General features: G+C 46.9%; 2 protein-coding genes across 2 annotated transcripts in view; one reads left to right on the top strand and one right to left on the bottom strand.

Annotated features, from left to right (window-relative positions):
- Positions 1-11,268: 11,268 nt before the first annotated feature.
- LOC135875705 (suppressor of cytokine signaling 1-like) lies at positions 11,269-11,781 on the bottom strand. Its single transcript, XM_065400677.1, has one exon. The coding sequence runs from the start codon at positions 11,779-11,781 to the stop codon at positions 11,269-11,271; it is 513 nt and encodes a 170-aa protein (XP_065256749.1).
- A 43,807-nt stretch (positions 11,782-55,588) lies between these two features.
- SERHL2 (serine hydrolase like 2) overlaps positions 55,589-60,948 on the top strand; it is an 18,562-nt gene continuing 13,202 nt past the window's right edge. Inside the window, exons 1-5 of the mRNA XM_065416283.1 lie at positions 55,589-55,674; positions 57,884-57,945; positions 58,645-58,794; positions 58,888-59,001; positions 60,452-60,493. Of these exons, the coding sequence (XP_065272355.1) occupies positions 57,906-57,945; positions 58,645-58,794; positions 58,888-59,001; positions 60,452-60,493 (346 nt within the window). The 5' untranslated portion in view covers positions 55,589-55,674; positions 57,884-57,905. The remainder of the gene's footprint in view (positions 55,675-57,883; positions 57,946-58,644; positions 58,795-58,887; positions 59,002-60,451; positions 60,494-60,948) is intronic.

Genomic DNA, 60,948 nt, shown 5'->3' with positions numbered 1-60,948 from the left:
AAAGTTCTATTTGAATTGAACAGCTCTTCCACTTACCAGCACCAGAGCTATAACCCCAGAGAAAAAGAGCACAACTAGAATACACTTAAGGCAAAAAATAATGCTAATGAACTGTAATCAACAATTTAAAGAACAAAAATTTGTACTTCTCAAGCTGTAGATGTTACTGCAATGGTTCACACATTAGACAAAACATGGGAAATAGAAGAGGAAAAACACTTTTTTCACTCATTCTAGGTCAGGTCTATGCTAGAATTTTTTGCCAGTATAGCAGTATAGGTTAGGGATATGATTTTTATGACATTTTTATACTGACAAAGCTTTTTAGTGTAGACGAGGCCCTAGTCACAAATTCCCCTGGTTGCTATCAAGGCATGGCAGGCAAAGGAAAATAGAAGATCTGCTTTACTGATATGTTTACTTGAAGAAGGAATTGATGGTAAATGCTGATTAAACATTCCTTATTACTCCCAAAGCCCAACCCCATATTCTGGAATTAAGAAAGGATACCAGAGTTACCCAATAGCACTGTGCAAACAACCTATTTCCTTAACTGATAAACTGAGGCCTAGTCTTCACTGGATAGTTACCTGGATTGTATTTAACTCAATTTAGTGATTTAGTATTCTCACATTACTGGCTGAGAGGCCAGTGGGGTGATACTGGGCAGGAAGAGAGGACACACCATAGTGAGCTGGATTTTTAAAGGTAATGGGGTGCCTAGATATACAGATAAACGCCTAGTGGGATTTTCAAAAGCACCTGGACACCAAATTCCCATTGAAGCCCACGGGGCACCTATCTACATCTTTAGGTTACTATTACCTTTGAGAATCTGGCTCTGAGTGAATGGCTGTATGGTCTCCTGGTGGAAGAAGTGTATGTGGCTGAGCAGTGCTGGGTGGGGGGAGGGTGGAGAGGTTGATCCTGCAGAGGGCAGACAGAGTTGTATGTATAAACAGAAGTTGTCAAAAGGATGCAAGGGAGACAGAGATCCCAATTCTACATTAATGACAGTCCAGCTCTGTGGACACTCTGTATCTCATCTACACAAGAAAGTTGAACTGATTTAACAAATCACGTTTTCAACCAATTTAGTTAAACTGCTGCAAAGCCCTGTGTAAACACACTTATTTTGGTTTAGCTTAAACAGATTCCTAATTGCTTTAAACTAAATGGAACTAAGATTCCACCCTCTCTAGACTTTTGCTTAACTAAATCAATATAAAACAACACCTTAATTTAAAATGGTGCAAATTTCTCATCTAGAAGATCCCTAAATCACTTATCTCTGGGTAATCTCATCCGCAAAACATGAATTCAACTACCTGCTGACAACTCACTGATGTAGCTTTGTACTCCACACCTGTCTCCTTCTGTCCAAACTAAAATCTAAGCCTGTCTCTCTGCCATCTCCTCATGGATGTGTAGCCATCAGCTCAACCTCAACATGGCTAAAAAAAAGCCCCATAAGCACCTCCCGCCCCAGCCACTACCTCCTTTCTCAATCACTGTGGACAATACCATCATCCTGCCTGTCACTAGGGTTGCCAACCCTCCAGGATTGTCCAGGAGTCTCCAGGAATTAAAGATTAATCTTTAATTGAAGGTTATGTCACCTGATGAAAGCTCCAGGAATACCTCCAACCAAAATTGGCAACCCTACCTTTCACTCAGGCCCATAACTTGGGCATCATTGACTCAGAGCTCTCTCTGGGCCCTCACAGCTGGGCTATGTGTCTAAATCGGTATTTCTCAAATGTGGCCACATGCAGTCACCAGGGGCTTTTCTTGCGGCCATGACAGCCTCCTGGGCTGTGATTAGAAGGGGTGGTGAGGGCAAAGTAGTGCCTCCTCCTCCTCCCTGGTGCTCCTGGATGCGCTGCCTTGGTGTTGGTTGCTGGGGCCACCCTCTGGAGTCACCTGGGCACAACGCTGTAGGAGCAGGCAGCCGGTGAGTTCCCCATCTTCCCAGGGGTGGTAGGGCTCAGGCTTTGGGCTTTAGCTCAGGGGTGTCAGGGCAGCAGGCTCTGGCTGAAGGGCTTCGGCCTCCAGCCCTGGGCACTGGCTGCCTGGCGGCAGGCCCCAGGGTCCAGCCCATTGGCTTCGGGCTTCATCCTCTGGCCCCGTCCTCCAGCTGCGGGACTTTGGGCTCTGAGTGCCCATCTCAGGAAGCAAGAGACAAGGGCTGGGAATGGAAGCCAGGTTTTCCAGAAGGCAGTGCCAAGCACTAATCACTAGGCAAGCAGATCAGGCTAGCAAAGGGGATTTTGGCTTTTAGTATCTTCTGGTGTCTAGGAGTAAAAAAGTATCAGAATACAGTGAACAAATATGTCTGAGCTTATCCAATCAAATGAGTCTCTTGAATTTTAAATGGCTGCTATTGTTAGATATAAAATCCAATAGTATTTGAAATAGCAAATAAGTGTTGTAGTGAGTGAGACAGAGCACTTTTTCACACAGAGAAATAGCCTCACCAAGAACGGGTGCATGGAAGGATTGTTGTTCCTTACCAGGATTCAAACCCCTGCCACAATATTTTTATGCATACCAGACTCAATAAAACTTTGGTAAGACTTCACTTTCATTAACCCTTCTCCCCCAGCCTCACAGCCCCCTATTCAGATCCTCCTCCCATCTCATCTCATCCTTCTACAGCCCCACGAGAACCCTCCTGTCAGCTCATAGCTCTCTGGGGACATCCCTCCTCACCTCCGTCAGTACGTCCTTCATTATCTCTGCCCAGCTGTGGTTTATAAATTGTTTAAATCTTTTCTAGGTACAGATAACGATCACAATTACCCAGAATACAAAAACACAGTCAGCTCAAAGTGTGGTTAGGCTCTGCCCTACTTTCATTGACTTAAGATGAAAATGCTCTGTTTGAGGGGTGGGGGAGGGGGGAGAGACAGAGAAGAAACCCACTTCGAGAAATACAGCTGCATTTGTTCAAACCACATAGCCCTTTCCTGCTGTCCTGCTTTGGACCTTATGTGAATAGAACAGAATGCTTTTCAGATGTGAAACCTGAGACAGAGGCTCAGATTCAGCATAGCACTTAAGCACATACTTAAGTGCTTTTCTGAACAAGGATAGACTTACCTACTTTTCTGCATCAGGGTCAGAGAGAGTCCCAGATCCTAGAAGATATTTAAGCACCTAACTTCCAAGGCCAGAATGATTATAGAACATAGCAGGTACTGCAGATAAGGACTGAGATGCATTGGCAGAGTACCTCCCACAGTGCTTAATATATTAACCCATGTACCCAGTGATGTCTTTCATCATATTAAGTTAGTCAGTGGTCATGTCCAGAGAAATGGGGTAGGAAAGAGCCCTGGACTTTCCTTGCTGTGACAAAACCCCTCTATGGGAAGCCCACCTTTAGTTATAGAGGTAGCACGTAGCTGTGTTTGTCCTAAAAACATCGAAGTAATTGTACATCTACACTGCAATGTCTGCATCCTTATAGCATGACACAGCAACAATTTGCAGTGATCAAAAAATCATTATAACTGAAATAAATGTGGGAGACCCTTTAACTTCCCTGCATGGAATAGGCTCACACGGAGTAGAATGGATCTGCATGTTTCAGCAGCAAGGATGCTACCCAGATATATATGACCCTAGACTTGAATGTGCAGTTGCTAAACTCCTCAATATTGTATTTTTTTCAGGACTTTCACCTCTGGAAACTGTAAGGGACAGCTGAGGTTTCACATCTCTGGGTCTATGACCTTGCCTAAGATAGGAAATATTTGCTGAATTCTCTCACCTTTTCAACCCCACCAGTGGTAGCAATGTGGGGGGAATACTAGCATACACAAGATAACAGCCACTTGCACTTAAAGCACAGTGTTGTGTGGCTCTCCTGTGAGCAGGGTTAGACAACACAGTAGTAAAACAGCAGCAGCACTGTATTTACACTAGTGCTCCCACTGGTAGAGTTGAACTAGTGGTAGCAACAATAGTAAATTTCAGGGGAAAAGGTCTATTGTAGTGAAGACCAAGGAGAGACTAAGAGACTAGAGTGTGAAATATGATGCACTCATGGATTATATTTATTAACACCATTGACCTAGCTCACACAGCCTAGGAAGTGTGAATGACAGAATACCCAGAAAACACATTAGAAAATTCTGGTAAGAAGTTTTTCATGCTACTGGAAAAATGTTACAGAGGAAGAGAAGAAACAGTAATAATAATGCACTGCAGTTATACTTAGTGCATCTATAGCACCTCGCCTCAGGATTTTAAAGCACATTACTGCTATTATTAGCTTTGGCCCTAATGGATAACATATGAATGATTTGTCTGTGTGGCTTATTTTTAAATAAGGTAACTATATCAACATATAAGTCAGAGACTGCATTAATTTTTGGCATATTCCTGCAAGGTTCAGTGGTGGTGGGAAAACATCTGGGCTTCCTTACTTCCCCGTCTCCAGTTCATCCCTTCCTCATGCATGATCCCGAGCCTGCAGAGAGCTCCTCACAAGGTGTGGGGACAAAAGGGATGGTGCCCCCCCACGTCCCCCAGCGCACAGATCTATTATTTATTTTTGCTTGGGAGTCCAAGAATCCAGACACTTACAATATGACTGGATTTAGGTACAGATCTAAGCAGAGATGGGACATACCCCTAGTACTAAGCTATAGTATGGTTCACAGTCTGCTGTCAAAACAGCTACCACCTTTCTAGGTGGATACATTCTTTGATCTAAATGTAGAAGTAAAAAGTAAACCATCTTGTCCATTTAGAAATAATTTTGTGCATCATCAAATTTGTTGGGAAGCCTTCTGCCTTGAGGATCTGCAGCTGAAGGAACTTTAAAGAGATTGACTTGTACAGACAGGTTCATATGCTGCACTTACTGTAAAGAAGTAACCAGCATAGCTGCATAGAAAGTAAAAGCAGAAAATGAAGTTAATTCAAGAACACCTTAGCCCTATCCCCAACTGCTAGATAAGCTCTAGCAGACGAATTCAGCACTAATCATTTCAGAGGTATAAAACAGGACTCAAAGAAAGAGATGAGGGATCTGGTGTGGGTGGATTTACACAACATGTAAGGAGAGAGAAAGAATGCATAAAGCTCTTTGGGATCCTTCTGGATGAAACAGGAACCATTTTAGATGTATTTCTCATCTGAGAGTGTTAGGTTGGCTTGTTCCTGCTATGGGTCCCAATTCAGCAAAATACTTAAATACATGGGGAGTTTTATTAAAGTCAATGGCGTCACTGATTTGAGTGGAACTCCTTGTATGCTCATGTACCTTACTGAATCAGGGCCATAATGAGATGGATTCAATTCTAACTTATTCTCGTGAATTTTAAGAGACAAATGCAAACACTGTGTTTTTTTTTATGAAAGAGGATTTTTATTAATTTTAAAAATATACAAAATATAGTTTATACAAACTGAACTGTTTTCAGCCCAGAGTTCATAACATCACATTCATTAGCTTACATCATAGGAAAGTGTCCTTTCAGATTTAATCCATACAAGAGATAGAGAGAGTGGTCTTATCTTTTAAGTGAATTGGTGCAGGAGTCTTCTCTATGCCCAACCAGGTATAGCTCAACCAGTAGCTGTTCTAACCCCTCCCCCATCCCGCACACTGTACCCCCGCACCACCATGCCTCAGCATTGATGTTAAGGGCCACCTCTAGGGAAGCTAAGTTTCAGTGGCACATTCAATCCTTGGCCTCTCTACTGGACTATCAGGAGTGGGGTCGTTAACTGCTATCTGTGATTATGAGTTGCCTGATGTGTACATAGGCTGGGGAAAAAATTCTGTTCACTTGGCCACAGGCAGATAAGATTTCAAAAGCTGGTTGCCTGACTAGAAAATGGGGTTGTCCAGTTTCCAAGTTGTGGACTTGTTCCCTTGAGTAAGTTATGCTGAAATACTGGTCCTGCTGTGATTGGCTAAAGGCTTTTCTCTGTATTGCACTTGTTCTGTTTTGGAATATTATGCCCAGGTTTCCCACTTCTATTCTCTAGTTTTTAGAGCCTACATTTTCCTTGGGAAAGACACATCCCAATGGACTTCGAAGCCTAAGTCATTTGGGCATTTCTGAAAATGTTACCATGTCCATGTTTTGCTCCTGGTCCTCTCCCACCCTTAAAGCCAGAAGAGAATAGCCTGAGGGGATTGGAAAGCATCTACATGAGACCTATTCATGTATAAATCCATCAATTCCACAAGTGCAATTTGTTATTCATAACAGTGCGAGTGTGGTCTTGTTTTGATTAAATGTATGATGGAAAACCCACTTTCTACCACCACTGTCTTATTGTGAAGTGGGCCTGATCCAAAGATCATTGAAATCAGTGATAGTCCTTCCATTGATTTCAATGAGATCTGGATCAAGCCAAAATCTAAAGTATTGCCACCAAGAACAATATCCTGAAAGGCAGGCAGTTAAAAGCTTTGTTAAAACATGCATGTGCTGTCATTTATTCTGGATCTGATGCATTAGTGCATTTTGAGAGCAAACCACTAACAAGGCATTCTCCTTCTCCGCCACACTTTTGTAAAGCCGTCTAGCTTTACTGTGGCTGACATTAATTAGGACCATTCTTCTCCCCTCTGACTGGCACAGATCAAAGCTGCTGCTCCTGAAGTTACTCAGCCTGCCACCAGCCTCCCTTGTTGTCCTGGTCTAACAGATAGGAAGCTTGACTCTGTCTGTCCCAGGCAATATGATTTTTCCCCAGCCTATGTCCATGCTTGTCTACTAGGAACTAGACCGAAACCCCCACATCTCAGTTCAGAAAAGCAGATGGTGACAACTTTTGGTCACTACGGACCTGGAGCTGGAATCAAATCAGTGACAGAGGTAAAGGGCTAGGAGTCACATCTGCAATTCTTTTGTGCCATCCAGTTCCTTCCCATCTGAACAAATTCAAGGGAAGTCACATTTGGAACTAAACTATTTAGCTTGAATCAAAATTAGATTTTTCTGACAATAGTGCTACTAGGTGTAGTGGCCCAAAAGCTCAGACAACTCTCCAGAAAGGAATCGTGAGTCAGAATGGCTCTCTCAGCTCCCTTTTTTGTCTTTCTTTAGGACACCTATTCTCTCCTTTCCACATCCTCCCTAATCTGTCCCCTCTTCCTGAAAGGCAATTACATGATACAACCAGAAGATTCCATCAGTCTACATATACAAATATACAACACTAATGGGGTTATACATCCAAGGAATTGGTATATCTGGTGTAAACTAAACTAAACTGAAGAAGTCAGTACAGTCTAGTACCTGAGTTTATCCTGGTAAATTATCAATTCTAGCAAATTACAAGGCAATACTGATGCAAACATACAGTTTTGGTAACATCATCAGAGGTCAAATCTGAGACATTATTGCATATATAGGGAAAATTATATTTGGAATTCTGATAAAGTAGGGGGGCCATTCAGGAATCCAAACATTCATCATGCCCTAATGCTATGCAATATATAAGATGTGGGGGTTTGTGCACACTCCATGTTTCTAGGTGGAGTTTGATCTAGTGAGGCAGGTTCATAATGAACACAGACCCTTTTCTCAGAGGTAGTGATAACATAAAAGCCATTGGCTGGGGGCCCCCTGCCGCACATGTGCACACTGAGAAGCAACTAACAAATTTCAGCCAAGGACTCTGGGAAAAATACAACATGACTGGTTAAGACACAAGAGCATTATGAAGAGAGCTGGTGAGAGTCAGGTTAGTAATCCCATCTGTTAGGAACTTCCAGTTTCTTATGCTGCACTTGTTGCTTGTTGGGATTAAAACTCGAGCACTTTAAGGCTTGATATACAGAACCTCTTATGAGTCCAATCAACTTTTAACTTTTACCATTAGCAAGAATACATTAAAAATCCATATGTGCGCTTGTATAATTTCCTCAGCAAACCAAGGTGTGCCAGTCAGAGACCTGAACCAACCTTGTTTTCCTATTCCCTGAACAGGGTTTTGAGGGCAGTAGATAACGAGAATACTATAAAGAAATTACAGACCTGCAGACATCCAAAGAGGCACTAGGGTACATGTCAGGAGATGTTTTCTCCTTCTTGGGGTGGGGATGGACAAATCTACATTCAAGGTGTCTTACAGAAATATCTCCCACTGAGTGTCAGCAGCAAAATCCTTCTTAACAGAACATATTTTACAGAGAGAGAGAGACACATTTAAACACTCCCACAAGCAAACAATTATGGTTTTACTTACTTAGTCCATATTTGTCCAGAAGTTTTAAAAAGTTTTTCCATAGTCCTGGGTAGGTGGGGGGAGGGAAAGCACCATCTCCAAAACCCTTTATATCCAAATTGCCACAATACTTTTCCACACCATAGTTCTCCCAAAATTGGTTTCTTCGTCCCACCCTGTGTTCTGAGAGACCTTTGTCTTTGTATTAATTGGGACAAATGTGCATATCATCCTTGTTTTAGAAATTAATAAAACAATACTTAGCACTTATATATTAGTTGTCAATCATAGAGCTCAAACCAATTTCCTATGGGGTGCGCACTAATTAAGCTATTTATAATAGAGGGTGTTAAGCATGTGCTGTGTGGTTTACTTATAAAGCACGAACATTAAAACTAACTAAAAGATCCCCCTATTAGGAGCTAGAGTATTTTATTTATCCTTAATGTAATTTTCAAATAGAGCAATCGTGACCATTAACAATGGAATGATTCAAGAGCTGTTAGCTACACAACCCAAGGTGCTTATTTTTAGGCCAAATAATCAGATAAGAACAGTTCACAGCTGGGTCAAAGCAATGGAATGAGATGGCTCTTCTCTCTGTGTTACACAACCATTGTAAAACGAGCCATTCCTGAGCACAGCTGTGAACTCTGAAGAAATAAGTCAGTTCCTTTTGCTAGTGCATGGAGTAAATAGAGGAAGGTAGCGAGCATACTTCAGGTGTTGCATTTGCAGTGGGGCAAAGGAGGGGGAGTGAAATGCCACGTAGGTAGAGAGGACTATGTCCCACCTGTCTTCCAGAGATGGGATGAGTAAGGGAATGCACAGCACAGGGCAGAGCAGGCAGGTGGCATTCATGGTTGAGGAAGGAGCTCAGAGGCAGTGGTTCTGCAGCAATGCGCAGAAATAAAGAGTGTCTGAGGCTTCGCCTACAGGCTGGGGACACTGGTGAAGTTCAAAATAGCACAAGTATCAGAGGGGTAGCCGTGTTAGTCTGGATCTGTAAAAAGCAGCAGAGGGTCCTGTGGCACCTTGCTGTCACTGACTGCCTCCTGTTGACCCACCTGCCTCTCCATCTACTTTGCCGTCAGTCCCACCTAGGCGGTATGACGGAGAACTCTGGTTGTGCTGTTGAGGAGCTTGTCATGCCAATTTCATTGAATAAGTTTCTTTTAAAAAAATCCTTGTAGGGCCTGGGGCAAGGCCTATTTCTTCTTTTCACTTCGAAGTGGGCAGCAGCCCAGGACTCTCGCCATTTAGAGCTAGTGCCAGAAAAAAAAATGGCAAGCTATTAATCAGAGGAACACCTTGCCTCTCCGCTGCCTGAGACATTAAAAAGAAAAGAGATGTGCCTCAAAAGGTACCAAGAACATACAGTCTGCTTGTCTGCACAGACTTGGTTATTTAACTTTGTACCCGTGCTGATGAGGCAATTTAAGTTGGTTTCTCTTTTAAAAGGAAACTGTTCCGATACAAGTTATGGACCAAATTTTCAAACATTTGCTCTGAAGTTACACAGTCACAATGCCATCTGTGCACAGAAGCATCTGTTTTCATAGGTACATTTTTAGGGACACTGCTTAAATGCTGATGTCACTCAGATGAACCCAATCTTTATAGGACCTTGTTTTCATAATTCTGTCTAATCCCCATGTCCATTCCCACCCTCACCAGCTGTGACATCTATAATGTGTATTCTTTGCATCAGGGCCTTGTATAACTAGCTGTTCTTTGAGGCACCTAGCATACTATTCAATGCCATACAAATACAATATTTAAAATCTAGACCTTATATATTGAGACAGTGTCCTCCTTGTGGTACCTATATTTTTAGATTAATACACTAAAAAAAAAAAGAAGTGAAATTTACTGTTCCTAACTAATCCTTTTTTCGTTTTTCACTTCACTCAGCATGGCCAGTGAACCTTTGATTTTCATGTACTGGCCCAAAGCTAGTTTGTTTGGTTTTCCAGCACTGCAGGAGAATTATTACTTTTTTTGAAAGCTCCTTTCAAAGACATTTTGAAAACATTTTTATTAGTAGTAACTTTTATAATGCACTTCTCCATCCCTTTTAGACAAAAACCTAACTTTTTAGAGTGTTCCTTTAGTGATGATCTGCAGGGGGCAGCAGCATACTGCCAGATGACCGTACATGATGGTGCTTTAGACACATCCGCTGATACAATCAATAGCAGAATGGACTCTCCAAACCAAGACTTGGTTGGCTGAAATATAATATTATCCCACTACAGTAAAGCCCAGCTGCCCATAAAAAATGAAGCTATGCAGTCCAGCTTCCAATACAAGCAATGCAGAAGCTGGTGGAACTGTATTATTACACATGCCTGCAACTGTTTCCTACAGTGCAAATATTAGACAGTCATTTCTTGTATTTCTGAAGTGGCATGTTATGTATTTCCATGGTGCAGGGAAGTGAAGGCTGCTGGTTGTGAAATCTTTCTCTCTCTCAACACACACACACACACACATACACACACACGTTGCTTTGGTATCAGAGATCAGTGTACAATTCCTGATAACATTGAATCGGAGCTTGTCAAAGTCTTGGAAATTCAACTGGACCTTTCCACGAGGAGAGATTTTTCAGCAAGAAATAGCTTAGGCACTTTGGAATACAGGGAGAACAGGGGTGTGCTGGGAGGACAGGCAATGCCCATGTTTCTGAAGCTTATGCATCACAACTGGAATTAAAAGTGCTGGATTGGGGCAGTTCTACTCTGCCACAGGGAGAAGCTACACACCTTTACCTCAGGAGGACATGGCTCCCGTAGTCAGCAGGTTTAAGCTATCCCCCACCCCTACCCCAAGGAAAAGTACAATCCAATGGCAGTGGCACATTCAGTTAGCGTGTCACACTCGCTCAGTTTTGCCTGCCACATGTATGCAGCTGTCTCCCTCTCTGTATAGGCAGTGGATTACAGGTGATATTATGCCTTGTTCCTTTCCACACTGAAAAGTAACTGTCCCTCCCATGTACCTCTTCCAATCTCTGACCTTCCTCCCTTGTCCCATTGTAAGCTCCCAGGCTTTGAAGCAAAGTTCCTACAACTTGGGCACAACCCTGCGGTTCCTGCAGAGGGGTTCAGAGAACACCAGGGGGGTTCCCCCCATTTCATCACAGTGGATGGGGTTGGCCTGGGTTCCTGCTACCACCGTCTCCAGCAGCTTAACTACGCAGTCCGAGAACCAGTCCTTCAGCCAGAAGTAGCCCTCCCGGAAGGAGATCCGGAGGCTGACTGGGCCCGCTGGCATCCGAACACTCACACTGAAGAGGCAGTTCCCCTGAGAGCTGTCCCGCACCAGATAGGTCCCCACCGGCTCCTGCTGTAGCTTGGCGTGTGCTTCACTCACAGATAAGGGACCCCAGTAGAAGCCACTGGCCTGCAGGATATTGAGCGATCGCTCCACTACCTCCCACTCACAGCTGCGGAAGGCCCGGTAATGAGTGGGTAAACTGGATGGAGCTGGAGTGTGGGGAGTTCTCCGATGCTGCCTTTGTGGAAGAGAAAGGTTCTTGTGTGCGTTCAGTAGATCATCCGGCCTCCCTCTGATCATCTCTCAAAGGGCCCATGGATCCCAGAAAGATGTGATCTTTAATACACTTTCTTCTTTGCATCCAGCCTGAGGAAGAGAATGAAAGTGAGGCAGGCAGATAGGAGTTTTAGTGTCTTTCTAATTGGATAAACGAAGTTTCACACAAAGAAAGCTGGGAAGCAAGGACACTACTGGGAGGAAAATGTACACAGAATTTATACAGCTGCACAAATCAGTGATAAAAAAATTGTTTAGTAACTCATATTCTCTCCACCCTGGCTCTCACCTCAGCCAATGCAGGATTATTCCTTACAACAGTCTGCTTACTCTAGTCTTAAATGACTCCAGCAAAGGAGCTTTCACCACATCCTTCGGCAGACTATCTTAATCTAATAAAGCACAGTGCTGGGAATTTCCCAACACATTCCCACAAGTTAGAGAATAACCATAGGCCTGAAGATGGGATCTTTCCTTGCCAGGAAATCATCTTGTTCATTATCATTTAATGGCTGATCAAAGGATTTCTCATATCTGCCTCCACTCTCTTCTTCGAGGACAAATATGGCTATGAAGAAACAGGAGCTGGGAAAGACTGATTCCCACCAATATCCACAAGCCCCTGTAATCAGTGATTCAATTATAGAATTGCTCTCCTCAGTGCGACAGAAGAAGGTGAAGCTCTCTGCCCCAGTCCCCAACAATATCTCCCATATCTGATGATCTGTTTAACCCTGAGCATGTGGGTCAGAATCACCATGAGTTAGATTTTAATCCTATTTATACAGCTAGGTACTGTTGAAGTCCAAGTAGTGATCCTCTCCCTAACCTCAGCCCCTTACCACTGAGAGTCTCCTGTATCACAGCCTCCCAGATGTTTCTCCCCTGTGCTCCATGAATCCTGTTGAATAATTCCAGACCATATGCTTCTTCCCTAACAAGTTATATCCTGACAATCTATTGCTAATTGTCTGCTTGTTACGCCTTCTGCCTCTGTTCACATGCTGGAATAAGAATACTCCTCTTTCTCACTGTCATGGTCTCTTTCTCTGTTTCTGTGTTCCTACCAGGTTCCCTATATTTAGCAGTGTTGATTCCTGCACCCGGACCCGCTGCTGCAGACATCAATCCAAAGTTATTACAATTATATATATATATATATATACACTGTGTGTGTATATGTGTGTGTGTGTATATATATATACACACACATACACATATATAAACATAAAAACCACAGCCCGAGCCAGAGACTTCTTCTGTATGAGAAGTCTGAGCTGTTACATACCACTTCCCCAGGCGTACGAGTCAGTAACTCACCGCCAAAACCTTGCCCTCAATCCTCTGACATGCTCCATTAACCCAGTCACTCTCTCTTTTTCTGACAGAAAATGAGGGGGAGAAGGCAAGCATGCGAGCAGACTGAACTGCCCCCAAGCAGCCTATAGACTGGGGAAGAGACATGCTTCAGTTTCCTCTCACTTCACCTTGGGAAACTTCATAGCTTATCTCAGGCATACCACAGTACTACAGCCACACAAACCAATGTCCACGTTCCTTCAGTCAAAAGACAGGGATTTTCCATTCCCTCAGACTGGTCAGGCAAGCCAAACCCCAACAGAACCCCTGTGAAGCCTGCTACAACAGTCACTGTTCTAAAGCTCAGCTAATCACATCACTCAATTTGCTGATTATTTTGAAGCTTCCTTTAATTTATTTAGTTTGGTACTTGTACCAGATTGACTGCTCTGTAGCCTGAAGTCCTCCAGTGGGGGGGAAAGGTATAACACAGGCAGCGGGAGCCAAGCTTCTTTCACATGGCCCTGCTAACAGGTCTTACCCCTTACCTAAGAGTGGGCTTTGGAGGAGGGTACAGGAGTTCAGTCTCCATCATCCATTGTCCTTCTGCTGAATCTACCAACAAAGGACTAAGGCCAGTTGTCATGGTGGTTTTAGAGATGTGGACACTGGCCCACTAAGGCCCCATCTTTGCTAGCCTTTTCCCCACTAATGTTTCTCACTGTGGTTAACAATGACACAGCAGCACCACCAGTGGCACTAACAAAGGGAACTTTTCTAGACATAGAACTGTGACTATACCATCTGATCTCTCATTGGGAAACTTTTACAGTGGCAGAAAGCTTCACTTTCTAGTCCTGAAAGCTTGTGAGATACAGAACCTTTAACCCAGCACTGGTACAGGACTGAATATTATCTATCCTGCACCTCAGCTGTGTTTCATTTTGGGAAGGAAATTCCACTTTCATTGGTGGGGGAGAGGGAGGATAAGGAGAAGTCAGCCACTGGCAGGTTGATTTTTATTTATTTATTTATTAAATAAAGCCAGCTGTTGGAAGCTGCTCCGGAGATTTGGAATGTCAGAATAAATCCCAGGGGAGATTGATCAGTGGGCAGAAAGCAAATAATACAGTCGAAATTGCATTATAAATGCAATTTATCACAGAACTCACCACCACAGATGAGACAAAGTAAATACACACACACAGTTAAATAGATATACCCAGTCTGTAAAGTGCTTTGAGATCAAAGGTACTATAGAAATGTATTACTACCACAATTTGCTTCCCAGGATGTAGCTACAGCACTGAGTTGAGGAGGCAGGGCCAAAACCTCACTTCTTTCAATTGTGCCCAAATCAAGACCTCCAAATAGCAGTTTAGCCAAGTCAGCTCAGCTATGACATGTGACCTCAAGGGTATAGGTTGTAAAGCAAAGAAAATTGCAGCTTCAGGCATATAGATCTGATTTTTCTGCACCTTTGCATCCAAACTCCCCCAAAGGCTTACCTCTTTTAATTTGCCATCCATCGGGATAAGCTTTTGGACATAAGGCCCAGGAATATCCATTTCCAAGAGTTCCAGCACAGTACTTCCTAACTTTTGCAAAGCCTCAAGCAAGAATAGCTTCTCACCTTGAAAAGTAAGAGAGACGTCAGTCAAACTGGTGAGCAAGTCCATCAGTGAAATACAGTGGGCCCCAAGTTTGCCCATCTTGATCTATATCAGCCCAGACTCATGCTCTGCAGTACATTTCAGATGGTGTGTGACGGAATGTACCCGTGTCCACACCTTACACACGATTGTAATAATCTTTGTACAAAGTATACCTTGTGAGATATCATTTAAAAATTCAATTTTCTGATAAATAACATCATGGCAAAATGCACGTAGCAGTGTTATATGTGAAGTTATAAACATAAGCTGAGATCATTACTTAGGCCTGGTCTACACTGGTCTACGTGAATAACGTCCCTGAAGTCGACGTACTTAGATCGACTTACCGTGGTGTCTTCATCGCGGTGAGTCGACTGCTGCCGCTCCCCCATCGACTCTGCCTGCGCCTCTCGCCGAGCTGGAGTACAGGAGTCAACGGCAGAGCGCTCAGGGGTCGATTTATCGCGTCTAGACTAGACGCGATAAATTGATCCTTGCTGGATCAATCACTGCCCGCTGATCCGGCAGGTAGTGTAGACATACCCTAAGACTATGACTACACTAGCACTTTTGTCAGTATAACTTACGTCACTCAGGGGTGTGAAAAAAACAACACCCCTCTCAGCGACATAAATTACACCTACAGAAGCTCCAGTGCGGACATCGCTATGCGGCAGGAGATGCTCTCTTGACAACATAGCTACTGCCGCTTGTTGGGGGTGGTTTAATTATGTCAGCGGGAGAGCTCTCTCCCACTGACATAGAGCGGCTAGACAGGAGAGCTTACAGCAGTGCAGCTGCCTCGGTACAGCTGTGCTGCTGTAAGGTCTCTGGTGTAGACATAGCCTAAAAGTATGTTTTCCAGAGAAGACTTGGGAATGGCCAAACCAGTTCCTCAGAGGCAAAGGGCAAGCTGATGCCTTAGCTAGGTGTGAACAAGGCTGACGGACCATTACCTGTGAAGTGGCCATTCTTTGGGCTTGGCTACACTTGCGAGTTACTGCGCAATAAAGAAGCCCCGGGCGCCCTAGCTTACTACCTGTCCACACTGGCAAGGCACGTAGAGCGCTCTGACTCCGCAGCTACAGCGCTGCTGGTACTCTACCTCGGCGAGTGGAATAATGTTTGCTGCACCCCCGCTGGACCGCCGCGGCGCCAGTGTGGACGAGGTGTTGCATTACTGTGCTCTGATCAGCCTCCGGAAACGTCCCATAATCCCCTTAAATCAAGTGGCCACTCTTGCCATTGTTTTGTAATCACTGCAGGAATGCGGATATGCCCTTTGAAAGCTCCGTTCCAAGACAAAGCAACCATTACTGTGGAATGCTGTGTGAGAGAGAGAGAGGCGGAGGGGAGAGGGGGGTCTGTTGCTGTCTGAACTTACAAGACAGCATGCTGACATGCTCTCAGCCCCCCCCCCCAAACCCACTCTCTTTCCCCCCACATACACACAACACACTCCCTGTCACACTCCACCCCACCCCCCATTTGAAAAGCACATTGCAGCCACTTGCATGCTGGGATAGCTACCACAATGCACTGCTCTCTGTGGCTGTTGCAAGAGCTGCTAATGTGGCCACGCCAGTGCGCTAGCAGCTGTCAGTGTGGACAGATTGTAGCACTTTCCCTACTGCACTCTATGAAGGCTGGTTTAACTCAAAGCGCTCTACATCTGCAAGTGTAGCCATGCCCTTTGGCAGGAAAAAAGGGTGCAGGGGCAAAAATATCTACATCTTGGCAAAGAAACAATATGAAGTTCCCTTCCACACAGACTGCCTGTCACCTTGCTCCCAGCTGGAAATGTTTTGAATTTAACATAATTTGTTAAGTTAGGCACCAGCTGCATTTTATCTTTATTTTTCTTGCAACCATTTCTGACTTTTATGCCCTATTGCTTGTACTCACTTAAAATCTCTTCGTAGTTAATTAACTTGTTTTACTGTTTTATCTAATCCAGTGTGTTTGAATTGAAGTGTCTGGGAAACTCCATTTGGGGTAGCAAGCTATGTGTATATTATTTCTATTAAAGGAATAACTGTCTTTATATAATTTGTATTGTCCAGAAGAAGGCTAGACAGTACAGGACATACATTTCCAGGAGGATGTCTAGGACCCGGGGGGGTTGGGGTGGGGTCACCTTGCATAACCAAGGCTGGCAAGAGCCCAGATGTGGCTGGCTGGCTGCAGCACACACAGACACAGCTGGGAGTGACGTGCCTGCTTGAGAGTGTTTGTGAGCAGTCCAAACTGGAGGCAACAGCAGCAAGGCATTGTAAAGGGCACCCCAGGTTAGAAGGCAGGGGTGACACAACTACTCATTAGTCTGGATTGTACCCTGGGTATGTCACTTGGCGACAGTCAAATGATAGTTTTATTATCACTGCCTTCAATGCTCTGGCCTGACTAGCAACCCAGTGTACATGGTGGATACCTCCAAAATAGCTCTCAGTCGCCTCAGAGGCATCAGGAAGAGCTTTGAAATTGTCATTGTCTTTTGGAATTTAAATAGTGAAAACTGAAAGTGTCTTCAAAACTAATTTTAAAAATTGTTCAGGATCTCAAAGATTATGCTTCCCACAACAACAAGCTCAAGGTGGTGGTTGATACAGTGTCTAACATGAGAAGCATCTTGTCTACATTTGTTCTGTATGTCATTTGAACAGCCCATATTCACTATTGAACCATCTGAATGCAGCCCCAATCAATTTTGATTTGAGCTCTTCTGCCTTGATTCCAACAACCTCTAGAGTGGTCTTTTATTCCTTCTGCTGGCCCAGTTACCAAGGCTGCTATGTCAGCAAAGAGAGCACACGTCCCAAAAATACAATGTACAATGACTTGTTCAGCTACAGACCTGTTAGTGGATTCATCAATAGGCAGAAAAATAAACCTAGCTTTCTATACATATTTCGGGGGCACTTCCCTAAGACCTTGTCTACACTACAGAGTTTCATTATTTCTATTTAACTGGACTGCTTTGCAATGTTTATAGTCCACGCCATGAAATGCACCCATAGAAGGGAGGTGTATTTAGCTGATTTGTAGTTCTGCCACATGTCCGCACGAGTGCTACACAATCAGTGTAGCTGCAATGCTTCCTGGGTATCTATTCCGGAGTTCCCAGAGCAGCTCCTGGCTGAACTCTGGGCAATTCTGAAAGGCCTAAATATATTTGTGGGAGGAGGGGTCACACTCCCACAACCCACTGGGGAAATTCTCTGCTTCCCATGAGGTATCCCATAAGTCCCCTGGAGCACAGCAACCTATTACAAAGTATTTCATGCAATCTGGAGTCCAGTCAGAATGATTTCACACTTGCTGTCTGGTCACTCTAGTATTAACTGCCATTCATTTATTTAAGACAGTTGCAAAGTCTTAGGCCTGTCCTTTCTCTATCATTCACTCTGTGGATATAAACATAGGTTGATTCAAGAATGAGGCGATTTATTTATTGTTTGTTGATTCAGGCCATTATGATTGGCAAGTTACAGGGTATTTGGAAAAACTCAAAACTGAAATTGCATCTACTGACTGTACAAACCAGTGTTCAGCAAGGAAGCAAATGTATAGCTCTCCTTATATTGCAATCTAGTAACAGAAGCCACATGTAGAGAGAATGACATTTCCTGCTTCCATGCATTGTATATCAGCAGCAGAACAATCATGTACGGGGAAGGAATCAATTCTACAGGCCTTGCAAAAGGATTGCTCTTATCAGAAAGTTTTTCATTAAGCTGCTTGGCTCTCGCAGCAACAGCCAGGTTCGTTACAGCCCTGCAACTGCAAAATATCAGAGAGGCCATCGCTCTCCTAAAAGCCAAAACATGTTTTGCAAGAGCTGTAAGTAACCAGTTGCAGTTTAGTTACTACAAACCTGCTCTGGTTTGGTTGTCTAATTTAATTATCACTTGCCTTTCTGGCAAAAATAATTTCCTTTGGACTACTGAACTCTGGCCTACAGCTTGGAATTATTTTTCTCCCTCTTAAAAAATCAAACTGTTTTGCAGCAGCCATATTGGCTGATGCTAAGTTTAGGAGACTTTAACAGCTGCTATTTAGCCTACTCGAGCCTGACTAAAAAACGGAATTGTTGCTTGCCTTTCTGGCTAACATGCCTGCCTTTGCTGGTCGTTGGCCAGCTGTAGTATTGTCAAAATCATGATTTTATCTTGTGATGCAAGAAGCTCCAACCTTCACACAAATCTCAGCCCTGCCTGGAGGAAAACCCCTCTGACTGGCTGTCTTTCCCACCTCCTGGGGAAGAGCAGCTGGTAGAGCTGCTGCAGGAAGAAAATAGCTCTTCCCCCTCCTCTTGGGAGCACAGGGACGTTTTTGGGTGGAGGATGGGGGGTGGGGGGTGGGGGGCGAAGCAGCTGACACCATTCTCACTGGAGAGAAGGGAGGAGAAGGAGGAAGCAGAAACAACCCAGAAGCTCAGGGTGGCTTGGCTCCCCCTCTCTCCATTGAAAAACGTGTCAGCTTCTTCCTCTTCCCATCTCCCTCTGCAACATCAGGCCTGGGAAGATGGAGGGGGGGAAGAATAAGCCCTGGATCTGCCTCCGCCCCCCCCCCCCCGGGATTCCATTGTAGCCTCCCCCCGCCCAGGCCTGGTAGAGGGGGTGAAGAGCCACTGGAGATGCAGGAGAAGCAGAGGTGCACTGAGGGGTAAGGGGCAGATGTGGGACGGGGTGGTTTGTCATTAATTGATGAGCTGGAGGATGGATAGATGCGGGGTGGGAGGGCACAGAATTAATTAACATTTTGGGGAGAAGTTGGCTGCCTCCTGATACAGAGTTTACAGTAGGCCTCTCATAGCACGGCCCAAAAACACTTTATAAATCTGGAAGAGTTGCCAATTGTGTGTGTGTGTCTGTCATATTTACAGCCACCACAGACCAGATCAGAACACTAACAGACAACACACTCAGACTGAGTCTGAGGCATGTTCAGCAGTGCATTTTTCCTTGGTCTCATCCCATCCCCAGTGCAGTACTTTTATGAATAACATCATTTACGTCCATTCACCTGCCTTCTGACTGCCACACTCTCCTCAGCCCCTTCTCCTTCCCTTTTCCCTGATGCAGCTCAATCCTCTTTGCTCCAACCCCACACAGGCACCGTCCCCATCTCACTGGGGCTCAGTTGCTGCTGTGCCAGGTTGAGACCACAGAAATAACTTCTGGAGAAGTAACAGGCTGTCAGTGGTTTCAGCGTGGTGAGACAACTGGCCCACTGATCAGAAAAAGGATATTGAGGGAATGGTGCTGAAGGTAACCAGTCATAACGGATAGTTTCAACTACCCGGGTACAAAACTGGTCAAGTGTTACAATGGGAAAGGTTTAGAGAAAATTTCTTCACACTGAAATGGTTGCTTCTTGGAACAGTTAGTCCTACAAGCACACAGGAAGAGAGGATATCCTTAACGTACTCCTAAGTAACCCACAGGAGTTGATTGAAGAGGAAACAATAGTTAGGCCCCTAAGTAACAGTGATCACAATATAATTAAGGTCAATATCCTCAAAGGAGGAATCATATAAAAAATTGCATTGACACACTAAGCATTAGAAAGGGGGATTCCTGCCCACCTGCCCTCTCCATGAAACGGAAGCTAGAAAAAAAGCCCTGAAAGTGAAAGTCACCACTGAGGTTACTTAAGCAACCCTAATACAGTCACAAAAGTATGCAATCCCCTAAACAAACAAGGAAGCAAGAAGGGAACCAAAATGGCTAAAAGGCAAGGTTCAAGAGGCCATTCAAGCCAAACAGGTATTATTTGTATTGTGGTAGCACCTAAGAGCCCCAGTCACTGATCAGGACCTCACAATGTTAGGCAATGTACTAAACATGCAACAAAAAGATGGCTTCTACCCGAATGTGCTCACAATGTAAGTAATCTTTAAGAAGATGGCATCTAACCCTAGTGAAGCAAATAAACTACAGAAGCCAATATGTACATTGAGGTTAGGGTGGCTATGATGAGGTTGGGTCAGCAAATAGCAAAGATGTATATAAAAACAAAAGTGTTTTCCATAGATCAGAAGCAGGAAACTTGTGAGAAAATAATCAGGACTACTAGACTACTAGTAAGTAAAAGGCACAATTAAGGAGAATAAGGACATTGCTGAAAAGCTAAATGCATCAGTCTTCACTATCAAGGATGTAAAAGAGATACCTCCCCCAGATCTATTATTTTCCAGTTATTAAGTTTAGGCACTATCAGACATTAAGGTATCAAGAGAGGAGATGCTGAGACAAACGGATAAAAAAAAAACAAGTCATGAGGACCAGATGGTCTACACCCAAGGGTTCTCAAGGAACTAGTGGAGGAACCAGCTGCAAACAAAAACAGGCAATCTCATTAAAATCAGCTATTCTAGCAAAGGATTGGAAGATAGCAAATATTATATTTTTTACAAGGCACTACTACAGAAGAGTGAGCCTCATTTCAGTACCAGATAAATGTATTGAGAAATCTATTGCCATTCTATGTCAACAAGATAGTGGATAAAGGAGAACCAGTTGACATAATTTACTTTAACTTTTATAAAATTTTGGTTGAAGTCCCTCACCAGAGGCTACTGGAGAAAATAAAGCAGTCATGGGGTGAGCGTTAAAGTATATCATCGCCGATTACAGACAGGCCAAGACAGAAAACAAAGAGTAGGAATAAGTGGTCAATTTGCAATATGGCAAAAGGTTAACAGCAGTTAGCCTCATGCCACAAGGTTCCATACTGTTTAATATATTTATTAATTATCTGGAAAAGCAGGTGAACAGTGAGGTGGCAAACAGTGCAGATGACAAAATTATTTAGGTTAGTTAAAACCATAGAAGAGAAGAACTTCAGAAGGATCAAGCAAAGCTAGGTAAATTGGCGACACAAGGTCAGATTAAATTCAGTGTTGATAGATACAAGGTAATGCATGTTTGTAGGAAAACTTTGAACTACTCATACAACTTACAAGATTCTAAATTAATTGTACTAACTCAGGAAAGATCTGGACAACACTGTAGACATGGGATGGGCAAACTTTTGGGCCTGAGGGCCACATCTGGGTATGGAAATTGTATGGCAGGCCATGAATGCTCACAAAATTGGGGGTTGGGGTGCGGGAGGGGATGAAGGCTCCAGCTGGGGGTGTGGGCTCTGGGGTGGGGCCAGAAATGAGGAGTTCAGGGTGTGGGAGGAGGCTCCGGGCTGGGGCAAGGGGTTGGGGAGGAGGGGTGGGAGGGTGAGGGCTCCGGCTGGGGATGCGGGCTCTGGGATGGGACTGGGGATGAGGGGTTGGGGGTGCAGGAAAGTGCTCTGGGCTGGGACCGAGGGGTTCGGAGGGCAGGAGGGGGATCAGGGCTGGGGCAGGGGGTTGGGGCGCTGGAGGGGGTCAGAGGTGCAGGCTCTGGACAGGCGGCTCTGTGCACTGCCTTGTCTGCAGGCGCCACCCTTGCAGCTCCCATTGGCTGTGGTTCCCGGCCAATGGGAGCTGCGGGGGTGGCACTTGGGGTGGGGGCAGCGTGCAGAGCCCCCTGGCTACCCCTACGCATAGGAGCTAGATGGGGGATATGCCGCTGCTTCCGGGAGCCCCAGCACAGGCAGAGCAGGGCAAGCCCCCGACCCCGCTCCCCGGTGGGAGCCTGAGGGCTGGATTAAAACGTCTGAAGGGCTGGATGGGGCTCCTGGGCCGTAGTTTGCCCACCCCTGCTGTAGACAGCTCAATGAAAAAAGCGTCTGCTTGATGTGCAGAGGCAATCAGAAAAGAAAACAAAAATGCTAGGATGCATAATAAATGGAATGGAAAATAAAAATGAGGACGTAATGACATTAAGAAAGTCAATAATATGCCCTCACCTCTCACCTGGAATACTATGTTCAGTTCTGGTAAAAAATGGATACAGAAGGGTTTCAGAGACCGGGGATGAAGGGGCACAGAAAAACTTCCATAAGAAGAGGGACAGAAAAGACTAGCACTGTTTAGAAGAGATAGGTGAGAAGGGGCATGAAGGAAATATCAAGACAATGAAGGTATAAAGTCAATCAGACAGTTCTTTGTATACGCTCTCATAATACAACAAGAAGAGGACAGTCAATGAAGTTGAAAGGTAAACTTAAAATTGACAGAAGAACTGCTCTCCCCATGCATACTTTATTTTTGGCGCAGTCCCCAACATTCTCATTTCTTCATTGCTTGTCCTGCACAAACTCTATTCAATACCCATCAGTCTGTGAAGACTTCATAAAGCACACCTCACTATACCAATCCATAAGGCCAATATGAGGGTAACAAATATTTTATTGGTCAGTTTATGCCCTGGTTTAATAGTATTTAGCTGTATGTAAGTTCAGAAGTTTTAAAATCAAGTGATTTTAAAGTAGAGCGGACTAGAGACTCCACAGTGAGTCATTTTTAAGTGTCACTTTTAAGCAACCATCACTTAAACATTCAAACTTCCCATAAGAATTCCAGTGTGCTCTGATAATGATCACAAACATACTTTTCCTGTGCAAAGTTAAGAAAGTGAATACAGGGCTTATAAAGGATCCCTTATGTCAATCTCAATTACGGAGCTGCTACTGAATAGCTCTATATCAATAACTTAGACTACTTTTCTTCATACTATCGCAAAAGAAAAGTTATGTACCATTCTACAGTGAATCAATTGTTACAAACAAAAACACAATCATACCTCTCCAACATTTTGAGGGGCAGCACTTACTTTGGTCCTGTTGTACATTACATTCCACACAAATCTTGTGTCCCATCACTTACTTTCAAAAGTTGCTTACAACAAAAATAATCATGGCGCAGATGTTATTAATGTCATTTACATTAAAAGGATAAATCCCACAGTACTTTCAGTTTCTTGCATTCATATATTTGTGTCCTCCTCACTTTGGTTCCTGGTCACACGTTGTCTCCTGTATGTGGGCCTTGGAAGGCTGAGAAATATGCACAAAATTACTAGATAAGTGACTTAGTACAAAGCTGGAGCTAGAACACTGTTCCTTTAGTGCCAAAAACACAGACTTCTACCATTTGAGAATAAGGGAAAAATCTCTGTTACACTGATGAATAGGAGAACCATTACTGCTCTCTCCAAAAGTGTAAGAGCACACATACACACTATGGCCCAGTCCTGCAACTGGATTCTCAAGGGCAGATCCATGCACCCGTGTTGAACCCCACTGACTTCAGTGAGACTCCATGCACGTGGAAGCATCCCCCATGCAGTTCAAACTGCAAGAACAATTACAATTAAATATAATTTGAGTACGTTTGCTTAATTATAATCTATTTTCTTCAACTATAGGTGGGACATAAGTTTTCAATATAATTTAATTATGTGGAAAGTATGACAGAGTAGTAACAAGCTGTTTTTGAGCTAGAGAATCACAAAGTGTTGGACAATTCAAAATTTGAGATCAGGTTTGCAGAAAAGCCTTCAGAGTAAACCTGGTAATTTTTGATCTAACCCAATTTTGCTAACAAAAATTCTAGGGGAGCTAATACAAAGGTAATGGAACCTGGTTGCAACCTTAACCATGGAAAGTTGATCCTCTATATAGTACATTACATATGTTTATGAGTATGAGAGAGCATAAGAGAACTGTTCGGGGGAGGGCAGGAAGGGGGAACACAGAAAATGAGCGTTACCAAAATACCTTGAGAGTAGTTCTTGGAAATGTGCAGTCTGCAAATTTGTATCAGACTTCATTTCCTGTGAAGTGCACACTGACTTTTTCATCTCTCCACCAAAGGAAAGGAAAATGAACACGCTTTAAAGGGGCTGCTGTGCACTCTCCAAAGACAACACAGCAAATGTTGCCATTAAATGAAATGCAAGCAAATTTTGCCATTAAATAACACACACAAAAATGGACATCTTTTGCTCATTTAAGCTAGTTTATAAGAACTGAACTATTATGATTCTGATACAGAACAACTGGATATAACCTAAGATTCAAAGTAGATTATACCTTCTTAAACCTTTCCCTTCTGGAGACTTGGGTTCAAATCCTGAGTTTGGTCATGGATGTAAATGAGTTTGAAAGGTCTCATCTTGGTCATTTTTGGACACTTATTCACAATACAAAATAAACAGGGACCAGTTGTGCCAGACATCTTTGCTTTAAGAAAGGCCCGAAACTGAATTAATAGATGGGTCTGATCAGAAATAAGGCAGAATCATACAAATGTAGGGCTGGAAGGGAGCTCGAGAGATAATCTAGTCCAGCCCCCACACCAAGGCTGGGGCAAGTAAACCGTCCTAGACCATCCCTGACAGCTGTTTGTCTAATCTGTGCTTAAATACCTCCAATTACAGGGATTCCACATCCTCCCTTGGTTCCAGTTCTAACAATAAGGATAGTTAAGCAAGTTTTTCCTAACATCTAACCTAAATTTCTTTTGTTGCAAATGAAGCAGATTACTTCTTATCCTACCTTTCATGACATGAAGAACAATTGACCACCATCCTCGACAACACTCTGCAACCACGTTAAGGGCTGTTATCAGGTCCCCCTGGGGTCTTCTTTCTCAAGACCAAACATACTGACTTTTTTTTAATCTTTGCTCATAGGTCAGATTTTCTAAACCTTTTATCATTTTTGTTGCTCTCCTCTGGACTCTTTCCAGTTTGTCCACATCTTTCTTAAAGGATCATGACCAAAACTGGACACACACTCCACCTGTGACCTCATCGGTGCTGAATAGAGCAGAACAATTGCCACCCGTATCTTACATATGACACTCCTGTTAATACACCCCAGAATCATATTAGCCATTTTTGCACCTGCATCACATTGTGGATCATGTTCAATTTGTGATCCACTATAACCCCTAGTCCTTTGCAGCAGTACTACCACCTAGCCAGTTATTCCCCATTTTGTAGTTGTGTATTTTATTTTTTCTGTCCAAGTGTGGTACCTTCAACTTGTTCAACTTGTTAATTTCAGACCAATTCTCTAATTCAGCGGTTCTCAAACTATGGGTCGGGACCCCACAGTGGGTCAGGTCCCTGTTTTAATGGGGTCACCAAGGCTGGCTTAGACTTGCTGGGGCCCGGGGCTGAAGCCTGAACTCCACCGTGTGGGGCCAAAGCTGATGCCCAAGGGCTTCAGCCCTGGGCAGCAAGGCTCAGGTTACAGGCCTCCCGCCCGGGGCTGAAGCCCTTGGGATTTGGATTTGGCCCCCACTGCCTGCAGCGGTGGGGCTTGGGTGGGTCAGGCTTCGGTTCTCCTTCCTGGAGTCGTGTAGTAATTTTTGTTGTCAGAAGGGACTTGCGGTGCAATGAAGTTTGATAACCCCTGCTCTAATTTGTCACGGTCATTTTGAATTCTAATCTGTCCTCCAAAGTGCTTGGTGTCATCTGCAAATTTTATAAGCATACTTTCCATTCCATTATCCAAGTCATTAATGAAAACATTGAAAAGTACCAGACCCAAGACTGACTCCCGTGGGACCACACTAGAGATGCCCTCCCAGTTCAACAGTGAACCACTGATAACTACTATTTGAGTATGGTCTTTCAACCATTTGTGTACCCACCTTATAGTACTTTCATCTAGAACACAGTCTCATAAGCAAACTAGGGCAATATCATGTGGGACTGTGTCAAAATCCTTACTAAAATCAAGATACATCATGTCTACTGCTTCCTCACTATCCACTAGGCCAGTAACCCCATCAAAGGAGGAAATGAGGTTGGTTTGGCATGATTTGTTCTTGACTATTGGCTATTATTTATCACCCTATTATCTTCTAAGGCTTAGATTTTTTAAGACATTTAGGCATTGCAACACCTATCTGATTTAGGAGCCTAAATATCATTTTAAAAGGGACGTAGGCACTTAAATCCCATTGACAGTTGAAATCCTTTTTGAAAATTAGATTTAGGCTCCTAAATCAGTTAGGCATTGCAATGCTGAATACAACAATGCCTAAATACCTTTAAAAATCTGGGCCTAGGTGCTTACAAGTTGATTGGTTAATAATTTGTTCCATTATATTTCCAGGTATCAAAGTTAGGCTGACTGGTCTATAATTCCTTAGGTCCTCTTAGTTCCCTTTTTTAAAGATCGGTACTATGTTTGCCCTTCTCCCTCCTCTGGGACCTTCCCTGTCCTCCCTGAATTCTCAAAGATAATTGCTAATGGTTCCGAGATTGTTTCAGCGAGGTCCTTAAGTACCCTAGCATGAATTTCATCAGGCCCTGCTGACTTGAATACATCTAACTTATCTAAATATTCTTTAACCTGTTCTTTTCCTATTCTGGCTTGTGTTCCTTCCCCCTTGTTAATATTAATTGTGCTAAGCATCTGGTCACAATTAACCTTTTTAGTGAAAACTGAAGCAAAATAGGAATTAAATACCTCAGTCTTCTTGATGTCATGAGTTATTAGCTCTTCTTCCCTGCTAACTAGTGGACTTAGGACAGGTCTACAGTACAAACTTGCATCGACGCAGCTGCTGTAGCACTCCTGGTGAAGACACTTTAAGCCGACAAGAGAGAGCTCTCCCGTTGGATTAATAAGTCCACCTCCGTGAAAGGCGGTAGCTTCTTCCACTGAGACACGCTGTCTACATGGGAGGGTTAAGGTCAGTATACCTATCGCTCAGGGGTGTGGATTTTTCACATCCCTGAGCAACATAGTTATATTGAAGTGTGTAGTGTAGACCTGGCCTTAACCTTTCCTTTGTCTTTCTTTCACTCCTAATGTATTTGTAGAACCTCTTCTGAATGTCCTTTATGTCCCTTGCTAGGTATAACTCGGTTTGTGCCTTAGGTCTGGTCTACAATACAGGGTTAGGTCGACATAAGTTGCCTTGCATCAACCTAGCTGTGGAAATGTCTTCACATAAATTTGGCTCCCACCAACATAATCACCTCTCTGCACTGATTTAGTAACACCATCTTCCCAAGTGGTGTAGAGTCATGATAGATGTAATTAGGTCGATGCTGTGTCAGTGTAGACACTGCGCTGCTTACATCAACTGTTACTGGCTTTCAGGAGCTATCCCACAATGCCCCACACTGACAATACAATCAACACAAGCGCTCCTGGTGAGGACACACACCGCTGACAGAAGGAGCCAAGCGTGCACATACACAAGCGATTTAATAACTGTGGTAGGTGTATGCTGATGTAAGTTAAATCGACATAATTTTGTAGTGTAGACATGGCCTTAGTCTTTCCAATTTTGTCTCAACATGCTTGTGCTATTCTTTTGAACTCATCCGTAGCAATCTGTCCGTGTTTCTACTTTTTGTAGGATACATTTTTGATTTCCAGGCAATTAAAGAGTTCCTGATGGAGCCATATTGGCTTCTTACTATTCTTCCTGTCTTTCCTTTGCATTGAGATAATTTGCTGTAGTGCCTTTAATATTTCCTCCTTGAGACACTGCCAATTCTCCTTTACTCCTTAGTAGTACAGTAGTAGCAATAGTAGGGATGCTGCATGTCAGCAGTGATGTACATGGGCAGATTGGTAGTAGGAACCAATATTCTAGCTTTAACTTATGCCTTTAGTCACATGCATTCATGTATCAAATGAATATATAATTTCAGCATGGTCTTGTAAGTAAATATTCATTTATAAAAATACTTCTTATACAGCAGAAGTGTCTAACATCTGATATTTATGTGGCCAGCATGACATATTCAGATTCCACACAATCTAAGCTTTCATTTAAAAAAATACATTTCCAGCCCTCATGGTTTACAAACACTAACCAAGTGTAACTGAAGCAAAGCTGTCTGTTAAGTCTGCAGAGCTCCGGAAATAATGGTTGACAAAATGTGACCTCCTTAATTAATCCAACTGAGGTGATGATCTTGGAGTCTAATGATTACATTTAATATCAGCAATATCTATTTTATTGCTAACCAAGATGAGATGGGAATGGGTGAGAAAAAAGAATGGGTGAGAGAGGGAGTGTGTGGTAGTGGGGGGAACTGGGAGTTACTGGTGGGAAAGAAATGCAGATAGAAGAAAGGTGGAGACACACAGAGAAAGAAAAATGGAAAAGGAGAAAAACATAGGGCAGAAATAGTGGCATAAAGGTGGGAATATTTTCTGAGAGTAATATTGCAGCCACATTCAGTATCAATGAGATAACTAACATTTCAGTTACAAGCTATATTCTACCTTAGATCTTTGTGCAAATATCCCATTGACACCTGCAAGAAATTCCCAGTGGATTAAGGATGGTCCATACTCCTACATGTAGGCTCCAATCCATAATTTAGAAATAGAATTTGGCCCTCTCCAAAAATGAGTTTGACAACTCTGTTACAGAAGCAGAGATATGTACATTTGGAGGTTTCCATGAGATCAACTTTTTTTTTGGTGGGGACAGAGGCGCGGTTGTTCTTTCATGTCTGCTTTTCAAGACACAAAGGTTCAATAGTTGTGACATTGGCTTCTGTGCCTTTGGAGAAGGCTGCAGTTTATGCATTGCTTTTAGTATAGCCTAAAATTACTCCTGAGGGAATTCTGCACCACTGCATGTGTGCAGAATTCATGTCCCCTGCAGTTTTCTTTGCTTCCCAGCAGAAAAATGACTTTCTGACAGGGAAGCTGCAAGAGCAGTCACACACCACTCCCTAGCAGCGCAGGTACATCACTTCAGGCACCCGAAGCAGCCGGTGGAGAGGTAAATCACCATGGGGCTGGGGACAACCCAGCCAATGGCTCCTACCCTGAGCTGGGATCAACTGCTAGTCATGGCTGGGCTGGAGGCAGGAGAGGATAGGACTTCCTCTTCCCCTTCAAGGAATAGCTGGGGCTGTGTCAGACTCACCCCCAGAAACCTCCCCCAGGAAGTTCAGCACCCTCCCGTGCTTCCTGCCCCCATCGCTCCTCAGCTGTGGGGCAAGGGGTCACTGTATGAGGAGCTGCTCCCCCATTCATCCAACCCCCGTGCATCTGGACCTCCCATACTCAGACACTCCCGCTAAGCCTAACCCCGTACACCCAGAAACCCCCTAACCCTCCATACCCAAATCCCACCCCACTGAACCTCAACTCCTGCATCTGGAGCCCCCCTGCACTCAGCCCCCTGCCTCTGGACCCAGACCACCCCCCACTGAGCTCCCTGCACTCAAACCCCCACCCTGATGCCCCACCCTCTGCACCACCCTGAATCCCCACATCCAGACCCCCACACCACTGACTCCCAACTAGCTGCATCCAGACCCCCACCCCATCAAGCCCCACTCCCCCAGCACCCAGACCACCCCCATTGACCCCCTCATGCTCAGACCCCTCTGCTGAGCCCCAACCACCTTCACCTGGAAGAGAGTCCCATTGCCCCTGCACCTGGAACCCCCCCAATGAGCCTCTGTGCATCCAGATCCTCCCACACCTACACCCCCCACCGAGCTGCCTGCACCCAGATTTTCCCACACAGAATCCTCTCACCCCCACACCTGGATCCCCCCACCCTGAGCTCCTCCACACTTGGATCCTGCCTGGTTGAGCCTGCCTGCCCCACACCTGGTGCACCTGGCGCAGAGGGGCAGGGCCCCAGGATGTTTCTGGGGCAGGTCCAGGCCTTGTGTCAGGGTCGGGTGCAGCCTCACTCAGGTGTCCCAGGGCTGCGGGGGGAGAAAGGGGGCCTCAGAGTGATCTCCCACCTTCGTGCAGCCAGTGGCCTATGCTCCCCACTGCCATGCTGGATCCTCTACATTTATTTATTCACATATAAAACTTGCAGAATTTTAAAATATTGTGCACAGAATTTTTAGGCGCAGACTTTTTAATTTTTTGGTGCAGAATGCCCTCAGGAGTATTACATGAAAGATTGCATATATATTCAAATCAACAATATTTAAGGTCAGTTATGGATGAGCCAGGTTATATAATCATATCGCTAGCACAGTGACGAGCAACATAAAAATGAATTAGTGCCTATTGATCTGGAGAAGGCCAAAACAATACTTAAAAATCATTCCTGAAGCCAAATATCCAATTGATGAAGACAATTAACAAAAACAGAAACACTTATAAACACAGTTTGGCTTCATCCACAATGGCTAGCCCAGGGGTCGGCAACGTTTGGCACGCGGCTCGCCAGGGTAAACACCCTGGCGGGCCGGGCCAGTTTATTTACCTGCTGATGCGGCAGGTTCGGCTGATCGCGGCCCTCACTGGCCGCGGTTCGCCGTCCTGGGCCAATGGGGGCGGCGGGAAGCCGCGGCCAGCACATCCCTCGCCCACGCCGCTTCTCGACACCCCCATTGGCCCAGGACGGCGAACCGCGGCCGCGATCGGCCGAACCTGCAGCGTCAGCAGGTAAATAAACTGGCCCGGCCCGCCAGGGTACTTACCCTGGCGAGCTGCGTGCCAAACGTTGCCGACCCCTGGGCTAGCCAAATCTTATTAGAACTTAGTTCAACCCAGACCAAGTTTATACTTTAATGTTTGCCCCACAAAACATTTAACACACATGCTTAACTTTAAACATACATATAGTCCCTTTGACCTCAAAAAGATTAAACATGCTTAAAGCATGCGTGCTAAGGGTTTGCAGGATCCAGGCTACAGCCAGAATTGTTTTGGTAATGTAGACAGGACTGTGTCCTCTCTTCTGACAGACTGGCATTAAAGGGGAAGTGTCAGAAAACTGTAGTTATATTTGATCTCATCACATCTCAGGAGCTAAACAGGGTTGGACATGGTCAATATGTGATTAGGTTTTCCTTTAAATTCCCCAGAGTGCTGCAAGGAGTGAAACTGGCAATGCAATAAATTATGCTGTTCCCTTTCAATTAGTAATGAACTAATAATCCCAGAATGGTAGTGGGCTGAATTGGCAACCATAAAAATTCAAAAATCACAAGTCAAACACCCTCCAAAAATCATGAGACTGGCTTTTAAATCATGAGTTTTTATTTATAAAAAATAATAAATGTTGGATTCTTTTCATTTGTCTTCAGGGTGCATCCAGGTCCTGTTTTCAAGCTTTTCTTTGAACCAGGGCTTTTTTATTTATGTATTTATTTTTAGATAAAAGCTGAGATTCTCAAGTCTGAGTTCTTGGAAGCATTTGATTAAGTAAAAAATAAATATAGTGAAATTCACAATAAAAGTGCAAGGAGGGTGACAATAGAGTAAGGAACCCGGTATTGCTTGTAAGTGCCACTTTTCATAAAACTATAGAGACAAGGTATTGGTTATGACACCTTTTCGCAAGTGTAGGGATGTCATCATCAGCCCTGGTGTTCTAAGCAAATTCCAATTTAAAATTACAATCTGCCTTTATATAGGAAGAATTTCCAGTTGGCAAATTATTCAAGTCCTACAACATTGTGTACTGTTATATTACACTTGCCATTCCAGAGGTGAATGCACCTCCGTGCCAACAAAAATGATCCTGCTATTTAAAATTTGTAAAGTTGGTAAAATATTTTATATTCTTTGGATGAAAGAAGCCAATTCTCAATATTTTATTTCTGAGTCTTCTGATATTTGATATTTTTCTTATAGCCACAGCTCCTGCATTTGAATGATTTTCTCAGTTTTCTTTTTTCTTAATTAAATTTCTAGCCCTTGTGGTTCTGGAGGAAGCTTGAAAATGTGACCTGATTATTATTATTATTAAATGTGCCCATTATTGTTTGAAAAATCTCATTATTTTTAGAGGTCTGACTCATGATTTCTTGAATGCTTGGTGTTGGCAATGCTGTTATACCAATTATTCAGGTTCTCTACCAACCCACACCAAAAAACACGCATTAATTGAAGCATTTTCTAATTTTCAAATCTAGTTCCAATCCACAAATTCACACCAATTTTAAATATCTTTAGTTTACAATAAAATCAACTGCTGCTTTACTGAGAAACAAAAAATAAACCAAACCAAAATCAGTAGCCACCTATAGTAGCAGTAACAGTAGCAGCACCTACCACCTGTGTTCTAGCCATGTAGCAACAAACAAGAGGACTCTCCAAGTGAGCTAACAAAACTGACAGCTAGAATTTGGGACAGAGCAAGTGGTGACATAAAATAATAAAACAGCTTTTAAAAGGCTGCCTTTATCTTCCCCTTTCTTATTTTTTTTTTTTTAAAGAAAATTCAGTGCTGGTTAAAGATGACGGATTGGTTTCTTGTGTCTCCACCAGCGCTGGTACCTTCAGACCAAAGCTGCAGCATCAGGATGGTTGAGTGGCTGTAGCTGGCATTGCCAGTGCCTGTGCTAACTTGCTCTCCAGGGCTGCCCATCTAACAACTAGCGCTAAACTGTTTCAGCAGAGAACCTGGGGGGAAGCCCATTGTGTGGCATCCATCTTTTGCCAGGTTGGCGACCTCAGTGACTCAAGCCTGTTTGAATCAAGAAGGGATAACAGCAGAGAGCACATCTTTCCCGAGGAAGAAGGGGGGAACCCTTCCACTTTCCAGATTGCCGCAGTCCAGATGGACTCAAAGGAGCGAACCTCTGATGACTAGCCCTGGATGCTGATCCGGCCGCGGAGGCTAGGACCTGCCAGCGATCTACGCTCTTTGTGACTAGCTACTTCGGACACCGTCCGCTGCAGCGTGGGGCTCTGCTCCTAGATGGATTTGCAGGCTGGAGAAGGAGTTTCGTTTGCTGGGGGATCAAGGCAGGAAGCGGTTGCTAACTGACTTTAACTTTAACTTTAGGACAATCGGTGCAACTTTCCAGGCGGAGAAGCAGCACTGGACCCTGGAGTTCAGCCAAGAGTTTGTCTCGCCACCCCAAGGAGCCGGGTTTCCTCCACAATCTCCCGCTAACTCAATGAAGCGCCCACCTCCCAAAACTCCTCTCTCCTCCCCCTCTCGAAGAGAACCCCCCTTCGAGCCACTTGAAAGTAACAAAGGAGGCTTTGCGTTACTTACTGGAGGCGGGGGCCAGCCCGTGCACTTGGGCCAGGGATGCACGCCAAATCCTCCTGCTGGCTCGCCCGGGCCGGGAGGAGGGATGGGGGCTAGGGCACTTCGGGTTTGCAAACAAGGGAAGAAGATGCTCTCTCCAGGACAAGAGGCGGAGGGGGTCCGGCCCTCTCTCCCGCCCCCGTTTCCTAAGTAGGTCCCAAATAGTTGCCCAGGTGCAAAAGTGCGGCTGGAAGCCCCCCCAAGGAGCACCTCAGAGCCGAGCCCTTCTAGCAAAGTTGCTCTGAGCGCAGAGGGGAGAGAGCCAGGAACGCGTGGCTGAGTCACGGGAAGGCGGCTGCGGCAGCTGCTTGGCGCGTCCCGCCTGCTGGGGGGCGGGGGGGGGGGGGGCAGAGCAGGACTCCCAACAGCTGCAGCAGCCTCCCAGGGCTGCCGGCCGGCGCGCGCCAGCCTCCCCCGCACGCGCGCCTGCCTCGGGTACCGGCAGTTGGGTCGCGCGCCTGCAGCGCCTGGCGCGCAGCCCTTCGCTTTCGTTGGTTCCAAGGAGGCCGCGCGCACTAAGGGACCGCCGGCAAGTGCCAGCCCCGCTCACAAACGAAAAAGCCCCCCTGCGCTGGGGAGAGGGGAACCCCTTTCCGCTCTGCTGCCCGCCCGCGCCAAGCAGCACGGCCGCAGCGGGGGAAAGGCAGGAGCGAGGGGGAGGCTGCGGGGTCACTGACCCCTGCCCTTCCTGCTCAGTGGGGTGAGCCAGGGCTCGCTGCAGAGGCCAAGCCCTGGACAGACGCTGGCCCCGCTGCTAGAATCGCAGACAGTAATCCCCCCTCCAGAGACTCCTAGGAGGGGACCAAAATAGATGCCACTTGCGGTGGTCGGGAGCCCAGCACCATCCAGTCATCCTCCTTTCACCGAGACCCAACTATCCTACAGCATTTAACCACGGGGCAATTAGTGGGTCCCTTGTGGTTGCAGGCAGTGGGGGCTCAGGAGCACACAGACAGAGGGAATGGTGACCCCTGACCACCTCATGCTTGGTAGCCCGGCATGCTGATCCCAGGCCTGCTCTACACCCAAACTTGGGCTGACCTACGCCATTGCTCAGGGCTGCGGAACATTTCACACCCTCAGCACCGTAGTTCGGTCGACCCAACCCCCGCAGCCAGGTCGATGGAAGAATTATTCCATCAGCCCTGCTATGGCCTGTCGAGGGGGTGGATTTAGTACAGCAATGAAAAAACCGCATCTGTCGCTGTAGTAAGCATCTACACTGCGGCCCTACAGCTGTGCCACTGTATTGCTTTTAGTGTAGACATACCGCAACTCAACAAAGGACACTCTCTGCCCTCTATCTCAACAGTGTCCATGCAAAGGATCCTGTGCTGTGATACAGATGTTTGATTTTGAATATAACACTGTGGGGTAGTGCCAATAAACTTTGCCCTCTATTTTGCATAGTTATTTCCGTTAAATATTGGTGGCCCCCTACACACAGAGGTGCTGTGATATCAGCTCTACTTGAGCATTGGGCTGCTAAACCCAGGGTTGTGAGTTCAATCCTTGAGGGGGCCATTTAGGGATCTGGGGCAAAAATCTGTCTGGGGATTGGTCCTGCTTTGAGCAGGGGGGTTGACTAGATGACCTCCTAAGGTCCCTTCCAACCCTGATATTCTATGATACTTGTTGCCTTTCCAGAAAGAAAATGAGGGCAAACTATACCAGGCACAATGGTGGGTTTGGGGAGAGGCTGTCCCTTCATTTCTCTTTCATCACCATCATGGCAAATCCCAGAGGGATGTGGCCTCCTTTTGTGCCCTGTGCCATCCCCCTCCCCCATTGGTCTCTAGCTATGTCCTTAAGGTGGTCTGGATGGCTATTCAGTTTATGTCCATCACTGGCAAACTTATTGCACCCCTGAACATCTGGGGGTTGTAGCCCACGAAAGCTTATGCTCTAATAAATTTGTTAGTCTCTAAGGTGCCACAAGTACTCCTGTTCTTTTTGCGGATACAGACTAACACGGCTGCTACTCTGAAACCTGAACATCTGGGGTCCACATGAGTCAGTCTCCTGCATGTTGGTGGCAAATGTAGGATTGGAACCTGGAACGTTTGAGTGTTGTCTTAAAGAGCTAAAGCTGTTCTCGTCAACTGATTGAAAAGCCTGAACATTGAGACCTTTGCTTTATCTGAAGTGCACTAGCCAGGAAGCAGTGAAAAGAGTGGGGAAAAAACCCACAAATATTTTATGACATTAAACATAAACAGCATACCATGTGATTCATTTCATAAATGTATATTCCTCAAAAATAAAAAGGCACATGTTATTTCTCTCTCAGCAAGGCTGAAATAGTGTGCTGAACACCAGCCATTAGCAGTTTAAGATGACTGCACCTTAAGAAGTTCTCATCTTTTTCATGTGAATTTTATTTGTCTGCGCAAATAGGAGAGACTTGCTTGTCATAGTTTTCTCTGCATTCTTGGATGGTATCTTCAGAAAGTTGGGCACAGTATTCTGTGCTTTCCAAATGCAAAATTGAAGAGTAGTCAAGAGGAGAGTTTTTCCTCTGTGGATAGTTGTAGCCATTACTTGGTGATTTCTCAGATTATACTAGCCACCCTGCATTAACGTTAATGATGATTCTTCTAATTCTTCCTTTAAGTTTTCCTCTATTTCTTTACTTGCAACATCTAGCAGTGAATCTCACTTTCTTACCACTACTGCAGCTCACTCATTCTAGCGCTGAGCTCACCACCACATAAAAGCTGCAACTGGGACACCCTGCAGCAGCCTACCTCGTAAGCAATAAAGGCCCATCAGACATATCACATCTGTGTTATAACTCCATTTGCTCCACACATTTCGAAAAACTGGCCATAATCTACAAGGACCATAATGTGTTGGGGTCTGAGTACCTCAGAGATTACCTCATTATATGCTCTCCAGTGGGATGCTACAGCTGGAGGGACCCAGAATAAGACTCTCAGTTGTAGGGGACAGAGCATTCTTAGCACTGTTATGGAACCCCCTTTCTTGTCACAGGAGAGTTGACTGAGACCAAGCCTGACTGTCCAGACTGAAATGTAAGATTCACTTTTAAAGTATTCCCCAAATAATAATTTACTTAAAAAAAAAAGAAAAAGAGGGACACTAACCAAACAACACTCCCTGAAACCAGGAGACCATGTTCGAGACGTGTGCTTTTTACAGAACTCTTTTCAGTGCTTAGGTACCAAGGTGAAAGGCACCTTGGAAATAAAATAGATAAGCAGACAGGCCCTTGTCTCTGCCATGTGTGACCCCTTTTAACTCCAGCCCAACACTGCACCTCTGGAGAACGCACATGCATCCTGAGAGGAAGGTATTCTGGGATGTTCAGGGTAGCGATGAAAAGCTGCTAATGCAAAAGGGTTAGTTCAACAAAAACTGGGCCTGCATCATCATTTATTTTCAATAATAAAATAGCTTCTCCAAGACACCAGACCAAGAACATACCATTCCATTGCATGCTGCAGGTTTGGGGGATTAATTCCCCCTATCCCTGAAACATTCTAAAATACAATACAAGAAAAATATATCCTCCCCAGGAGATTCCTTAGGTCTTAGGTCCAAAGGGTTTTATCTGAAATCAGACTGCTGATTGCAATAGCTCTAAATGCACTGTGTTTTTGGCTGAGCAAAGTGAGGTCCTACATTCAAGTTGCATAGAGACCTGGGCATGTGGGGGAAGGGTGGAATGGGGGTCACAGAGCCCCTGACGTGTGGTAAAGGGAGAAATGGGGTGGAAGTGGGGAATAGGGAGGCACACAGAGGTGAATAAAGGGAACCAGGAGGTCATGGGAGAAGAAATGGGGAAGCAATGGGGGAAATGGGAGGCACACAGAGCCCTGGACACAGAGAAGGGAAAATGTGGGACAATGGAATGGGTGCAGGGGGATGTGGGGAATACACAGAGCCTCTGGCATGTGGCAGAAGGGGACATGGAGGAATAGGGGGGCACAGAGAACCGCTGCCATGGGGGAGGGGAATGAGGAGTTGCAGGGAGTCACTGAAATAGACAGTGATGGAAGAGTGGCACAGGCAGCTTGCAGGAGGTGGAATGGAGGGATACATGGAGCCCCTGGTGAATGCAATGAGCTCGGCCTATCCAAACTGGGAAATGTGTGACTGCCCCCCACAAACCCCAGTGTGAAGAAGACAGCTTAGGTCCTTTTTCCAGTAAGATACCCTCCCCTACAAGGTCCCCTCTCTAATGCTGCCTTGCACAACCTCCTTTGAGGGATGCTCACAGTTCAAAGAATGAAGCATCAGGAAAACAAGAAGACAAATCTTTGTGGCTGCAAGCAAATTGAGGCTGAATTAGTTCTACTCTTGCAGGAAACGCTGGCACATTTCATTGGCCCCTTTCAGTGAAGCTGCAGCCTGGCCCCACCCCTCCCACTCCAAGAGTAGGTCACTTCTCAGTAACAAAAAGAGACATGCTTTCCAGGAAAGTGAACGCTGCTTGCATGCCGCCCACAGTGCAGTGACCCAGGGAGGGACGCAAGAAACATGTTGTGCACTTCCATTCTCACACTGCAAGCATTGGGCAAGAGGCTGATTCTGTCTATGAATGTAAGACAGTGCTGAACAGCATCATAGGGCAACCAGGATCACTTACAAAGTGGGTTAGGAAGAAGGAGAAATGTTAAGGGGCTGTACAACAGGTAATGGGGGAGGCTGCTCTTCTAAAGGCTCCCACATGGCAAGCACTACCAATTCACCTCACTTCTGTCCTGCAATAGCCCCTGCTAGTCCACTCTTCACGCTAGTCCCAGCACACAGCTCTGCCAAGGCATCTCAACACTTTCCTAGAGCACCCCCCTGCTTTTCCAGTCTGGGCCCCATGCATGTATATGGGGCTCCTTTAATGGATCTCAGTCCTGATCTGCAGCACCCCCTTTCATATGGAATGGCAGACAGTGAGGACTTGTCTTCACTGAAGGGTGAGCTCGAAGTAGAACTCACGTGTTGCCCCTAACCGAACTCCCATCCACACACACATTGTCTAGCTCGAGTTAAATGCAGTAGCATAGCTGGGGGGATGCAGGGGAAGCAGCCGCTTCCCCTCAGCACATTTTCCAAAAGCGGCGCCTTAGTTAGGGGTTACCATGGCGCCAGTGGGCGGGGCCCATGCTCCGCTCTGAAGCTTGGCCTGCAGGGCCGGTGCTGGGCTCCTGCAGGCAAGGGGGGGCAGCACGGCCAGAGGAGCCATGGGGGGGGCGGCAGGGCCAGAGGAGCCATGGGGGGGGCGGCGCAGCCGGAGGAGCGGGTGGGGGGGGGCGCAGCATGGCAGCCCGCAGCGCAGCCAGAGGAGCCATGGCGGGGGCGTGGCCGGAGGAGCGAGGGTGGCCTCGGGCGAGGAAGGGGAAGGAGACAGGCGAATGGAAGCTGGCGGCTCTCGCTGCTCCGGGGTGCGTGAGGGGAAGTGGGTGGGCCCCGGGGAAGAACAGAGGTGTGCAGGGATGTCAGCCTAGGGGCGGCCGGCGCTCAGCCTGGAGCGCAGAGACTCCCCCAAACTGCCCTGCTGCCCAAGGGGCTCGGACCCGCTAGGAGCTGCGTTCCCGGCCAGCCGTGAGGGGTCAGAACCCCTGAGCAGAGCCGGGCCCTGTAACCCCGATCCAGGCTGTAACCCCCTCTGTTCCCTGCACACACACGGGGCTGGAACTGGGGGGCTGCCGCACCCCAGGCTTGAAGAGGGGGCACAGCATGGCCGCAGCATGGCCGGAGGAGCCATGGGGGGGGCAGCACGGCCGGGGGGGCGTGGGGGCGGCACGGCACGGCCAGAGGAGCCGGGGGGGGGGGCGACGTGGCGCGGCCGGAGGAGGAGCCAAGGGGGGGCACCTTTTTAATGTTTGCTCCCCCTGCTCTTAGAACCTGGCTACGCCACTGGTTAAATGGTGCTTTAAACTCAAACTAGCTGGCTTGCCAGGGGATATATTTTGAAGCTCAAGTGTTCCTGACACCCAAACTAGTGATGCAGTAGTAGGACTCAGACAATCTGTGCTGCTAATCCAATTGCTCTGTGCTGCCGGGTGTTATTTTGCACCATGGCCATTCTCAAGATAGGGTAACTTGAGTGTGGGTAACTCGAGCTGACTCTGCGGTGAAGACATAACCTGAGAGAGCTACCAAAGTGGGTACTGACTGGAGCTGTGTACATCTTGTGGACTGCAGTTCACATGAATTTCAATGAATAGATTTTCTTGTGTGAACTGGATTATCTAAGCCTCACACCCCTCATCAGACAGTCACCCAGGAATCAATGCCCCTTTTAGAGATATAGTTTTAAACAAGAGAGGATTAAAATCTGTGGGGAGGTTCTCAGTCCTATGTTACACAGGTCAGATAAATGATCTGGTCCCTTCTGGCCTGGGAATCTATGTGGTCTTCCATTTAAGGACTTTTACATGACATACAGACACAGTCACTCAGAGGAGTGCTAAGCAAGTCTAATCTGGGCCTTTTATATAATGTGACATAATTCCTCATTTTTTAAATATAGCCACATGATTTTTTTAAAATGAAAGTTTAGATTCTGGAGCACAGTTAAGTCTCTTTCCCTGTTAATTGCAAAAAAATGAAGCTAAAATGATCTAGTGATATATGTCTGAGTTTGCAAACAGCCTGAAACACTAGCTCAGAAATGTTAACTGCTCCAGCTCCATAAACAAGCTGTTAATTCTAAAACCTAGTGATGACTATTTAAATGTCAATATTGTTAACTATTTCACTGCTGATCGTTTTAGCAGAAATGTCAGACTAATATGCTTAGTTGTTGTTACTGGAGGTAGTGACAGATATTTGGGGAGGGCACAGTGTGACACCCTGAGGTTTTTTTTATTATTATTTATATTGGGGCCAGGCAGGCTCCCAGACAACCACAAAACAAAGGAGGCACAAAGCTGGCATAAAGCCACCTTTGCCTCCACCTTCATTCCTGTGCTGAGTGGAGCTTGGTTAGAATGCAAAATTGGGGCCTTATTTTTTTGCGTTAAGTTTCAGACTGAATTAGACCCAAAGTGCTTTACACAAAGAGAATCATGCAGCCCTAATAATTCTCCCAGAAGAATCACAGAAGAAAACCACCAAAAAACTCACAAGGTGCATTTTATATTTATTAATGTATCTTAACCCAAATGAATTAACAAAATATACTAAAGGAAAATGGTGTCACCAAAATGTTCTTACATGTTAAAGACTATATAAAACCAGGTAATTCCACTCTTCACTAACTGTTTCTGTTCTACAGCAACATTTCTGAAAACGGTTTCTACACTTTGGTTTATGCTAAAATAGCTGGTTGATAGAGGGAAACAAAATATGGGGACAGGCACTAGAGTTTCTTAAGTGGCAGACAAAGGAATTGCATGCAGGCCTCAAAAAATATTCACAAGTTTTAAGTGGAATACAGTACAGATCAGTTTTCCATGCGAGTTGCATAGGCATTGTACACCATAAGTATATAGCAATAAGCCTACCATCACACTCAATCTTCAACATGAAGTAAATAGATTGACTTCAGCACAAGCCAAATTTGCTCTTTTTATACTCAAACATACCGGGAATCGGGGGGGAGAGCAGGGAAAATTCTCGCACACAGATTAAAAGTGAGAGGTCAAAGGTTCCGAATAGTATCAATCAAATCAGAACAAGGGCAGGTTATTACTAACCACAAAGAGATCAATGATCAGTTTTTGAAATTCTACCAGGCTCTTTACAATAATGATTTACCACCTGACCCAGAAAAACTGAATAATTTTGTTAAAACTCTTAACCTCCCACAAATCTCAGAAGAGCAGCAGGCCAGTCTGGCCTTTCCCTTGCAATCAGAGGGAATAATCAAGGCCATGGAGGAAATGAGTCCAGGCAAGACCCTGAGCCCTGATGGCCTATTGATAGACTTCAATCAAAGTCTCAAAGAAATTCTGGTCCCTAAGCTGTTCTACATTTACAAAGATGCCTTAAAGAAATGGATGTTACCTCCAATTATGAGGGAAGCCTTAAATTACTGTGCTACTTAAACTGGGTAAGGATGCATAAAAGTCTAATAGCTACAGACTGATCTCTTTAGTCAATACTGATATAAAAACATTTTCAAAAATATTGGCTCAGAGGCTTGAAAAGGTAACAAGTTATATGGTTCACCCCAGTCAACAGGGCCGGTGCAAGTAGGCGAAACTTCCACCTTGCGCCCCCCCCCAGCCCTGCGGCAGCTCCCCGCCCCCCCTCCACCCTGAGGTGCCCCCCCCGCGACAGCTCCCCCCCCGCACTGAGGCGCCCCCCCTGCGGCAGCTCCCCCCTGGCGCGGGGGGCCGTGCGGCAGCTCTCCCCCCCGCCCTGAGGCACCCCCCCCCCCCCACGGCAGCTCCCCACCCCCAGGCCTGGGGATCTGTGTGGCAGCTCTGACCCAGGGGTTCCCCTGGGCTGCTGGCAGCGCGCTGACCCGGGGAACCCCTGGGCTGCCGGCAGCACGCTGACCCGGGGAACTCCTGGGCTGCCGGCGGCGCGCTGACCCGGGGAACCCCTGGGCTGCCGGTGGCGGCTCAGACTCCCTCTCCCTCCCAGCGTAGCGGCCGCTGTTAAAAAAAAAAAAAAAATTGGGTGCGCCGCTTTTTGGCGCCCCCAAATCTTGGCGCCCTAGGCAACCGCCTAGTTGGCCTAAATGGTAGCACCGGCCCTGCCAGTCAAGTGTCATTTATTAAAAGAAAGGCACGGTTCAGATTACACTGCTCTACAGCCAAAATGCTTCTGAAATAAATGTAGTCAAACTTTACTAATTCTGGGTCACTGAGAACGAAAATGATGCTTAAAATTGTTGATTGGCTCTAGTTTTCAAGATATGCTATTGGGTCAGTATATACGACCCTTGACTTGGGAATGGCGGAGGATAAGTGAGTTATAAAGGGAAGGGATCTCAATTTAAACCAGAAATGACTAAAATACATCTTTGACTGGATCTATGAATAAATCTAAGACTGGGTTTGGACAGTACTTGCTTTTTAGGCAAAACAATGAATGATGCAATCTGAAGCTGGTATTGCGTCATACATGATATGAATTGCATCATGTTATTCCTAGAAGTCATGGATGATGCAATCATAACGAAGCTTACATCACTCTGCTGAACAAATTGCCCTATATCAGCTCTAGAAATCATACAGTGTCGTGCTCTCTTATTTGTCAGTGTTTGATTTTGCAAAGGGACACATTTCTGTTTAGCCAAAGTGAGCAGAGATGCCTCGTACTTGTGTGAACAGTGCAGATAACTTCTGCTATGTTTGTGGTGAAGTGACTTTTGCATCACAAAAGCGCAGTATAACCACTATGGTTAAGAAAGCCTATCACCTTTATTTTGGCTGCAAAATTGGAGATCAGGACAAGAGGTGGGCCCCACACATATGCTGCAACACTTGTGCAACAAATCTTCGCCAGTGGTTGACCAGGAAAAGGAAATCTATGCCTTTTGCAGTGCCAATGATTTGGAGAGAGCCAACAGATCATACCAGCAATTGTTACTTCTGCATGGTGCCTCCAGTTGGGAAAGGTGTGTCAAAGAAGAAAAAGTGGACTGTGCATTATCCAAACATTCCATCGGCTATACGCCCAGTACCCCACGGAGAAGGACTGCCGGTTCCTGATGCACCAGAATCATTCTCACTTGAGTCAGACGAGGAAGAGGAAGAGGATGAAACTTCTGGTCCTGAACCATCAATGTCACAGGACCCACATTTTCTCCCATCCTCCTCCTCTGAACCACACCTCATAACACAAGGTGAACTGAATGACCTTGTCAGGGATTTGGAACTACCCAAGAGTAAGGCAGAGCTGTTGGGCTCCAGACTACAGCAGTGGAATCTCCTGGCAGGTGATGTTAGGGTTTCCATGTTCCGTGACCGTCAAAAGGATCTTGTCCCATTCTTCTTCATGGAAGGTGATCTTGTAGCCTGCAACAACATCGATGGTATGATGGCAGCCCTCAACATCGTTCACGATCCAGATGAGTGGAGACTGTTCATTGATTCATCGAAGACGAGTCTTAAAGCTGTTTTACTGCATAATGGCAATGTTTTGCCATCAATTCCAGTTGGTCATGCAGTCCATATGAAAGAAACCTATGACAACATGAAACAACTTTTGAGGTGCATAAACTATGACCAACATCAGTGGCAGCTTTGTGGCGATTTGAAGGTTGTTGCTCTCTTGCTTGGTCTGCAGACTGGATACACAAAGTACTGCCGTTTTCTCTGCGAATGGGATAGTCGTGCAAGAGATTCCCACTACATCAAGAAAGATTGGCCACTCCGACAGTCATTGGAGCCTGGGAGGAAAAGTGTTCAGCATCCACCACTTGTTGAATCAAGGAAGATTTTGTTACCACCCTTACACATCAAGCTGGATCTGATGAAGAATTTTGTCAAGGCCATTGACAAAACACAAGCAGCTTTCAAGTACCTCCATGGAAAATATCCAAGGTTAAGTGAAGCTAAGATAAAGGAAGGTGTCTTTGTTGGTCCTCAGATTCGTGAACTTCTTCGAGATGATGCATTTGACCATGCACTGCGTGGCAAGGAAAAGACGGCATGGAAAGCTTTCCAGTTAGTGGCAATAAAAATTTTCTCAGAAACAACAAGGCAGACAACTACAGGTTGTTGGTGGAAAACCTCCTCAAGGCATACAAAAGCCTTGGTTGCAACATGTCACTAAAGATACATTTTTTGCACTCTCATCTAGATTTTTTTCCACCGAACTGCGGCGCAATGAGCGACGAGCACGGCGAGCGATTTCACCAGGACATTGCAACAATGGAGAAACGCTATCAGGGCAAATGGAGCCCATCAATGCTTGCAGACTATTGCTGGACAGTGACAAGAGATGCTCCATTTAATGAATTCAAGAGACAAGCCAAGAAGCGCCGAGTAGACACTGAATAGGATTAAACTATGTACAGAATATTTTTTTGCCTTTTGTTTCATAATAAATTTTATTTATATAACCCTTTTGCTGATTTTTAAAGTGTTACATAAACAGGACAGGTGAAATATTATCATGTAAAGCAACCATAAACACATGAAAAGACCTAGGTTTACAATTTATGATTAAAACTCTACTATCTACACAATATACATAGACATAATATGTAAAAACTTAAATATCTTAGAAACAGTAGCCAATCAGTTGTTTTAATTGTCATATTTGAATTCAGCACATCAAAATACATAATAAATAGCACATTTTATCTCTGAAGCAGACGACTTCTCAAAAATTGTAGACCAGTGTTACACGTCAGTTGTTTAATGTTATGGCATTCCACCAACATTCTAGAAATTTCCATGCAATAATTTCACTCAATGCAAAGAAACCTTATCTAACAATATCTGTTTCTTACCCTGGATAAATTTGGGTTGAGGAAATCCTTTATTTCATGGACTCAGGTGTTAACATCCAATCCCACCTCCCCTATCCTAACAAATAGTACAATATCTCCCACCTTTGATCTGTTTTGTAGAACTAGACAGGAATGCCCTCTTCCCATTCCTGTTCAATCTAGCATTAGAACCACTTGCACTACTAATTAGGGAACACAAAGGTATTCAAGGGATCAAATCAGGGACTCAGGAGACAAAAATCCTTCTACATGCAGATGACATCCTCCTATTTATTAAAAATCCAGATCAATCTATTCTGAATATCCTCCCAACAATGGATAACTTTGGTAAATTCTCTGGCTACAAGATAAATTGTGATACGTCAGAAGCAATGAAGATCTCATTGGATCTAGTTGGAAATGGCTTTCCTATAGGAATATTTCGATGGTAACAGACAAATCTCAGATATCTTGGCATCTTGTTCCTTAAGGAAATTAAGGTTAACTTAGCCCTATTAATCAGAAAATTAATCATTAATCAGAAAATGATTTAAACAGATGGAAGGCACTACCCCTCTCCCTTCGGGGAAAAACAAAATGAATGCCCTTCCCATGATCTTTTGTATTCTAAATTCCCTTTCCATCCATATTCCTCCCTTTTATTTTACTGAAATCGACAACATGTTCAGGTCTTTCTTGTGGGGTGCTGGTAACAAGACCAGAACATCCTTACAAAGATTACAGCCCTCTGTCAATACAGGTGGGTTAAAAGTTCCCAACTTCAAACTTTACCACCAGGCTATAATTTTTAACCAAGCGGCACAGTGGCTTGTTCCCTCATGCTGGAGCCATGGATTGAATCCAGCTGGAAGCAGAATTGGTTGCTCCTTTACCCCTCTCCAAAACGCTGCACTCAGATTATTACAGATTCCCTAAAGAACAATTTCCAGTTATTGTGACAGCCAAAAATATTTGTGGTACAATGACTACTAAATTTAAAGACCACCCCCCTTCTACATATCAAAGCCTCTATCTAGGGATAACTTGAAACTCTGTATATCAGGCAACCCCATCATTTGGCCAGATAGGATTAGGAAAGGGATTTTGACCATCAGGGATTTTGACCATCAAATTTATGGCTTACATTGTCCAACTCCTGCTGACACTTCCTGGGCTGGTCAGGGGGAAAAAAATCACATTCTACCTCTTGGTCCCTCTTTGTCATCCTTACTCAATCTCCCAGCCCCATTACTTCCATTCCTAGTCTGCCCCAGACCCCCTACCCCCTGGTCCTGGGCTGGTGTCCTAGCCCCTCTTGCACGAGGGCTGAGAAACCCACTCAGTCTCCCCAGAACTGTGGGCCAAGGCAGGCCCTTGGCCACCCCGACATGCAGTCGAGCTTTCCAACCCCACACCTCCAGCTCAACTTCTGCAGTGGGATAGATGCGGGTCTCAATATAAATACAGGAGATATGTACTGGGAGGTGTCAGTCCAGACTATTCAACCTCCCCTGGTCTTCCTGAACCAGAGTACACCTGCAACCTGAGTCTACGAGTCCCTTAACTACCGTTCCTCTCACCCTAACTGCTACTACACAAAGCAGAGCCCTCTGATTCTTGGAGCAGATGCCCACTGCTTGGGCCCACTGTAGTAACAGTTGAGGTAGTAACATTCCATAATCGGGCAATTTTTTATTAATATGCCCAGACTGACCACACCAGGAGCAAACCACAGGGCTCCATGATCTGCTCCCACTAGTATTTCCAGTAGACCGCAGGGCTCCCCGGGTCCTTTGTAGGTGCTGTGCACCCCCCACCCCCATGTTTAGGACACTCGGGGTCTTTCCCCCTTCAGGACTTCCCTGGGTCACCCCTGGTGAACTCCCCTTGATTTACTATACTGCCCTGGCCGCTCGTCTCCTTTGGCCTCAAAGAAGGCTTCAGCTCGCTCCATGGCTTCCCCCCCGAGGCCGGCTGGAAGTGCCCCACCCAGCTCTGCACCCCCCGGGTAGAACCTTCAGGAACTGTTCCAGGACATTCGGATCCAGAACTTTCTCCATTGAACTGGTCTCTGGGCAGAACCCCCACGTCGCAAGGTCCTGTGGTTTTTGGGCTACTACCCGCAGTCGTGCCCCTTGCGGGAACGGTTCTATCTGGACCCTGTGGCTATAAGCCCTCGGAGTCGGCCCTAAACGGTCTAAGATGGCTGCCTTCACCACTGGGTAGGAGCCTGCCTGCTCGTCGCTCACTGCCTGGTAAGCCGCCTGTGCCTTGCCTGTCAGGAGCGGTGCTATGCCAGCCACCCAACCCCAAGTCGAATCCTCTCAGTCTGCTGCCTTTACCACCAGGAAAGCCTCGGGGTCATTCTCTGGTCTGAGCTTTGCCAGGCCCAGAGCCAACTGACCCCCAGTCCCATCACCAACTGCATTACCAGGTATGACATGGCCCAACCGCTTCTGTATCCACACCTGCTGTTTGGAGTGGACTTCTTGCCAGTGGGCCCCCTGCTGTTTCTGTTGATTCTCCTTCAACTGCATCAGCAGGGCCTGGGTCAGCTGCTGCTGCTGCTGCCCTGCCACTAACAGAAAGATCACCTCCTCCATCTTTCCCCTTAGTCTAGGCGTGGGCTGGGATCCCACTTCTGGTACCATGGGTCACAGGCGGCCACCACTGCCCAACTCCAAGCATGCACTGCCAGGCCCAGTCTCACGGGGGTTTATTATTCCTTTATAACAAAGGTTAGCAAACAAGCAGAATGCCATCTTAATTCAAAACCAAACACCATAGCCCCATCCCTTCCACGAAGACCTGCCCCCCACTCACAACATTCCCCCTCCCTCGGTGGTTTGCTCTCCCACACCCTCACTCACTTTCACTGGGCTGGGGCAGGGGGTTGAGGTGCGGGAGGGGGTGAGGGCTCCAGCTGGGCAGGGCCGGCTCCAGGCATCAGGCACCCAAGCACATGCTTGGGGCGGCACCTGGTAAGGGGCGGCGGGGGGGGGCGCTCCGGCGGTGCGGCGCTCGGCGGGGGGCGGGGGCGGGCTCCGGCGGCGCGGCGCTCGGCGGGGGGACGGCGCGGGGCGCAGCGCTGGGGGGGGTGTCTTCCGGTGGCGCTCGGCGGGGGGGGGCGGGCTCCGGCAGCGCGACGCTCGGCGGGGGGGCTCGGGGGGCGGCGCTTTTTTTTGCTGCTTGGGGCAGCAAAAAAGTTAGAGCCGGCCCTGCGGCTGGGGGTGAGGACTCCAGGGTGGGGCCATAAATGAGGGGTTGAGGGTGCGAGAGGGGGCTCTGGGCTGCGGCAAGGGGTTGGAGTGCAAGGGGTGAGGGCTCCATCTGGGGGTGCAGGCTGTGGGGAGGGGCTGGGGATGAGGGGTTTGGGCTGCAGGATGGGGCTCCAGGCTGGAGGGTGGGGCAGAGGGGTTCACGGTGTGAGAGGGGCTGTGGGCTGGGGCAGGAGGTTGGGGTGCAGCGGGGTGAGGGCTCCATCTGGGGGTGCAGGCTCTGAGGTGGGGCCAGGGATGAGGGGCTTGGGGTGCAGGAGGAGGCTCTGGGTTAGGGGAGGCTCAGGGCTGTGGAAGGGGGTTGGGGCATGGGCTTACCTCGGGCAGCTCCCAGTCAGCGGTGCAGCAGGGCTAAGGCAGGCCCCCTGTGTGTCCTGGCTCCGTGCTGCACCCTGGAAGCGGCCAGCAGGTCTGGCTCCTAGGGGGAGGCGTGGCAGGTGGCTCTGCACATTGCTCTTACCCACGGGCACTGCCCCCGCAGTTCCCATTGGCCGCAGTTCCCAGCCACTGGGAGTGCAGAGCCAGTGGTGGGGGCAGCATGCGGAGCCCCATCCCCCCCCCAGGAGCCGGACCTGCTGGCCACTTCCGGGGCACAGTGCGGATCCAGGACAGGTAGGGACTAGCCTGCCTTAGTTCCACAGCACCAACGACCGGACTTTTAAGGGCCCAGTTGGCGGTGCTGACCGGAGCTGCCAGGGTCCCTTTTTGACCAGGTGTTCCGGTCGAAAACCGGACACCTGGGGTATGTCTACACTATGAAGTTAGGTCGAATTTATAGAAGTCGATTTTTAGGAAGCGATTTTATACAGTCGACTGTGTGTGTCCCCACTAAGCGCATTAAGTCGGTGGAGTGCGTCCACAGTACCGTGGCTAGCATCGACTTTCGGAGCGTTACACTGTGGGTAGTTATCCCACAGTTCCTGCAGTCTCCGCTGCCCATTGGAATTCTGGGTTGAGCTCCCAATGCCTGATGGGGCAAAAACATTGTCACAGGTGGTTTTGGGTACATTTCGTCAGTTGCCCCTCCGTCCATGAAAACAACCGCAGACAATCGTTTCGTGCCTTTTTTCCGTGCAGACGCCATACTGCTTTCAGCAGACGGTGCAGTAGGACTGCTAACCGTCATGATCCAACCACCGCTTCCGCTGCAACTCTGCTCTCCTGCTCTCCTGGTGCTATGAATCCATCTTGCAAGTCCTCTCATTGTTCGGTATAAATATCTATTCTCGTGGCATCCGTCGTCATCCACCGCTTCTGCTGCAACTCTGCTCTTCTGCTCTCCTGGTGCCATGAATCCACCTCACAGGTCCTCTTGTCGTTCGGTATAAATATCTATTTTCATGGCATCCATCATCATCCACTGCTTCCGCTGAAACTCTGCTCTCCTGCTCTCCTGCAGACGCCATACCACGGCAAACATGGAGCCCACTCAGCTCACTGCTGCTGTTGTTATACCAATAGAATAAAAACCAGCAGGATCTTATTAAGAGGGATAAGGCAAAGATGCCACATTTATTGTAAATATAATGATAAAGCAAAAGATAAAAGTAAACAACGTTGTTTTGACTACTTATTCCTATCACTACTTATTCCTTATACACACACACATATATATATAGAGAGAGATTCATTCACACAATCATTCATTTAAGTTCTGTATAGGTGTTATAGTTACCAGCCTAGAAGTTGTTCATGCCAAGTTACTGGCCAGGTATCTTGGTCATGAGGATGGAGCCGAGTCTGTGTCAGGTGCACCTGATGCTCCTGGAGGTTGGCAGCAGAACCAGAGACTCAAAATCCTCAGTCTTGAGAGTCCATTCTTATAGGAATTAATTCCTATGTTAGTCTATGGGAGCTGTTTCATCCTGCTGTTGCTGACTCAATCAGCGGATGGCACATTCCTGGGCACATTCCTGGTGGCTCCACACTGTCCAAAGTTTGTGTTTCTCATCCTTCCAGGTGATGGGGTGGATCCCAGTTTACCCTCCGGGGGTTTTGGTGGTCCACTTTACACATTCTTCGGGGTTTTGGTGGTCCACTTTACACATTCTTCGGCCCATGGATGCTCCCTTTCTAGGCTGGCACCTCCCTAACCATTCATGTTTATCAAGCATTCATCAGCATACATTCCATATCTTAACCATATTTTAATTTACTGTCTCCACCACTTTCAGGGTGTGTGCTAGTTCATTTGAGACTCCCGGCCCTTTAATCACAGAGGGTGGGAGTCTGTCCTAGGAGCCGTTGAATGAAGTGAAAGTCACTTAACGGCTTATAGTGTTTGTTTACATTGTATTAATTACTTCAAGAACAAAGTCAATTAACTTGTTTGTAAGTTTTACATAGTAACAAAGTATCTTTCACAGGATAGATATAATCAATGGTTTCTACAGACAGTAGCTTACAAGTTTTAACAGAAGACCCAAGGGATTTTTGTACTTGGTGAAACTGTTGGATTTTAAAGTGTGGGGGACAAATTATGAGGGGGTCACTGTCACTTGGGGGAATCACTGTTAGTACCTTCTTTAATATCCCTACACTGTTGTGAGCATTGTAAACACCTCGCGCCTTATCCTACAGTATGTGCAGAACCCGAACCTGCAAAAGCAGGTGAGGAGGCGACGCCAGCGCGATGATGAGAGTGATGAGGACATGGACACAGACTTCTCTCAAACCATGGGCCCCGGCAATTTGGACATCATGGTGGTAATGGGGCAGGTTCATGCCGTGGAACGCCGATTCTGGGCCCGGGAAACAAGCACAGACTGGTGGGACCGCATAGTGTTGCAGGTCTGGGATGATTCCCAGTGGCTGTGAAACTTTCGCATGCGTAAGGGCACTTTCATGGAACTTTGTGACTTGCTTTCCCCTGCCCTGAAGCGCAAGAATACCAAGATGAGAGCAGCTGTCACAGTTGAGAAGCGAGTGGCGATAGCCCTGTGGAAGCTTGCAATGCCAGACAGCTACTGGTCAGTTGGGAATCAATTTGGAGTGGGCAAATCTACTGTGGGGGCTGCTGTGATCCAAGTAGCCAACGCAATCACTGAGCTGCTGCTATCAAGGGTAGTAGTGACTCTGGGAAATGTGCAGGTCATAGTGGATGGCTTTGCTGCAATGGGATTCCCTAACTGTGGTGGGGCAATAGACGGAACGCATATCTCTATCTTGGCACCGGACCACCTTGTCAGCCAGTACATAAACCGCAAGGGGTACTTTTCAATGGTGCTGCAAGCACTGGTGGATCACATGGGACGTTTCACCGACATCAACGTGGGATGGCTGGGAAAGGTACATGACGCTCGCATCTTCAGGAACTTTGGTCTGTTTGAACAGCTGCAGGAAGGGACTTACTTCCCAGACCAGAAAATAACTGTTGGGGACGTTGAAATGCCTATAGTTATCCTTGGGGACCCAGCCTACTCCTTAATGCCATGGCTCATGAAGCCATACACAGGCAGCCTGGACAGTAGTAAGGAGCAACTATAGGCTGAGCAAGTGCAGAATGCTGGTAGAATGTGCATTTGGATATTTAAAAGCTGGCGCAGTTTACTGACTCGGTTAGACCTCGGTGAAACCAATATTCCAACTGTTATTGCCGCTTGTTGTGTGCTCCACAATATCTGTGAGAGTAAGGAGAAGACGTTTATGGCGGGGTGGGAGGTCGAGGCAAATCGCCTGGTCGCTGATTACGCGCAGCCAGACACCAGGGCGGTTAGAAGAGAACAGCAGGGCACACTGCGCATCAGAGAAGCTTTGAAAACCAGTTTCATGACTGGCCAGGCTATGGTGTGAAAGTTCTGTTTGTTTCTCCTTGATATGAAAACCCGCACCCTTGGTTCACTCTACTTCCCTGTAAGCCAACTGCCCTCCCCTCTTCGATCACCGCTTGCAGAGGCAATAAAGTCATTATTGTTTCAAAATCATGCATTCTTTATTAATTCATCACACAAATAGGGGGATAACTGCCAAGGTAGCCCGGGAGGGGTGGTGGAGGAGGGAAGCACCGGGTGGGGTGGTGGATGAGGGGAGGAGGGAAGGACAAGGCCACACTGCACTTCAAAACTTATTGAATGCCATCCTTCTGTTGCTTGGGCAGTCCTCTGGGGTGGAGTGGTTGGGTGCCCGGAGCGCCCCCCCCATTCTTGGGCATCTGGGTGAGGAGGCTATGGAACTTGGAGAGGAGGGTGGGCGGTTACACAGGGGCAGCAGCAACGGTCTGTGCTCCTGCTGCCTTTCCTGCAGCTCCACCAGATGCCGGAGCATATCAGTTTGATCCACCAGTAGCCTCAGCATTGCATCCTGCCTCCTCTCATCACGCTGCCACCACCTCTCATCTTGCTCCCTCCACCTCTCATCTTGCTCCCGCCACCTCTTATCTCGCTTGTCCCTCCTGTCCTCACATTCATTTTCTGCTTTCCTGGACTCTGCATTCTGCTGAGCTCTTTCAGTGCGGGAGGACTGCATGAGCTCAGAGAACATTTCATTGCGAGTGTGGTTTTTTTGCCTTCTCATCTGCGCTAGCCTCTAGGACGGAGATGATGGGGGAGCGTTGAAACATTTGCAGCTGTGGGAGGAAAAAAAGGGAGAGTAGTATTTAAAAAGACACATTTTAGAGAACAATGGGTAGACTCTTTCACGGTGAACCAAGCTGTTAACATTACATAGCACATGTGCTTTCGGTACAAGGTCGCATTTTGCCTCTTATATTGAGGGCCTGGCAGTTTGGTGTGGGAGATCATACACGCAGGGCCGGGCAACAGAATTCGGCTTGCAGGCAGCCATGGTAAGCCACAGCCTTTCAGCTTCTTCAACCTTCATAACATGTGGTAATGGTTGCAAACAGCAGTGCCCTCCTTTCCCATACCAAGCACCCGTTGGGTTAGCCATTTAAAAGGAGGGGCTGTACTGGCCGCGAATGCATCCCAAGTCTTCAGGGCAAATTAATCATTAAACACGCTTGCTTTTAAACCATGTATTATATTTACAAAGGTACACTCACCAGAGGTGCCTTCACCGGCTTCATGGTCCATGAACCTGCTTTGGGAGGGTTAGGAGGGTATTGGCTCCAGGGTGATAAACAGTTCCTGGCTGTCAGGGAGAATGGTTTCTCCGCTTGCGTGCTGTGCGCTATCCTCATCCTCCTCCACTTCCTTATCTTCCTCGTCCCCAATATCCTCATCCCTGTTGCATGAGACTCCCCCCTTGCAGGTGTCCATGGACAGGGGTGGGGTAGTGGTAGGGCCCCCCCCCCTAGAATTGCATGCAGCTCATCATAGAAGCGGCATGTCTGGGGCTTTGCCTCTTTGTTTTTTTGGTAGGCTTGCCTGAGCTCCTTAATTTTCATGTGGCACTGCTGCGGGTCCCTGTTGTAGCCTCTCTCCATCATGCCCTTGGAGATTTTTTCAAATATTTTGGCATTTTGACTTTTGGAACGGAGTTCGGATAGCACGGATTTGTCTCCCCAGACAGCGATCAGATCCAGTACCTCACGTTCAGTCCATCCTGGAGCTCTTTTGCGATTCTGGGACTGCATGGTCACCTGTGCTGATGAACTCGCCACGCTGGCCAAATAGGAAATGAAATTCAAAAGTTCCCGGGGCTTTTGCTGTGTACCTGGCTAGTGCATCTGAGTTGGAAGTGCTGTCTAGAGCGGTCACAGTGGAGCACTCTGAAATAGCTCCTGGAGGCCAATACCATCGAATTGCGTCCACACTACCCCAAATTTGACCCGGCGATGTCGATTTCAGCACTAATCCCCTCGTCAGGGAAGGATTACAGAAATCGATTTTAAGAGCCCTTTAAGTCAACAAAAATGGCTTCGTCGTGTGGATGGGTGCAGGGTTAAATTGATCTAACACTGCTAAATTCGACCTGAACTCGTAGTGTAGACCAGGGCCTGGTAGGGTGACCAGATAGCAAGTGTGGAAAATCGGGACCGGGGGGGGGGGGGGGGGGAATAGGAGCCCATATAAAAAAAAGCCCCAAATATCGGGACTGTCCCTATAAAATCGGGACATCTGGTCACCCTAGGGCCTGGTCACCCTAAGGAAGCTTATGTCGACCTAACCGTATAGCGTAGACCATGCCACAGTCTCCTGCTGTCAAAGTGCAGAAATTTCTGAGCGGTGAAGCTGCAGGTCTCATCTGTGTCCAGGAGGGGGTGATGCAGGCTAGGCAGTCCTTTGGCTGTAATTGTGCTCATAGTCACCAGGGGTCGCTGCTCCTTGTAGATGGGGAACTCTCCTGGAAAGAGTTTAAAATCAGAACACACCCAGTGGTGCTGCCTTTTGCACGGCACAGGAAGCAGAGATACTAAGCCCTTGTATTCACAAGAGGGATAATTACAGAGAAAAGGTGGGTGAGGTAATATCCTTTACTGGACTAACTTCTGTTGGTGAGAGGGACAAGCTTCCAAGCTTACACAGAGCTCTTATTCATCAACAAAAGTTGGTCTAATAAAAGATATTACCTCACCCCCGTGTCTCTCTGATATCACAGGGCTGACACAGCTGCAACAACACTGCATAAAAGGGATCATGTTACTTTTGCAAATGCAAGGGGGTCTTATTACTGGTGCCCGGGGTTAAATTCTTGTTTGGGTGATGATTGTCTCCCCTGAAGATGACACTGGCTACAGCATTCTTCTTCATGTCCTATTTTACACTGTTGCCTAGTGCAGTGGTTTCCAAACTTGTTCCCCCACTTGTGCAGGGAAAGCCCCTTGCAGGCCGGCCGGTTTGTTTACCTGCCGTGTCCGCAGGTTCGGCTGATCGCGGCTCCAGGCCAATGGGCGCTGCTGGAAACGGCAGCCAGCACATCCCTTGGCCCGCGCTGCTTCCAGCAGCTCCCATTGGCCTGGAGCCGCGAACCGCGGCCACTGGGAGCCGCGATGGCCGAACCTGCGGATGTGGCAGGTAAACAAACCGGCCCGGCCTGCCAGGGGCTTTCACTGCATAAGCGGCGGAACACGTTTGGGAATCACTGGCCTAGTGTTTGCTGCGTGCTGTTAAAGAGCAGCTGAATACACCAGAGCAGCAGTGGCTGCATTTCAGCAGTGGAAGAAACACTCCCTTTCTAGGCAGTGCACAGATAAGCAGGCTCCCTTCAGCACGGACTGTGCTACAGAAATGTAAGGTACGGTTATCATCACTACTGCTGGATATCAGTTTTAAAAGGGCACCACCCCACCACCATCCTTAAGTTGTGTACAGCAATGAGGCTACAGCGGAGAGCTGGAGAAGGGGCAGTATTAGGTCCCTTTAAGCGTTGCAGCCACAGGGGGAGGACCTTCTCTGTAGTTCCGGCTGCAGCTACTAGGAAGTGGCTCCTACTAGGAAGTCCTCCCCTCCTGCTCTCTGCGTTGAGCCGACTCAGAGCTCAGTCTGTGCAGCTGCTTGTGGCTAGACGCAGCCGTGTGGACTCCTGGAGGTATGTGAACAGCCGCTGCACAGGTGCCCTCCTGCCTTCTGATCTCCTTTCCCCTTGGTGTGGTTCTTACCTAGCTTCCTCCTTTTAGAAATCTCCCCTTTGTACTGACTGAGTGAGGCTAGTGCTGGGGAGGGTGTCAGAGCGAAATCCTGGCTTGTAGTTTCTGGGATAAGTACGGGCTGGGTAGGTAGCAATGGAGTTTCCCACTGTGCCTCAGCCCAGGGGGACCACAGCTAAGGGGTCAGTTCATTCTGGTGCTCTCAGTCCTTGGCCTGTTTGCTGAGGCTGCAAAGGCGGGGGCCAGGTGGGCAGGATGCTGAGTTTTGGTATTTGGATTCGTCCTGCTGGGAATCAGACCAGATCCTACCAAAGAGCTTTTGTGAAGCAAGTTGGGATGACTTTGGCCTAATCTGCATTAGAAAAGGTTTGCCGCTACTATAGCTATGCCAGCAAACCCTCCTCGCACAGCCCTAGCTTATATTGATGAGAGAGTTCTTTTGCCAGGAGAATGTATGGCACTAATGAAATCAGCTCTCCTGGTAAAGTCACCTTCTGCCACTATAACTGATTCTACACTAGGGCTTTTGGTGGAATAAAAATGTTGTGAAAAAAATCCCACCTCTAACTGACATTGCTAGACTGGCAAAAGTTTCTAGTACAGCCTGGTCAAGGACACATCCAACCAGGGGCTGGAATTGGACCAACACCCTAGTGCAGAGAGGCTGTGTGTTCCTTGTCTCAAGCTGCCTGGCTTCTTGAAACTTAAGGGCCATGTCCGCAGTGAGGGTAAACTGGCATATTTGCTTTATACCAGCAAAAGTTCCGGCCTTAAGTGTCTTACTCTAGGGGCAGTTCTACACTAGGGACTTCTGTCAGCACAGCTGTTAGTCAGGGGTGTGAAGAGTTGTGATCTGACATAGCTGGGTTGGGAGAAATCCCTAGGGTAGGTGCAGCTATGCCAGCAAAGCTGTGCTTTTCCCAGTATAGCTCGTTTCGCTCATGGGGGTAATTTTATTATACTGGTAACAGACTTGCCAGTATAACTACTCCCACACTAGGAGCGCTTTGCTGGTACAGTGTGCCGGTATCCCTATACCAGTAAGCTTTCCTTCTCCTCGCAAGAATATTATAGAACATTTTTTTTGCTGGTAAGTGGGGCTGAACCACTCTCTGACTTCTCAGACTGAAGATACGTCTACACTATGGAGACTATGCCAATGTAACTACGTCGGCATAGCCTACTAGCGCAGACGCAGCCTACACCGACAGAAGGAGTTTTTCCATCACTGTAAGAACACCACCTCCCTGGATGATATTAGCTCCATTGACAGAGGCCCTCTTCTGTCAGCGTAGCTGTGTCTGTCCTGGGGGTGTTGTCGGTATAGCTATGTTGGTCGGGGTGCGGTTTTTCCATACCCCCTGACCAGTGTAGCTATGCCAATATAACTTTTTTGTGTGGGGCCTGAGCTAAGCCTAAAAGTCCTGGGCTCCTCACGCAAGAGCAACCTCTGCTCCGATATGCTCTTGAATGGGTGGAAAGAGCAGAAAGCCTCTGTCTTCCCAGCCCACGCATAGAGCCAGGATGAGGTGGCAGCAATGGGGGGAGCAACAATGATTGGGGGATCCTGAGAGCAGAGGTAACAGAGCCTCTGAAATTAATGGAGATTACCATGCCGAGTCAGGTAATCTGGTCCCATATCCTATCTTTGACTGGCCAATACCAGCCTTGGCTCTGTCAATAGCCCTCGATCCTTACAGGCGCTACTCCCTGCTATTCTATTTGTGGGATTTTTTCATGCAGCAGCTCTGACATCTCTCATGATCTGCAGCATCTCCTGCCATTCTGCAGAAGCAGCTGATTGAATTCAATTAAATGAGACTTCATCGGCATGCCAAGCTATACAGGTATTGCCAAGCATCCTACATTGTGCCCAGGGGTGTGATAATTTTGCCATGTGGGGGGAGGGAGGATCTATGGTAGAGGAGCCCCTGGTGGATGATGAATAGGGAGCTGTTTCCTTGGAGATGCTAATAAACACTGTGTGAGAGGAGGAGTGTCTTCTGTAACAAGGTCCATGAGAGAGGTGGACCAGACTCTGGCAATCTGGCATCAGGTTACAGAGTGACTATAGAGCTGAAGGAGAAAGGTCAGGGTCTGCCTCCCCTTGCTTACTGTTTCTAGTAGACTGTGTTCCGCTTTTCTTCTAAGGCTCCAGGAGATAGAAAACGAGATGCCCTCGCTGCTGAAATGGTCTTCTCTGCCAGTGGCAGGTAGGTGTCTGTGTTGCTAACCAAGGGGAATCTGCTGCTGAGATCTAGGTTTGAGTCCCACTCTGGATCTTCTGTGCCTGTGTCCAGCTGGGTTAGCAGGTGCTGCGGAGCCAGGAGAGGATTGAGAGGGGGGATTCCTTCTGTTGCTTTATTGTGAAAGCCCTCCCCTTCCTGCAAGTTAAGGAGCATCACTGGCATGTCGCCCTGGAAGGTGCAGTCAGTCGTGCTGATGGTGCTAGCTACCAGAGAGGGTAGCTGCTAGTGACCTAGGGGTAGGGAAATCCCAAAGGAAAGGTCTCTGGGGGTCAGAACTTACCAGAAAGAAACCCCAAAACATCTCAACAAATAACCTCTGTGATTAAAGGGGGTAAGACCCTGGGTCCAGCTCATCACTCACTGGACAGCTGGTGAAACTGGGGGAGCTGGGATGTGAGAGGAAGAGGAGGGACGTGATTGCAAGGCTGTACATGGGCAAGGACTAGTGAGAGGCCAGGAGGAGGTGGGTCAGGCCCAGGGTTGGGGGTGGCAAACAGTTACTACATAAGCACAGGCTGGAGTTTGCTAGGTGACTCACAGCTGGCACCTGTGTAGCCCTCTACCTGTTCTGAGCGCTATGTGATGACTCTCACAGCACCCAAACTGAGCAATGAGGCTGCAGTGTTCGGGTGAGGTAATTTGCTGATGTATGTTGTATTTCAGGCATGGTCTCGGAGTTAAAGTTCCCAGTTCCTTGGGGCCACATTGCAGCCAAGGCCTGGGGATCCCCGCAAGGCCGTCCTGTGCTCTGCTTGCATGGCTGGCTGGACAATGCCAACACCTTCAACAGACTCATCCCATTGCTCCCTAAAGGTGGGGCAGATCTGTTATGGTAGAGCCTCTGGTTTGCTGCTGCGGGGAGGGAGGCTGCTCTGTGACTTACTGTCGCCCCTGCCTCTCTTTCAGATTACTATTACATGGCAATGGATTTTGGGGGCCACGGCCTGTCATCCCACCGGCCCGCGGGCTTTCCTTACCACTTCCTGGACTACGTGAGCGAGATCCGCAGGGTGACAGCAGGTGAGCAGGCTGGGAGGACTCGCAGGGCAGGGAGCTTTGTGTTCCTGACTCCACAGCCAGACAGGACTCCTCTCACACCCCCGCCTCCCCATGACCAGTTATCCTCTGCTTCCTCCTGGCCTCACCGTGATCCATCCTCTGGATAGCCCCCTAGGCCAGACTCCTCCTTGACTTTGGCTTTAGCCAGACTGAGCCCCTTCAAAGAGCCCTTCATCCAGAAAATGCGCTAGGTGCAGAGGGGGGATAATGCTGCTTACCTGGTCTCCAGGCACGATGGGACCCGAGTCAGGAGCTGAGCCTTGACCACAGCAGGAACCAAGGTGCAAGCACAAGAGAGTCCCTTCTCCAAAGCTGCAGGTCCACCAGCACCCAAGAGCAGCGCTCTGCATCCGCAGCCTGGATGAAGAGCCCAGTTTCTGACACTTTTTCCAGAGCGAGAAACATGAAACCATGTGATAGAAATAAAACTCCATAAGAGCAGCAGTTACTGACCTGCTGATGTGTCCAATGGATCTGTGTGCTGCCAGGCTCGCTCCTTCTTACCAACCAGCCCGCAGGCTTCAACGGTCTGCGCTCTGCTCCCCCACTCAGACCAGTGTTAGAAGAGTCTCTAAATTCTTCTAAAATCGAACCTTTCTCTGTGACTCGCCACTGGGTGCATGGAGTCAGTTTTTGTGTTTTACAACAGGGTCAGCCATAAACAAAAGCAGACGTGACCAGGACTCTGCAAATCCTCCACACCACCTGGTCCGATTTCCTGCCTGGTAGTGAAACTGGAAAAGCAGCTGTCCGCTGCTCAGTACCACCATCCATCTCCCCAGAGCCGAAGGAGCGCACACCCCTTTCCTTTGAAGTGCTGCAGTGCAAACCCTGTCTTGAAGATGCCAGGGCACATTTATAGGAGCAGGATGGACGGGGGTGTAACTTCCAGGCTGATTTCCACAAACCTAAAGGGCTGTTATGAAAATGCATCATGTGATTTAGGAGCTTGGCATGCTGCATTATGCCACGCGTTTTCACTAAGAGTAATAACAGTCCTTCCCCAGGACCATGGCCCCGTCTGCCCTATGAATTCCCTATGAATGCCTGTTGTTCCCTATGAATGCTCCACAGCAGAGCATTCAGAGGCTTGTCTTTCCTACAGTGCAGAATGCAGCCAGGCTCCTTTGTCTGACTGATGGGCCCAAGGACTTGCCCTGAATGGGAACGGCTGTGGCAGGTGAGATCTATGAGCCAGAGGGAACTGCCTGGTACCAGCTCACAGGCAGTGAGAAGCTGAGGCTGGAGGAGGTTGGTCCCTGTAAGCCTGGCCTACTAATCCATCCTATTTCCTGACTAGGAAGCAAAACATCAGTGAAGGCTCTTTAGGTCCCTGTGTGTAGGGAAGGGGTGAGTGGCAACACATCACTGCTGCTGTATTTAATCCAGTGTTTTATCTGTTGCTTTTTAGCCTTGAAGTGGAGTCGATTTACTCTAATGGGCCACAGTTTGGGTAAGTGACACTTGTCCCAATGGCAGTTTGACGCCAGCAAACATTGGTGAATGATTAACTTGCATCACTTTCTTTTGGGAGAGAATAGACTGCAGTATTTTCTCTTAAAGTGCCAAGCACCCCTCCCACTTGATGCAATTATGTGGCCCACACCCCATTCGAATTACACACAATCATCTAAGCACTCCTTTAAAAAGAACTAAATGTCTCAGCCTCTTGAGTACAAGAAAAACAGTCCAAATGCAAAGTGGGTTTCAATCAACGCAGTGCCGTCTTCCTGAGTTGGCAGAGAGCCTGAAACAATGGCTCTGTAAGATGTAACCTCCCAGAACCCTCTTACTGATCTCATCAGGACATTAACTTTAAATCCTAAGGATGACACTTTACATATTACGAACTCTTTAGATGTTCATCACTTTGTCAGATGGGATGGGAAATGAGGTGGGTATGAAGTC

This window comes from Emys orbicularis, chromosome 1 (assembly GCF_028017835.1).
Source record: "Emys orbicularis isolate rEmyOrb1 chromosome 1, rEmyOrb1.hap1, whole genome shotgun sequence".
In the NCBI taxonomy this organism is placed as follows: domain Eukaryota; kingdom Metazoa; phylum Chordata; order Testudines; family Emydidae; genus Emys; species Emys orbicularis.
The sequence above is the reverse complement of the archived record's forward strand: the minus strand, read 5'-3'. Positions and strand labels throughout refer to the sequence as shown.

Excerpts from the sequence above, each read along its gene's own strand:
- LOC135875705 (XM_065400677.1), bottom strand. The coding sequence starts at position 11,781 with ATGATCAGAGGGAGGCCGGATGATCTACTGAACGCACACAAGAACCTT.